Below are 72,089 nucleotides of genomic sequence, written 5' to 3'. Positions count from 1 at the left end.
TAATAAATTATATTTCTTGCTAGGAAAAAACACATTGCTTATGGTTAACTTGCATTTGCCAGACTTAGTCATAAACTGACCTGTTTTATTTGAATAGTTTGCTCCTAAAACTGAATAATAATTAAAAGAAGAGCAAAACCTATCCTCAAGTCTCAGTCCTGATGAATAGCTGCCTTTACTAACCTTGATATTCTCATCCCATTGTTGTAAAGAATTTATTAATCTTTATCTATCAATCAGTATAAAAATTCATTAAAACTAAAACCTGTATGCTTCTTTTTTGAAAGATTATCTTAGAAAATATTCTTAGAAGTTGTATAGGCTTACTGGTAAGATGAACAAATGTTAAGTTCCTTTCATAGTTTATGTGTTCACAAGTTAACATTCTGCAGTTTAATAACTTCAGCCAAGTGGAAGAAGGATAAAGCAGAGGATGTCACTGCTTTTATAATGGAATCAGGTTCTACTGATTCGTCTGTGATGGAAATTATTTCCTGAGCCTCTGCAGTTTGTATTTGAGCACCTCGAGGGGTAGGAAATGATGACTTCTTATTTTGCATTCTTCATATAGCACATAGCAACACTGAACACATAGCTGTCACTTAATAATTCTTAATCAACGAGTTTTAGTTGCTGTGCCAACTGTACTCACTAAACTTATAGAGCACCAGTGAAATCCAGAGGAACATGTGGCTGGAGACAATACGGATTAGAACAGAGATTGCCAAATGATCTCACAGCTCTGACTTACTCAGGCAATCAGTCAGATTCATATGTGCTTTATGTTTTACCTCCACTAACATCCAGACAAGGGGGTAAATATCTATCAAGCACTATATTAGTTATGGACTTTTTAATACACATTATTTAATATATCTATAAGAACGTATGGTATAGTATACATGTGATTGACAGATGTATAAGCTGAGGGTCAATTAAATAATATGCTTAATATGATTTAGTTAAAATGTAATACAGGAGTAAATGCTAGCCTGATTTTAAAGTAAATACTTAACCTACCTCACCTCACTACTTCTATTCTCCTGATGTGGTAATGGTTGAAGGTAATTTTTAAAAAACGTTTTCATTGAAATATTGTTGATATACAATATTATATTGGTTTCAGATGTACAACATAGTAATATGACAGTTATATACATTATTAGATGCTCACTATGATAAGTGTGCTTGCCATCTGTCTCCATACAAATATCTTACAATTTTATTGGTTCTATTCCCTATGCTATACTTCCATCCCTACAAATAATATACCTTATAATTTGACATTTATACCTTTTTATTCCCTTCACCTATTTCACCCATCCTCCCCTCCTCTATGATAATCAACAGTCCATTGTCTAAGTTTCTGAGTCTATTTCTGTTTTGTTTGTTTTGTAGATTTTACTTACAAGTGAAATCATATAGTGTTTTTCTTTCTCTGTCAGACGTATTTCACTTAGCATAATATCCTTTAGGCCCTTCCCTGTTGTGGCAAATGGCAAGATTTTATTCTTTCTTATTTCTGGGTAATATTCCATTGTATATATGTACCACATCTTTATCCGTTCATCTGTCAGTGGACACTTAGGTTGTTTCCATATCTTGGCTATTGTAAATAATGCTGCAATAAATATAGGGGTGCATATATCTTTTCAAATTGCTGATTTCATTTTCTTTAGGTAAAAGGAAATTTAAATACTAAAGCTGAATAGATGTGTGTCCTGTAGCCCAACAATTCCACATCTAGATTATATACAACTCAGAAATTTATACATACTCTAAATGCATATACATATATTCATAAAAGCATAATTTTTAATATTAATGTAAATTGTCCAACAATGGAATCAGTAAGTTGTCATATATTCATACAATAGAATATAATGCAATGCAAAAAAAAAGAGTTATTGGCACATGTAACCACATGGGTGGAGTGGACAAACAAAATAATGTTGAAAGAAGCCATTCAAAAATAGAAAGTACTGTATTATCCCATTCTTATAACTTCTCAGACAGGCTAACCTAAACTATAGGGTAGTGAGTGAGCTGCAGCATGACAATGGGTTCAGATGCTAGTACTGTTGTGAGTAAAGTTGTGACATTTTCACAATCTTTCACCTGGGCTTAGTGAATCTCCATATCAATAGGTGTTTCCAAGGAGTGGAGAGAAGTAGTCCATCTCAATATCAATAGGTGATTACAAGGGGAACTGAGAGCATATCTGGACCAGCGAGGTTGGGTGGGGCCCTTTTTCTTCTGCAGTGGGTCATGAGAGACACGGGCAAGCAGAAATGGATGACTGCTTCTAAGCAATAAATGGGTTTCTCCAGCTTTATTTCTCCTTTTGCCTGATTTTGGTTTGTCTTGTTAATGGGTTTCAGCCCCGGCCAGTTCACTATGGATTCAGTGTGACCAAAGAAATTGACCGCAAAACGCTCTTTGGGGTGAAAGGGTCTTACAAAACTGCCATCTAGCTCATCTCTCTCTCCTGCTCAAGCAGCAACCCCCCAGCCCTCCCCCTCACCTCTCAGGTACAGATAAGCCCTCTGTTGCCCAGGTAATTACCCATTGATATGGAGATGAAAGATGCAAATGCACTAGAGCCTACTTTTTTACACCTCTGAACGCCTGTTGATATGCAGATGTACCAAAGCCAGGTGAGATATTCTGGAAATATTACAATTTTACCCACACTCCACCCCTCCAGGATTCTCACCTTACAATATACACGCTCTCAATCTTCCGCAATGGTCCCTGTCCAAGAAATCTGGAGCACTGTAACCAGATTCTACAATAGCAACAGAGGATCACAACAATTTAGAGATAATCAAAATTAAGATACAGCAAGATTTTGATACACAAATTATAATAATCCTCAAGCCAGAGGAGGTTCCAGTCCACAAAGACTTTAGGGGCAATAAGACACATGTTTTAATGTCACCAACATACATAAATCTTGTCCATCAGGTAGGATGCATGCAAGAGAGTGGTCCTGTGATAGGACTGTAGCAGGAAGGGGGGTCCCTTCCAGGTCTAGTATACCATACTTTTACTCCTTTCCCCATGGGGGTTACTGAAGGGTCTATATATATAGTGCCACTGGAGGTGCATGCACTGGCCGCAATGATAAAACAAAACTCCCTGTCCAGGATATACTACTGTGACCTTTGGCGGCCACTCTGCTGTTATTCCAGGAATACACAGGAGGCCAGCTTCCAGGCCTTGACCCCAAGGTGCCAGGAGAGCCAGCCATCATTGGTCCATGTGTCGAAAGGTCCAAGGCCACGTCCACTCAATGGAGTCTCCAGGGTTCAGTGCAGTTGGTGCTGGCAGCAAGATGTTATTCTGGTGGCCAAACCTCAGCTTCAGTGATTCTTCCTTGGTTTGTACTTGCAGTTGTATAGAGGAGGCAGCCATATGTGTTAACATGTCTATGGGGCTCAGGGCTCCCTTTCTGGGTCTCTCATTCAAACGCCGTAGCACAGTCCATGAGGGGACTGACCTTCCCTACAGACTATTGGTATCTGAATTTAGTCCAGATTTTAACAAGCCATTGTGCCTCTCCATCATGCCTGCTGTGGTAGGATTGTATGGCACATGAAACTTCCACTTGATTCCCAGCTGTCGCACCCATTCTTGCAGTGTATGTCCAGTAAAATGGGTGCCCTGATCACTCTCAATCACCTGTGGTCGACCATAGGCAGCAAAGAGACACTCCAGGCCTCTTTTGGTCACCTGCTGATCTGCACAACAGGTAGGAAAAGCAACCAGAAGTCCAGTAGCTATGTTCAAACAAGTCATCGCGTTCCGATATCCTTCTGACACAGGTAGAGGCCCAATATAGTCTATCTGCTACCTGATGAGGGGTATAGGCCCCTTAGTTATTATCCCATGTTGCTGTGGAACTCAGTGTAAGTCCCTTTTGGAGCACATGACACACTCCTGCCGGGCTCTACTAACTTCTTTGAAGGTCAAAGGCAAGCCCCACCAACAGGCTACAGCCCACATTGTCTTTTGCCCTGCATGCAACAAATGCTGATGTAGCCATTGGGCTACATCAGAGGCAGACTTTCCTTCTAGCCAATGTATCTGGGCCAATTTATCTGCCTCATCATTTCCTGGGGATGCCAGTGGCAAATGACCTGTCACATGGCATACTGTAATTATTTTACTCTGACCACAGGCCCATAAGTCTTGCCACAATTCTTGCCCCCAAAGGGGTCGGTGACCAACCCGCCAGTTGACATGGTACCAGGTTGGTAGCCACAGGGTCAAGCCCCGATAGACAGCCCAGCTGTCAGTGCAGACAACTATAGGGGAGGGCTCCTGGCTGATCACAAGCCAAACAGCCTGCAACTCTGCCCATTGGCTGCTCTTCCCCTCACCATCTTCCATCCATATTGTCTTAGTCTTAGGATGGAAGGCTATGGCCCACCATTTTGGGGGCTGCCTGTGGCTAGAGCCATCTGTGTAGCATCTTCAGGTATAGAGACTTTTCCCTCCTGAAAGGGAATCTCTGCTGCTAATGGTTCTAAAGCAAGTTCTTCCTGCTTTTCACTAGTATATGTCACCAGCCCCAATAAGCATTGGAGTTCTTCACTCAAGGGGCTACTAGAGAGGGCACTATGCTGCTGTAGGTAAGCACCCCACTTGGCTAGTGTGGGTGTTTGTGCCACACCACTCCTTGGCTTTTGGGTCCAGTCTCGTACCCACCCCAAGATGGGATAGGTGGTTACTACCTTTATTGGGACCATTCCAGTGATGGGTTCTGTAGCCAGCAAGGCGTGATACACAGCAGCCAGTTGTTTTTCTATCAAAGTGTATCATACCTCTGCCCCTTTCCAGAGTTGTGACCAGAATCCAATAGGTTGGCAAGTTCATTCAAGCTGCTGCCAGAAACCCCAGCCATAACCATCTTCAGGGACATAAACATCCAGCTCAGGGCCTTGATGGGTCTATCACACTCAAGGCCTGTATGGCCTTGACTGCCCTCTTTGCTGTAGTAAATGCAGATGCACATGTCTCATCCCAGTCCCACCTGATGCCCTTTCATACCAACCTGTATAAGGGCTTCAGAATTTGTGCCAGGTGTGGGATAAACACTCTTCAGTAGCCTAGAAGACCCAGAAACTCCTTTAGCAATGCTACAGTTGTGTGGGTAGGAAAGACCTGGACTTTGTCTATAACTGCTTCTGGTATAACCTTGGTCTTACCCAACCAGAAAACCCCCAAGAATTTAACAGACAAGCCAGGTCCCTGAACCTTGGTGCTGTTCACAGCCCATCCTTTCTCCTGTAGATGTTGCAGCCGTCTAGGTGCTGCACCTTCTAGATCTGAAAGAGAATTGGACATGAGCATGACATCATCAATATAGTGGTATAGCCACACCATTGGCAGTTTCTCCCATGTAGCCAAGTCCTGACAAGTCCATGACAGATGGGGCTGTGGAGGTATCCCTGTGGAAGGATGGTGAAAATCCACTGCTGTCCTTCCCATGTGAAGGCAAACTGTTCCTGACTTTCCTGCTCAATGTCAATGGAAAAGAAGGCATTAGCAAGATCTACCACATAATGGTATGTTCCTAATTCATGGCTGAGGGTATCCATCAGGCCTGCAATAGAGGGACAGCAGCATGCCTAGGGGGTATGACTTTATTCAGTTCTCTGAATAAATCCACAGTCATACGCCAGGAGCCATCTGGCTTTTTTACAGGCCACACTGGGGAATTGAAAAGACTATGGGTGGACTTTATAATACCCACCTTTTCCAGCTCCTGGAGAGTTTCTCCAATCTTTTTATGCCCTCCAGGCAGTTTATATTGTTTTGTATTAGTCACCCACCAAGGCACAGGCAAAGCTATGGGCGGGTGCCTAGCATGTCCCCTCAGAAGTGCCTTCACCACACGTACTCTCAGTCTGAACTCACCTGCAGTGGTCTGCAGCCATAGACCCTGCGGGATGGCAATCCCCAAAATATACTCAGGGATAGGAGATATATACACAGTATACTCCTTTGGGTGTAGACGCCCTATTCCCAAAGGGATTTGGGCTTTTTTTACTCTGATAGCCTTCCCCCCATACCTATCTATGATAGTGGGGGCCCTGGGGAACCACTCAGGATTACCATGAGTCAATGAACATTCAGCCCCTGTGTCCACTAGAGCCAGGACAGGTTGTATGTTCACTGGGGACCAATGGATAGCTATTTCAACATGTGGTCTCCGGTCACCCCCTGGTCCCTCAGGGCAGATACCTTGACCTCTCTCAGTCAAACCGTGTTCCCCAATCACCTTCCTGTGTGGGCTCAAGTGAGGTTGGCTCCTTTTCCAGCATGAATTCTTGCAAACACACAGGCCAGACTCATGGCTCTGTCTCTGACCTCTGCTTCTTTGGTCTTAATGGCTGGAACTGCTGCTCTGGTTTCAGCTGTTGCTATAGCTCTAGTAAGATCCTATTGGACTTTCCATCTACTTTATTTCCATCTGCTCCTGCCTGTATTAAATCAACCCTCATCTGGGTCCTTGTAACCTTCATAGGGCCCTGTGAATTCTTGTGAGTAACAGGTCTTATGTCTTTCTGGATTCTCATTGCTTCTGCCTCTCCTAACTCTGCTACTGTATGTGTCACCTCGCTTATGGGGTGCCCTAAGTGAGGGGAAAGAATGGCCACCAGAGACCCAAGAAGGGATGTAGGAGCCATTTGAAGTACAGTATTTCTCATCCCAGTAAAAATCTCTTCATCTGGGCCATAATTCTCTAGACTATAGATGGCATTTCTTATGCCTGGCTCTCATAGCACCTGTTAGAGCTCAGCATATGTCTGCCATCTAACAGAGAGGTTGGCAGATCACCCGGATTGGGCCACACAGCACGAAGTGCAGCCATAAGCCAATCGAGGAGGGAGTGACTCTCTGGGGTCAGATGTGCATTTTGTAATCGCTGCCTCAAGGCAGGCTACATGGTCAGGAAAGACAGCTTTCCCATCTCTGATCCCGACAGAACAATCCCATCCACCCCTACGTCCCACAGATGCAGGAGCCAAGCTCATATTGACTCCAAGGGCTTCTGCCTAAACCGGGAGCACAAATCCACCAGCTCAGCCTGAGTATAGGGGCGGACCACAGAGTGCTCTCCGACCTGGGGAGGGGGCTGCTCCTCTCCTTGGGGAACTTTCAACTGCTGGGTCTTTATTTTCTTTACAAACACTGGGCATGTTTTCAATACAGGAGGCACCAGTGCCTCCAGCACCACCCCTTCATCCTGCTCCAGCTCCTCCATTTCTGGGGCTGATGGCACCTTTCTCTCCCCTCCCCTGAGTGCCTCCTCTGCTACAATCTTTACCTTTTATACTGTGCCTCACAGCAATGCTACCTCAGTCTTCAGAAGGTCTCTTATCTTCAGCTCAATGCCATGCAGCTGATGTTCTCATGTCACCTCCGCCTGTGCTTCCCTCAGGAGCTCATCTTTTTCCTTGATGGCCTCTTCTTCCTTCAGAACACCTGGCAGTGCTGCCGTCTCATCTCCAATGGCTCCTTGCTGCCGGCACTCTTGTGCTACCTTCTCCTGCATCCAGGCCATTTCCTTCCTCAGGGACTCCACAGAACTCTGCAACTCACGTTCTCATGCTGCCTCTTGCAACAATGCCACTTCCCTCCTCAAGGAATCTACTGAAGTTTGTAGCTCGTGGTCTTGCGCTGCCATTTCATGGGTCTCCTTTGTAGACCTTTTTAAGACTGTGAGAAGCAGCCAACCCAAAGTCCCCGCTGCCTCATGGGCACTCTGCTTCACAAAGGATCTGCTTACTATACCAAGGGCCACCCCTACTGCCTCAGGTGTCAACTCCACTTGCCTCCAGTCCTGGGGTGGGGCCCAGTCCTCTAGGACGCAAGCCACCTCAGGCCACATACCCATTGGGGGACAGTCCACTGTTTCCCCATTCACAGGGGCAGCCCACTGAAGCACCCCCCCCCATAAGGGCCACCTGTCTTTTCCTTTGGTCAACAGTGAATCCTGCCAACTACGCCAATTGTCTTGATAATGTGTTTCAGCCCAGGCAAGTTTTCTATGGATTCAGTGTGACCAAAGAAATTGACCGCAAAACGCTCTTTGGGGTGAAAGGGTCTTACAAAACTGCTGTCCAGCCCATCTCTCTCTGCTGCTCCAGCAGTAACCCCCTGGCCCTCTCCCTCACCTCTCAGGTACAGATAAGCCCTCTGTTGCCCAGGTAATTACCCATTGATATGGAGATGAAAGATGCAAATGCACTAAAGCCTACTTCTTTACGCCTCTGAACGCCTGTTGATATGCAGATGTACCAAAGCCAGGCAAGGTATTCTGGAAATATTATAATTTTACCCACAGGTTTCAAAGGTATTTTGCCCTGGGATTTTCCCCTGGAGTAACAACTGTGCAGTTTACTGATCAGGGCTATGGCTACATGGTTGTGTTCACTTTTTGAAAATTTATCAACTTATGATTTGTGCACTTTTCTTTATGTCGAATACCTAAATAAAATTTACACCTCCCCTCAAAAAGAGTAAATACAATAAACACAGAGAGGGAGCAGGATATTATATGAAGAACATATTTCCTATGATTTTATTATTTAATATGTGTTTAGAAATATACATAAGGAATTTATGTAACATCTGGTTAAGAGTTTGTAAGATAATTATGTTTAAATAATATATCATAGATAATAGCTCATGACTGCTGTTTCTGAATTCTAAATATAACAACAGTTTGTGGGAGCTCACTATTCTTTCAGATATCCCCAAAACAGTGGTCAGAGATGACGTGTCTTTCCTGTACCTCCATGCAGATGTCCTTCCCTAATTAATTAAAATGGTAGATGTTTCACTGTTTCATCCTGAGACAAAGATAAAATGAGAAACAGCTGTATATCTTTGATTTTTCCCCCAGATAAAAAGGGATAAAGAATGTAAGTGTTTGTATATTTTTCACACTTTACTGACAATTAGCAATATAGAAAGACGGGGTAAAGCTTAAATTCAGACTTTTGTTTCTAAGAAATACTTTTGTCATCTGAGTTCTCAGCTTTTAGAGGGAAAGGGGGATTGGGGAAGAGAGAGAGAACCATTGGATTTTCTGTGCAGCTCTTCTCTCTCTCTGCCATCATCTGATAGACTCCACAAGAATTCTATCCCACAGAATTCTTAGCCTCTCTGAAAAACAGCCAAAACTTATACTTCTGCACATTTTCCACTAAAGGATGGTCATCTATTCAGAATCTCACCAATTTTTTTCTATTCCACGAATGTCTGTAAGTGGAAGGAAGCAATAAAAAATATTTTTCTATGAATATGAATTATGCACAAAGATTATAAGACAGAAGAAGCTATTACCATTTTAATTTTAAAAAGAAAATATTTCCCCTTTGTGTTTTTATTAACATGATACAGTAAATCTAACATTAATTTGTAATGCTATAGGCCATTGTGATCAAATTCATTATTTTAGCATTATGATAAAATGAATAGAGATGAGTAAGTACTGTATGTTCAAAAGCTATTATTAAAATATTACATGGAGAAAAATACATTCAATTCTGAAAAGTTTATATGCATTAATATACTTCTAAGATTTTGTTTATAATTGCATTTAGTAGATATAACTGCATTAGTTGGAGGATTTAATAGTGACTAACTATTAAATCACTGTGATGTATACTTGAAGCCAGTGTAATATTGTATACTAACTATACTTCAATTTAAAAAAATTGTTACATTTAGGCTTACTCATAATTTGTCACTAATAGTAGAAGACTAAAAACTATAACTAGAGATCACATTTTTAAATATCTAAGCATTATTTAAATGTAGTTCTTATTCTATGCTTAAAATTTAATCTTGAAGAAATGTCTGACATACATACAAGGAAACATTTCTTCTACATGTTTACTATTTAGAAATAAGCAAATATTCCTATAAGAATTTAGTCACTAGGATTTAGCCATATGTTTTGGGCTCTCCAGCAGTTATTTGCAAAACTGTGTGTATAGGGTAGGGGGTGGGGCAGGGCGGGCAGGAGGGCATTTACCATAATTTTAAAAATAGAAAATGCATTGTCATATTACAAAAACTAACTGTATGAAGGTGACTACATGTAGACTTAATTTTTATCAGTGCCTAATGAATAGTACTACTCTGAGCAAGTTATTCCTCAGTAACCAAAGGTTTGTAGAAAGCTTTAACACCATTTATATACTCTGAACTGATTTTGAAACAGTGTAATTTATTTTAATTCTTTTTTTTAAAACTGCACACATTAAAACAGTTGGTATCTGCTAAGATTTATTCTCAGTTACTAATTCATTTTTGCCCCATTTCTTCTTGTATCATAGGCATTTTTTCTGAGGGTCCTGAATGATATCCTCAACTTTCCTTTAATAATGGTAAGCTCTGGTATAGGTGTGAAAACCAAGTTTGGGGGTATAGATTTCTAGGTGAAATTTGTTTTTCCCTCAGCACCTTGGCTGGCACTATCACTGTTTAAAGGTGAGCTATCAATCTTACTATCATTGCTTTGAAGGATTTTTTTTTCACCCTTAGACTGCTTTTAAGATTTTCTATTTTTTTCTATAGAAATGTTTCACTTGTCATGCTGAAATGTATATTTCTTCTGTTTAGCTGGCTTGAGATTCACTGGGCTTCTTGAATCTGAGTCTTTTGTTCTTCAGTTCTGGAAAATTCTCACCCATTATCTCTTCAGTACTGCCTGTGACCCATTCATGCTACTCTCCTTTTACTTCAATGAGCCTTTTTCACTGTGTTCACCATGGTTAAGGAGAGTGAGGTAAAAAGAATGGAGAAGTTAGAATACTAAAATCATTTAAGCCCTTATTGTTATAGGTCAGAAAAATAGTTTCCATTGATCAAAGCTTCAGGGAAAATCCAAGTCAGTATTACAATGAAGTCTTCATAATTAAGGAGGGAGCATAAAATAATAGAAAGATTTCTGCTACTTGTCTGTGGTGAGCCTGGACATGTTAACTTGTTCAGTTCACCATGTCGGACTTTTAAATATTTATTATCTTTGCCACTATTTGCTTTATTCTGAGTAATCTTTCTGCCCTGTATTTCAGTTTCTTGGTTGTATTATTAGCTACATTTAATTAGCTTGTAAACCGATTCACTCAGCTTTTATTTTAGATTACTCGGTATTTAATTCATTCAATTTCTAGTCACCTTTTCCCCAAAATTGGCTCGGTCACTGTGAATACTGTCTACTTTCTATGAAGGTTTTGAAGACTTTAAAAAATGTTGAACAAAGTAATCAGACCTACCTGTTTATTTTGTGTATCTGATAATTCTGATGTTTAAGGCTTGGTAGGTCCATGTTTACTGTCTTTCTTTAAAAGCTGCTTTTCACTCATGGTCCTTTTTCCTCAGGTACTTTGTTATTTTTTATTCTAAGCTTCAGGTTTTCCTTGAAAAAAATTTACTGGTCTACTATGTCCTATGATGAGGTTTTATTTCTCCAGAGAGAAGCAACTTGTATTTGCTGTGAGCATTTTAATTTCATTTTAGCAGGATGGTTTGTCTGCAGTAATATGGAAAATGAAAGTCTTCATCCCATCAACTACTAAATCAGTTAAACATAAATACAATTCTCTCAAAAAATTTATGTTGCATTTAATGAGAATATATCCTTTAGCTAATGTTCAAGTTTTAAAACTAATTTGTTTCTCTAGGGGACATAATAGACCTGTTCTTAGCTTTGCTTTGTTTTCTGTATTACTCATTTTAATTTGTTTTTTTTCTATCTCTGTTATTTAAGATTGAATTGTCATGTTCCCCTTACCTGAACACATATTCTATATTTTGAAAATTATTACTCTTTTTTAAACTGATTTATTGAGGTATAAATGATATATATTTTTTAAAAACTAAGTTTCATAAAAGCTTTAGGGAAAATCCAAATCAGTATTTCAATAAAGTCTCAATAATTAAGGAAGGATTGTAAAATAATAGGAAGATTTCTGCTACTTGTCTGTTCAGTGACCTTGAACATGTAACTGGCTCAATCTCAGTTTCTTCATTGCTAATTTGGGAGAGAGAATACTGATTTTTTTCAGACTACCATATCTAAATATCTAGAGTAGTATATGTAAAATACTACATACATACTAGGGATTCAAGAATTTGTACCTCCTATTTTAATGTTATTTTTGTTTGTTAATTTGATTCTCCTTCTGGGTCATGCATGTATATCTCACAGTTAACATATTAATTCAGTTCTTTCACTCATTTAAACAACTGCTTACCTAGTAGGTAACACAATGTGGTATGCATTGTGCTAGGCAGGCAGGAGGCTACAGAGTCACACAAGGATCTGTAATTCATTTAAGAAACACCTTTTCTGGAGACCGAGTAAATAACATCTTCCACATATAACTATTATATTCCAATGTGTGCAGTTCTGATTTAATAAAAATGATGAAAGTTAACACTTTAAAGGAGAGGGATTTTTTTACCCTTTGTTAATAAGATGGTCCTTAGAGGAGAACTCCTTCTAGCTAAGGAAAAATTACATGCGTAAGTGTGTATGAGTATGTGTATGTCCAAGTGAGCAAGGATGAGAACAAACACAGGGAAGGAAGTTGATTAGTTTTCACTCAACAATTATGAGTTGAGCACTGCTACTGAACAAGGCACAGAACTAAGTGTGCTTCACTGAGTTAGAATTACTGATTTTTGACAGGAAAACATGATATGTGCATGGCTCTCTGACAGGAAGAAGAGTAGAGGTGTGGTATGACCCCTATTTTGGCTCCCCCCAGTGCTCCCTCAGGTAGTTCAGCCAGCCCAGAACAATTTGTCTATCCATCTAAGCCAAGGTCCAGAATGTGTGCTAGCAGGTGTTTGTAGCTCAGAAATGGCCTGCTCTGCTGAAGTGGAATCATCACAGTATCCACCTGGCTTTATACCTACTTACCTCATGGATGCAAAACTCAAAAGAAGGACTTGTTTTTTTATACACCAAACAGTGAATTTATTGAATTGTCTTTGAAAACTTTTGCTGATGAAGCTGCTGTCTGTAGGCACTAAAACAGGAATTTCTACAGGATTTGTGAGTCAGCATCCTATCTTTCAAGGAACTCTATAATTAGCTAGAATGTATTTTGTACACTATTCAAAAATCTTACCTTTTGATATTAAAGAAAAATGATGAAAGTTAAAACTTTAAAGGAGAGGGATTATTTTTCACCCTTTGTTAATAAGATGGTCCTTATAGGAGAACTCCTGCTAGCTAAAGAAAAGTATTTAAGCAAAGATATTTGTGCATATGTCAGACCTTATCTTTTATCTCAACTACATTCAGTTTCCAATGTTTTCGAGCAATTGTTGAAGTCTCTACTGAAAGATCTAAAGTGTGATAATGAGCCTCAATGTTGTTTGATTCATTGCCATTAAACTTACTACATTTTAAATTCTATAGATTAAAATGTGAAAATCCAGGACAAATTTATTTGAAAGAAATAATATGGCTTCTCCAAAATTTCATGTTTTTATACACTATTCAAAAGAGCATATTACCCAAATCAAGACATGTAATACATCTAGTAGTTTTATCTAGACTTTAAGAGAAAAATGGTAAGATATTCAAAGAAGAAATATAACAGCATGAATATTTTTTAGCTTTTTTAAAAACTACATTTCCATCTCTGTCTGAAAAGAATAAAATCTATCTTCTTCATTCTCAACCCCTTCCGACTATCTAAATCATCTCTAAAATCTCTGTGCTTGTTATTTATAATTCCAAAGAAGGAAAAAACTTAAGTGGTGATATTCATAATTCAGATGGATTTATGTAGAAAGTATATCTTTAATATAAAAATATATAAAATGTCACTTGATTTTCAAAATGTTACTGCAAAAAAACATATTTTCACTGATAATTTGTATTTGTCACAAGTAATACAAAAAGTCAGCTCGTGATCTTTGATATCAGGTAATTCTACTATAAAAGTAAAAAATATGACTTAACCCAACTTTGTAGAAGTAATAATCTACAAATCAGCTACATACACATTTGTACTATGAATATTATGTTGTCCTGTTATTTATATCCTGATGAGAAAACATGATAAATTTTACAATGTTGACTGTTCTTTTTTAACTCTGGTGAGTTTTTAAGCACATTATATTTTTTACATCCTCCTCTACTCTTCACCAGTGGAACTGAATAAATATTTTTAATAATTCCTTTGAAGTGCTTATTGTAGTTTCTTTTATGAATCATTTCCCTAAGCATTTATAAATAGTGCACGAAGCATTTAAGTTACAGGAAAATGCCTCAAAACTTAACAAAAAAGAAAAAGATAAGCCCTGCTACCAAAAGTAGGAAAACAGGGACAGGCAATCTACCTGGTCAAAGAGGAAAGCAGATTCTTAATGTCTAGTCAAAAAGCAATTAGATGTGAAAGAGGTTATAATGTAATCAACAGTATAACTATATAAAAAATATAATATGCTACCATAACAAACATGGGCAATTGGGATCCCTAGTAAAGACTGATAGAGAGCAACAATTTATTCATTTTATTCTCCAGTTTTAAGGGCTGCTGGGATTGTGAGCACTATTCTCCTAGGAGGTGTTAGGAGACCCAAATGGATCATTGTACTCATGATAATCTCACCTCCTTTTACTCCGATATGTTCACCACAACAACCTTCTGGTTTTTTATCCCACTTTTACATTTTGTAATTTCAGAAATGGACAGAGGGCAGAGAATTTCAGTAACTATAAAAGAAATGATCCAGTGAAAAATTAGTATATTTAACATATAGTTTGTATATCATTCTTTTATAATTTTAAGAATTTAGTTAAATACAACCAGTATTCCCCTGGTGGGAGTAAGTAAATTGAGTTAAGAAGCTTGACTGAGTTTTTGTACATGCACGGTGAAAATAAAATTCAAACACATGACTGATTACTTTTCCCTAATAGGCCTTAAGCTAAAGGCCAGTCAGTTCTGCTCTCTATTACAGCATATACATATTATGGGCTACGGAGTATATTTTTATTTGCCTCAACCCTATAAGCCAAAAAGGAAATATTTGGGAATTCTGGAGGGTACAAATGAAGATTAGAACAGTGTTAGGAAGCTCATGTCAGTCAATAAACCTATTGAAACTCACTCTGTGTAACTGAGAAGGGTGGGAAATAATAGTCTATTTATGTTTGGGGAGGGAATTTCAGAAACTCTTCTATTTGAAGTAAATAAAATGAATCAAATAACAATTCAAGAGAATAATACAAGAGATGTCCCAGAGCAACTGATGGTCAAATACCAGTTAATGCCATGGGAAGTATATGGTGAGAATTCAGAGTAGAGTGGACCACATTTTATAGTGGTGATCAAAAGCAACAGCGATAGATAGGATAAATTGGGTTTTAGAGAGGCGAAGAAGGGAATTTGTTGGACTGGGACAGGGTACGAGTTGTTATTCCATCAGGAGGTAGAAGATAGAGTCTGATCTGTTTCTAAATGGCAAATTATGATCTGTGCTAAGGGATTCACTCCCAAATGGGAGGACACTGTGCCAGAAAAATAGTGTACCTTCCTTTCTGTGTCACTGCTATGATCCTGAGAGGTCCTGTGGAAATGATCCTCTTCTGTGAAGTTCAGTCCTCCAAAATATTTCAAATTCCTCTCTACTTGAAAAGGATAAATCTTGTAACAACTATGAGATACAATCTCTTTTATATCTCATGTCACTGCAGCTGCCAACCAAAGTATGCTCTATTTTATAAGTATACTAACCTGCCCTAATGTTTTAAGTATTTTCAACTGATTCTGGGTTTTGTTTTAAGATGGAAACTTTATATATTCTTATTTATCTTTTAAACATTGAAGATAGATGACAGTTTGTTTCTTTTAATTGTGGTAAGAACACTTAACATGAGGTGTATGTACCCTTTTAACAAATTTCCAAGTGCACCGTATTGTTAATTGTAGGCACACTGTCATACAGAGATCTCCAGGACATACTCATCTGGCATAGCTGAAACTGTATTTGTTGAACAGCAATGCTCCATCTTCCCCTCACCCAAGCCTCTGGTAACCATCACTGTACTCCATGAGTTTGACTGTTTTAGGTATCAGGTAAGTGGAATCATGCAATGTTTACCCTTCTGTGACTGGCTTTAGAAATAGGCAGGAAAAGTACTACAATATTTACCGAAGTAGACCTGTAACGGGATAAACCACAGCTTGTTGGTGGTCGTTTTTCTCCACAGTACAAGAGGATACCTCGTGAACCAATAAATAAGCTTGAGATTTTAACCAGAATTTTTAATCCTTTCTATCCTCACCAATATCTTTTATTATTCCATAATCCTTTCTGAAATAGCTGGGGTTCTTTTGTGCACAGCTACAAATGTTTTGTCTGTATTTTTACTACAACAGCAAGTAGCTAAGCATGACCATGGGTTATTTTTTTCCTGTCTCTGTATTTTGAGTAGAAATTGGTAAGAGGAGGAAACTGTTCTTGTCCCCCAAAATAGCAGTCGTATGTTTTCATGTCTCTATTGTGCTGTGTTGAGATCTGCCAGTGCTCTTTGACTCCCTCAGTCCTTTGCTGATACTAATTATTTGTGGCAGGAGGTGTCGGCCAAAGTAATTCTTAAAATAGCTTATTTCACCAACATCAAAAAACACCTATAAACATATGAAAACAAACTTTGAAGTCCTGAGATGCTATATATTTCTATAAAAATATTATTTCTTAGTATCTAAACTTAATTTCTAAAGTTGATTTATATATTCCCATATTGCTTATGGTAAATTATCCTCTTAAATTAACAAATAGCCAACCTTAAAGTTAACAAAAAGCAGCATTCCCCTAAGACCTAACTGGAATAGGACATTTAGATTTGTTGCTTATATACAACATTACCCCTTTGCCAAGACAATATCCATGGAGTAGAATATTTCAACACCCTGAGTGACACTGTGATGTCTGTCCGCATGGGCAATATGTTAAGAGACTAAAAAAAAAAGAGAGAGAGAGAGAGAGAAAGTTTGAAAGTTGGCAACCCCTGGCAATATTCATTAAGGATTATGGCACTGAAGTTACGAAGCTCATTGCCGAGCTACAGTCAGCATTAACACTGCAGGGCTTCAGCACTTTCCCAGAAAATGCGACACTTCCAGGCACCCTTTGAATTCTGGTTGCCAGCCGAAGCAGAGCATCAGAGGCCAAGGAGATTAAGAAAAACTGTTCTTCTTTTAGCAACCAAAACAATCCCATAATCTTCCCCCACTTGAAAATTGTTAGTAACCTATGAAAAGGTTTGGGGAAAGGAAATTTGGTAAAAACATCTTTCCTGAGATCTTTCCAAGATACACACTGTTTATCATAAACATATTAGAGAATATGTAGTCGTAGATGCTTAGGGAAAGATAATAAGAAAAAGAATGTTTTATGTTTGCAGTTTAAAGGGTACTATGCTGAGCACCTTAAATGGATAATTTTATTTAATTCTTACGTCAACACTACAAGGCAGGTACTGTTATTTCCCTCCTTTATACAAGTGATGAAACTGAGATGAAATGAAATCCATTAACTTGCTTATGATTACATAGCTAGTATATAAGGAAGTGGGACTCAAACCAAGTGGTCTAATGACAGATTTTACTTAACCTATTATAATGCATGCCTCAAAATAACGTCAAAATTCAGTTCAAACTTTTACTTTTCTTCTGCCAATGAGAGGCTACTCCTTGCCTTCAAATATTCCTTGAATAATTATTTATGAAAAACCTAAGAAATGTTGAAAAAGATAAATTGTTTGCCAACAACACTATATACAGTCTCATTTAAGAATATAATTTCATCTTTGATACTCTAACCACATAATTTCTTTCCCACAAATGTATTTCTAATTAGCCCTTTTCATTTTCCTTCACAAATATTAAGAGCATTTTCTTATTATGACTCTATTTCCCTTCAGAGAATCCTTGAAAACAGGTATGCTCCTTTTATAATTTAGAATGAACGTGGAGTCAGTAAGCAAATCTTGTACCTAGTCTATGTCTCTGAGATCACAGTACAAATGAGGTAAGTAAGGAATCCATTTGGTCTGCCAGAAACTTCATTAGGTCTCGTAAGGAGTGGCATAGTTCCATAATATAGGGAAACAGTCTAAAATTCCACTAAAATATAAATATAAATACTTGATTGAATAGCTGTGCTCAACCAAATGGATTAGAACTAAAAAAAAATTATGACATTGCACCTTGGGCTAGAATTTTTAAAGAAACATACAGGCATGAAATAATCCATACCATAATTATTTTCTCATTCATTTCATGTTTCATTTACAGTTTTTAATAATAGTCCATTAAATTAACTCATTGGTGAATTGGATTTTACATGTGTATTTTACCAGTCATTTTCATTATATAAATTATTTTCTTAAAAAAAAAAAAGAATACCAATGATTTAGCCTGACTCCCTTTAGAAACCTATTTTAAATTTATCAAGGATTTAGAATTCAAAAGAGCAAGTATTTAGGTCACTGCTAGGCACATTAACAGCAGCATTATCTTGCCACCAAGTGGTAGTTTCTGAATTACATTTTAGGAGACTTGTATTTTCACAAGTGTATCTTTTTTATCTTTAATATTGGCTAAGAAATCATCAAGCCTGTCATTAAAGTGAAAGTAGAAGTAGTTAATAATATATGCTTTCCTAAAAATGCTCATATTTGAGATACATTTATGATAAAAGGACTTGGTATTTGTGCTTCCTGATTTGTTGGATTGATTCAAATCCATCAAATATTAATGTATCTAAGATAAACAGAAAGTGATTAGATATAAGTACTTCAAGAGCTTCATTAAGAACTTTAAAGGCATGGTATCATCATTTAATCTCTGTTAAGGGTTAAATTCTGTCCCCAAAACGATATGTTAAGGTTTAACCACCAATACCTTAGAAAGTAATCTTATTTCAAAACAGAGTCATTGCAGATCAAATTAGTTAAGATGAAGTCATATTGGAATGCAGTGATTCCCTCACCCAGTGTCCTTAACCTTGGTGGTTAGGCCTGGGTGAGAGGGAAATCAGGTGCCTAGAGGCAGAAGGAAGCCTTTGTGAAATTTAGTTAAAGGGAGGGAAGTATTAAGGCTGTCTTGGTCACTCCTTATGGTTAGTTCTTTTCAAACCTGATAGAAGCTTGTTAACTTTAAAAAGAGCAAAGAATAACTTTAAGTAAAAAAATGAAAGGTTAATTCAGTAATAGCAGAGGAATTGCAGTTCAGGACAAGCAAGCTATGGTGAACCATAGACAAATCAAGAGAGATAAAGGAGAAGTCAGCTTCTATTAAGTTTTAGGAGGAAATTAGGGGAGGGCTGTTTCAAACTAAAGTTACTGGAGAAAAACAAGAGTTTGAAGTTGTGGTGGTTTCTCATTAACTGCAAGTGTTGGTGAGCGTGTTGTTGCTGGGGCTGGGAAGGATTTCCTTCCTTTTCTTAAAAGCTTGAGATAAAATTCCTGTGTGGAAAGTGTCCTCCCTTGTGGAAATAATTCTTCTTCCTCCTTCCTATTGGCTATGCAGGTCGTGATGATTGGTACTTACCGGGGAGCTCCCTCTTCAGGGCTTCCCAACTCTATTTCATGAGGCTTCCTTTGCTTATTTTCACAAACTATAGGCATCGTTCTTAAGATCTTCCTCTCCCTCAAGTACAGCCCCAAAGCCTATGGTTTTTATCTCCCAAATGTTTACCTATTTTTTTCCTTTTCAGATTCTCCCTAGACTCTCTGTCATTGGTGAAGCTCTTTTTCATGCTATGGCCTGGACCATGATAATAGCCTCTTTATTGATCTCTCTTTCTCTAACATCCTTCTCTTCACCGTAACAGTTCTAGAATTTAAGCCTGATTCTTTCATTCGCTTAAAGTCTGTCACTAATTTGTCATTATCAAAGTGTAACACCCAAGCTTTGAAAAACTTCATTATCTTGGCAAATTGGAATATATGTCCTCACTTCTTGCAAGACAAATACCATCATCTATGTAATGGGAAAGCAACTTGTAGAGACTGACTTGATAGAATATCACATTCTTATAATCAAATCCATGCTGATAATTAGCTTTATGACATTGATTTGAGAAAGTTATGTAATCTCTGGTAACATGACCTACCATGTTATCAAGCTAAATAGGTAAACTGAGGCAAACTCAAATTACCAGAAATTGAGTTTATTCAGGAATAGCAAAGGGATTACAGTTCAGGAAATGCATGCCATAGCACGTTACAGGCAAGTCCATTGAGGGTTTGGAGCAGGCTGTATTTATGGGTGAAGAGCACAAAGATGGGGAAGTCCAGCCAGAGCTGGAACTGTAAATTCATTGTCTTGAGGTAGAGGGGAGGTTCTTGATGGATGTTCATTGGTCAGGAGGTAAGTTTCTATCTTTTGTAAATCAGGCATTTAATGGAAACCAGTTTCTTGGTTCTTCTGAAAGTGAATTCATGAGATTCTCCATTTCATACCCTTAATTTCATTTTAGATTAAAATTCCTCACAATGTAATCAGTCAATCAAAGTTAAATTAAAGAAGGGACCTCCTGCTCTCCTTCTCATGGCTTATCTTAGTAAAAGGGACAGCACAAATATTTTCTTCAGTCTTTTGCCTTTTGGCTAAATATGTCTCCTGAAGATACTGGAAGGCACAGCACCATGGAGGTTAGTTACACAGTAATTTCAGGGTCTTTTCTTACTTTTTATCTTAAAAGGTTTTGAGGAAAAAAATTAAGGTTCCCAAGGATATTCCCTTATGCAGTTTTTCTTGGATTCTAATGACCTGGGCCATTAAAGGTGTTGTTTTTACTATCCTCTCTGGGTATTTGTGTGAGAATTTTTGATAAGAGAATGGAGAAAATGTTCATAATGTACACTTGCTAAAAGAGCTGTTATGAAAGGATTCTAAGATCTGGATAAATTGAAGAGCAAAGCATTTCTCTGTACATTACTTTAAAATATGATGGCACAAGTATCTGACCTTAAGATTGTGTAAAGAAGGAAAATAATACTGAAAGCTAACTCTGGAGTCATATTACTAAATAGAGAAAATCAGAATTATACATATCTTAGAAGCTCAATTTTCTATCCCAATTAAAATGAAATGAAATACGAAATACGGAATATATAAGCACCACTTATATTTCCCATGTCATGATTTTATGAGGATGCTGTCAACATATTTTTAAATCATTGCCAATTAGAAATTGTTTAACGAAGTCCAAGCAATTGTTTAACAAACAGGAATATAGCAATTATTCTAGTGTTCACATAATGATAGTTTTAATAGCATCTCTAGTGGCCATTAATGCCTCTGATATTAGAGCAATTTTGACTAAAATATTAAAGTTTCACTGTGACTTTAGAATATCCAGGAGTTTTTGTTTGTTTGCTTGTTTTGTTTTTTATTTTCTTAGGAAGATTTTTAACTTCCTTAATATAGTCCACTTCAGGTTAGCAATGTTTATAAAATATCACCTTCCACAAAATATATGGTTCTTTATATGTTTATAAAAACATTCTGTAACTTACCCCAAGAATGCAACACTCCAGTTTGAAAAAGACAGATGCACCCCTATGTTTATCGCTGCACTATTTACAATAGCCAAGATATGGAAGCAACCTAAATGTCCATCAGTATATGAATGGATAAAGAAGATGTGGTACATATACACAATGGAATATTACTCAGCTATAAGAAAAAAACAGATCCTACCATTTGCAACAACATGGATGGAGCTAGAAGGTATTATGCTCAGTGAAATAAGCCAGGCGGAGAAAGACAATTACCAAATGCTTTCACTCATATGTGGAGCATAAGAACAAAAGAAAACTGAAGGAACAAAACAGCAGCAGAAGCAAAGAACCCAAGAATGGACTAACAGTTACCAAAGGAAAAGGGACTGGGGAGGATGGGTGGGAAGGGAGGAATAAGGGCGGGAAAAAAGAAAGGGGGCATTACAATTAGCATGTATAGTGTGGGGGGGTCATGGGGAGGGCTGTGCAACACAGAGAGGACAAGTAGTTATTTTACAGCATCTTACTATGTTGATGGACAGTGACTGTGAACGGGTATGTGGGGGGGACTTGGTGAAGGGGGGAGCCTAGTAAACATAATGTCCTTCATGTAATTGTAGATTAATGATACCAAAATAAAACTAATTAAAAAAAGACATTATATAACTGTATAAACACTTTATGGCAGCATATAAATAAAACAATAACCAAATCCTGTTTACCATATAATATCCTCCAAGAATAAATAATACAAATAAAAAGATATTACATGCAGATAGCATATTATATAGAATATTATCATATTTTCCCATTTGAAAGGTTTTATCTTAATTGGATAGAAGTGAAAACTACACTGGACAATCTAGAGACTTGGTGAAAATTACATAGAATATTAGGGTCAATATCTTTTGTCTTTTTTTACTAATTGATTATTTGATATAAAACATCAATTCCTAACTCAATTTGAGATAACAAACATACAATCTAAAGGTAAAATATATAAGGAAGACATATGTATGTAGTATATGAATTACATGGAAAATTATATTACTTTGCTACAAGTGGACTGCAGATTTGGCTTTGAATACTCAAGCATTAATTAGAATATGGGAACATGATCAATTGTAAATAACCCATTTCTTAGCAGAAACAACACTATTCCTAGAAACTAGAGGGAAATTTCTCCTTTATGAAAATTGAGCAATCTAATGAAATGTGCACTAAACAATACTCTTCAAGTAATTAAATGATGAATTTTATAGGGTTGTTTCTGACAGTAAAAAGAATAACAAGAACTTAAATAGCACTTTTATGCACCAAGTAGTGTCTCAAGCACTTAATATATTTTCACTTTTTTAACTCCCATGTAATCCTATGGAATAACTAGAACTAATACTTGTATTTAGCAGAGAAGGATCTAAAAATCATAGAGGGTAAGTAACTTTCCCAGGGTCATACAGTTGATAAATGGTGGAACTGGATTAAAAAACTCAGGAGTTCCAAATTTGTTGTTCTTACTACATCAACTACTTCTTGACCTAAGGTTAAATAAAGTATTGTTACTGAGTGGAAGGAAGAAACACTATTTATCAGGAGCTAACATATTTAGCCATTTAATTAATTAAACTTTTTTTTTTAGTACTTTGCCAGGCACTGAGTTGATCCTATAGATATGATGAGGAGCAGCTAGTCCAGGGGCCCTTTAGTATGTACAGGATCTCTGCAAGAATTTTAAAAATACCCTAATAATAAATCATAAATTGCAAACCTGCACCCCATCTGGGTGGTGACTGATAGAAAGAGCAAGTGGTTTAGAAGAGTGGAACATAGACCCTGCCAAAACACCCTCGTTTGGTTGGACAACTTTGTTCCCTACACAAACTGTAAATCCTGCTGAATGTCTCTGAGACAGACTTAGGCAGTGCCCTCACCAAGCTCTAGATTAATAAAGAACACAAATAATTCAAAGAGTAAAAACAAAGTGTAGTAATAATTAGGGAAGTTCTATATACTATATGAGTTACATTGTAAAAATACATTCCTAATAGACTGAAACTTGGGCTGAGATTTGAAAAAAGTCAAAGAAGATAGGCATAGCAGCATTTGTGAAGGCTAACCAAAAAAAGGAAGACATCAATAGTGGGGATATCAGAAACAGAAAAAGATACCAGTATGGCAAGTCAAATGTAGTGAGGAAGAGGACAGAAATGATAATTGATTGACTTTACTTTAAAGAGAATAGAAATTCATTGATGATATTTAAGTCTAAAATTGATATATCTTTACAATGCCACTCTAAATATTGGCTTCTTATAAATATTACAATACCCTAAACAGGTTAGTGAGGCAATATGCAAAAAAAAAAAACAAAGAAAAACCAAAAATAAAACCATATAAGGGATGTATATTACATTCTCATCATACTAATAAAACACTTTCAAAAGTAGTAGTTTTATTAAAAAGTGAAAACAGTGCTTAATAATGTTCATTGTAGATTGTAATATCACAAGATTCTTTTGAGTAGAAATATTGACGCACATTGAAGAAAGAAACTAAAGAATAATTTTCACATCCTCATCTCTCATGAAGGCCATGTCCCCACGGTGGATAGATTTCACTAAGTGTTGTCATGAGGTTTGATTTTTAAGTGCAAACAGTCTGAATCTCAGAGGACAGAAATTGTAGCTAATAATTTCCTTAAAAGCAAACAAATGTTTTTCTAGTGAATGTAAACAGTGAAGCAATTTTGGAGAAAAAAAAAAGAAAACCCAATGTTTTATTTACTGAATATCTTACATATTGAGAACAGGCAGTAACTGTCTCAAATGTTTGCTGGACTGCAGTTTTAGAAAGGAGTATATTTCTTATCTAATTGATATCCACTTCCACTTGAAAGTCTACCTGTATATAAATGTACATAAATCACAATATGAGAGAGACACTAAACTGATTAACTGATCATTTGTATGCTCAAAATGTTTTTACTAGAAATGGAGAATTCAGTTACACTAAGTATTCAAGGGAAAGAACACTTGATCTGGCAACACAGACCTATTTTTGATTCCTGGCTTCTCAACTGAATTAGCTATTGGTCTTTGGAACATTACTGAAATGTATTCAATCTCATTTTTAACATTTGTGAACAGGGAATGAGAACTCAGTTCAAAAATTGTATTGAAGATTATATAACATAACATCTAATGTGCCTAGCACTGAGTCTAACATAGAGAAGGCACTTAAAGAAATGGTGGCTATTACTAAGTATTTCACTTTTCCCTACTTTTCCACTATTGCATGTCATATTACTTTAATAGCTTACAAGTCAGAACTGTTTGGCAGCTATGACAAAATCTTCTGACATAGCTCTTTGCAAAACCTCTGTGCAAATTTACCTTTGTCCTGTTGAGTTTTGAGCTATTAAGTATCTTCTAGCTATTACCTTGAGTTAGACAGTTTACTCCTTAGCTAAAGTGCCAGTGACCAAAACCCTCTCAGCAGGAGCAAACATATTCCTGCCTACTGCAGTATATGCAACGAAACCAAGAAATTCATTCCTACATATATATCTGGGTGCATTCCTTTCACCTTGAGGTTCCCTCAAATGTGCTAAGCAGGAACCTGGCAAGTCAAAGAACAGGTAACAGGGCTAGATTCCTAGAAGGGCTTTGTAGGCATTGTTCGAATACATGAAGTGCAAACTTTAATGGCAGACCTGTTGATCCATATTAAGTGAAATATATTCTCAAGTAAAACTCCAAACTCAGGTATGGCCTTGGTTGTACAATCAATGTGACCAATTATATCCTAGTACAAAGGGGGACAATTTCTTATCGAACATATGTAAATAACTACATAGCCATTAAAAAGTAAAAAGGCTAGATAAAAGTATTTCTTTCTCAATCCTAAAGGTTTGGCAAGAGCAAGGTAATTTTTTTAATGTTTTATTATGGTTTGCAAAACCCTAGGCTACTAAAGTGAGAGTTAAGTAGAGTTCAAGAAGAAAAGAAGAGCCTTCTTTATTGACCTATCCTATAAGAAAATGTTAGAAAAATCTAACCATGATACGTTTTTTAAGAACACATTTTTTTATCAGTTTACTTAATCCTATATAATTCCTATTCTGTGAGATCAGGCAAACTATTACTCAGAATGACAGTAGTCTGTTTAAAAATATAGCAGAGATAATATGATTGTATGGATTTTTCATTGAACTAAGAAGTGAGGAAACTGTTATTTGTAATTTTTTAAATGATTAAGTACAGAAAAATTTCAGCAAAAGCACATGTTATTTTAGTATGAAACAGTTTTCATATCTGTACAGATTATGCCACCCCGCTTAAGAGGAAACTGAATACTCTAAAACCAATTTGTCATTTTAACAAAGAGAAAACAAAATTCTGGTCTTGCAGTAATTTAACAATTGGCAGTAAAAAGTTCATGAGATTTATTTTTCTTTTGAATAAAGCCATCCAAACAGAGCCAACTTTGTCAAAATTTTAGCATAGAATATTTTATTGCTTTTTTCAGACTCATTATTTACAGGTATTTAAACCAAAAGACTTTTCAAGTTCATTTTCCCTCAAACCTTTTACCAGTTTCTGTATTCTTACAATTCAGTATTTTAATGTATTCGTTCACCTTCTGGTACAACCACATATTTTTAAGCTATTAGTCTGTCTTTGATAATCAGGAACTATAGTCTGGATTAAAACACATACACGTACACATCTTAAATATGCATTTGTATTTCTTTAATAGCAAAAGTTCTATTGTCATCTAGATCATCCATATTACAACTGCAATTGAAATTGAAATAATTCTACTTCCTCCAGATGGAGAAAATTGGGCAAAGTGTTATTATATCTATTATATATATGATCAGCATGGCTCACAAGTATATACTGTATGTTCCCCTACAATCATACATACCTGTTTACATTTCTTAAAGTGGGAAAAGATGTAGCATGTATACTGAGTTTTCAATGGCTGCATAATGAATTACCACCATCTTTCCAGCTTAAAATAACACAAATCTATTATCTCAGTTTTCATAACTCAGGCATCTGGGCCTGGCTTAACTGATTTCTCTACTCAGTCTCACAGGTCTGAAATCAAGGTGTTTGGTTGGCCAGCACTATAATCTTAAAATGGGATTTGAGGCCTTTCCTAAGATCATACCAGTGTTAGTATAATTAAGTTCCTTGTGACTGTAGGACTGAAGTCCCATTTTCCTTCTGGATGTTGCTAGGGATCACAGCTCCCAGAAACTGCCCTCAGCTGTTAGCCATATAACGTGGCATTTTACTTCTTCAAAGCCAGCAGGAAAATTTCCACTCTGCTGCTCTCTTTGGGATCTCTGTGAAACTTCCTATTCTGTCACCTTGTGACATGAGAAATTTAGGAAATTTTTATTAACTAGGTTTTCCATGAAGAAACAAACCCAATATCCTTACAAATTTTAAAGATACATTTTTATGATATTCCACACAAACTTCAAAATTGGTGATTGCTAGCAGCTTCTGTGAGACGGTGTTTTTTCTGAAAATCTAGTATATTTAAGGTATTAGACGGTTAACTTCTTTCTTCTTTCTGTATACCCAAATTAGATTCTATTAGATTTATGTGAGCATTTCTGTTAGATTTATATAAGCATTTATTTATTAGCCAGTCAAGTTAGACGTTTCTTTAAAGTAAAAAACTTTATAATCCAATGTGTTATATCTTAGGAAAAGATTTCACACTAATATTAACACAAAGAAATAAAGGCTTTTTTCTTTTACAGATAAAATGTCCAAGTTCACAAAGGGCTTGCAACTTCCATTTTACAACTTTATTCATAGATGAAATAAAATACAGGCACAAAAAGATATGAAAATAACTTCTGTGGGGTTAAATGAACCCCCCAAAAAAATCCCTTTCAAATAAGCAATCCTTGAGAAAAGGTAATTTCTTATTCTAATAAAAAGATACATATTTCACTTTTTCTTTAGTTATAAGACACACAGACTCCTGTAGAATGCTACATTTTTTTCTCACTCATGCTATAAATTGCCTACAAACTATGAAATTCCTTAAACCAAAGAAACACTGACAAAAAGCTCACTATTTGATTTCACCGTTTGAAGCTTTCACAGGTTTTCACATTGAAACAGCAGCATCCCAAGACAGTGGACCAGTTTCAGAACTGAAATGGCAGGTGTCCAGCCAGAACCAGAGGTCCAAGGCTCTGACTCCAGAGGACAGATGGAGGAAAGACCACCCCATGAACTTGAGGCCAGGCCATACTAGATATGTCAGACTGCTATCTGAAAGATTATGAAGAGGATAATGAGGCATTAACCATCTTTCAACCAGCTTTCAGCGACTATTTTATAGGTTTTTGATTTTGTAATTTTTTTTTAAATAAAGACTTCTTTGGTCATTAGATGTTACCACATGAGAGCTCCAAACATAAGGCCATTCCACAACAAATCAGCAAGAACCCACTGATAGGGAAAGTTACATATGTCAAAGTTGCACTTGAGATTTCCTTGATCCGTGAGCTGTTTTCCAATCCAGTGAATGCAACATCTCAGTGAGACTTTCAGAAGAACCAGTTATAATTCTCAAAATGTTAAAAACATAATGTCCAAACATAAAGTGCATGTATAAAAATTTCATTTACTTAATGAGGGAACCAACAGGATGCAAAGCTAGTCCAAAAGAGAATTTGAGAACTGACATCTTATATAGTCAGTGAAGAAAAGGAACAATGAAATGAGATCAGTGTGTTACAAACAACTAATCTTTGATAAACTTTTTGGGATGTACTCCGTAGTGGACAGAAAAATATCATGAGTTATCGGTTTTATAGAACTATAAACTATATAAGCCCCAAGCAACTGCTCGAAGTTGCATTCCCCCAAAGGGCGAGGCAGCCTAACTCATTCAGGCAAACTTGTTAGAAAGTATCTTAACACCGTCTTTAAAGATTACTAATTTTCTGCCTTATTTTTAAATGTAAATAATTTTTAAAAATCTTTGAAATCCACTACATGTGTTTATTAGCAAGCAGGTACAAGCCAGTCATACAACTCGCCTTTGAAATTCAGTGAGGTACCAGCACTCGGAGTTAAAGCACTCTATCTTACGCTTTGCCTGAGAGGTTCACTTGAGTCAGAGGTGACAATATCCCACTGCAGGACGAAGCATTCCTTTTAGTTGTGTCAGGATCAGACTCTGCCTGACAGAACTCAAAAGTCTTAGACTGAAGGATGCACTGCCAAGCATTAGGCCTGTAAGGTTACCAGACTGTCACACCATGGACAGATGTCTGTACAGCATTTCTAGCCCTTTCCACTGTTAGGAACACTACTCACTTCACCAGAGAAAAAATAGTGTTTGTCATCTCATATGCCAAGTAAAGACTAGAGTAGATTTAGAGAAAGATATTTAGAGCTCTAGTTATCTAGGATTCCAGAATGTGAATCCCTGTGTCTTTCAAGTTCTAACCCATATCAATTTCTTGATTGTGATTAAATATATATAACATGAAATCGACCATCTTTACTTTTTTAAGTATGCAGTTCAGTGACATTAAATACATTCACATTGTAGTGAAATAATCACCACTATCCATCTCCAGAACTTTCATCATCCCATCCTATACTGATAAAGCATTAACACCTATTTCTCACTCCTAACTCCAGGCTCTGTCCCATAACCATTCCATAACCACTGTTTAACTTTCTGTCTTTCTGATTTTTACTACTCTGGGTACCTCAAGTAAGTGGAGTCATACAATATTTGTCCTTTTATGTCTGGCTTATTTCACTTAACATAATGTCTTCAAGGTTCATCCACATATTAACATGTGTCAGAATTTTAATTCCTTTTTTAAAAAACTTGTTTTATTTTACTTTTAAAAAGTTGAGTTATAATTGACATATATCAGTTTCAGGCATACAACATGATTTGATATTTGTATACATTGTGAAATAATCAGCACAGAAAGTCTAGTTACATCCATCACCTTACATAGTTACACACAAAAAAAAATTGTGATGAGAACTTTTAAGATCTATATTCTTAGCAACTTTCAAATATGCAATGCAGTATGGTTAACTAGAGTCACTATACTATACATTACATCTCCATGACTTATTTATTTTATAACTGGAAGTTTATACCTTTTTATGACCTTCATCCATTTCTCCCTTTTCTCCCAAACCCCCAGCTTCTGATAACCACCAGTCTGTTCTCTATTTCTATCAGCTTGGTTTTCTGCATATTTTTTTGCTTTTGCTTTTGTTTTTTTAGATCATATAAGAGAGATCATACGGTATTTGTCTCTCTCTGTTTGCGTTACTTCACTTAGCATAATAATGCCCTTGAGACCTATCCATGTTGTTGCAAATGGCAAGGTTTCATTCTTTTTTATAGCCAAGTAATAATTCCACTGTATATACTCCACCATTTTCTTTATCCATTCACCCATCAGTGGACACTTAAGTGGTTTTCATATCTTGGCTATTGTAAGTAATGCGACAGTGAACATGGGGATGCATGTATCTTTCCAAGTTAGTGTTTTCATTTTCTTCAGATAAATACCCAGAAGAAGACTGCTGAATCATATGGTATTTCTATTTTTAACTTTTTGTGAATTGTCCATACTGTTTTACACAGAGGCTGCTCCAATATACATCCCCAATTTACATACTGTTTTCCACAGTGGCTGCTTCAATTTACATTCTCTCCAATTCACCTTCAGAAAGCACAGGGTTCCTTTTTCTCTGCATCCTTGCCAACATGTCCTTTCCTGCCTTTTTCATGATAGCCATTCAAAGTGGTATGAGGTCATACTTCTTTTTGATTTTGATTTGCATTTTCCTAGTGATTAGTGATAGTGAGAATTTTTCCATGTGTCTCTTGGCCATTGCATGTCTTCTCTGGAAAAATGTTTATTGAGTTCTTCTGCCAATTTTTTAATCAGATTGTTAGTTTCTTTGCTATGGAGTTGGATGAGTTCTTTATTTATTTATTTATTTTGGGTGTTAATCCTTTATCAGATCTATGATTTACAAATGTTTTCTCCTGCTTTGTAAGGTAATTCTCATTTTATTGAGAATTTCCTTTGCTGTGCAGAAGCTTTCTAGTTTAATGCAGCCCCACTTCACCCAACAGTCCCACTTGTTTATTTTTGCTTTTGTTGCTTGGATAATTTTTATTAACATATACAAGTAGATCCTTTTAGTATAACAAAATATTCATATATATATATATATGTACATATTCACAGATATATGAATATATATGTGTGTGTATATTTATACATATATATACACAAACATATATAATTTGTGCATGATACAACATAATAAGAACCTATTAATTCACAAACCAAGTTAGGTATCAGGAAATGGCAAAATAACCATATTTTAAAATCCTGCTTATGTAATCACTGATTGCAGCTCTTTCTCTTTTCACCCAGAGGAAACCCCTTGCTAAAATCTTGTGTCTATAATTTTGTATTTAGATCTTTTATACAAATCAATACATGCCAACCACATACTGTTTAGTTTTGCATGATTTGTTCTTTATATTTAGTGGTAATAAATATTGGTTAGTTTCTTCTCTGAATAGAAAGTTTGTCCATTTTGACAAACTTCATTTGACAAACATCGTATAATGTTCATTATGCGAACATATGATTTATCCATTTCCCTGTTGATGTAAACAAATTGTTTACAGCTTTTTCCTATTATAAACAGAATTATTTGGGCATATTGAAAACATTACTATATATCTATTGAGTATATATCAAGGAGCTCAGGTTATAGGTTGTTTACCCTCAATTTTATAAGATAATACCAAAATGATGATCAAAGTATACTTCCTTTTTTCGTTCTCAATAGCATGTAAGCATTGTTTTAATTTATTCTACTTCCTCACATAATAATGTTCTATAGCATATGTAGAAGAAAATATATGAATATGTCACTGCTCTTCAACCAACAACCACCAGGGAAGCATCTGCAATTAAATAACTTCAGTTTATTACTTCTTGCAATGGAGGAGAACACATAGTATTGGGAATTGCAGAGTGTCTCAGTTAGAGAATGTTAGGAAAAAAATCTATTTAAGTATTTAGGCTTTGGTTTGGTAATTTAGGGAAGGTAATAAAGAAATAGGCTTATGCTGGATTGGTTGCTGTCAGAAAGTATCAATTTTACAATTGTAAATGTGCATCTCAATTCATTTTTTCTGTAGGTAGACAGTGTCCAGAAAGAGGATAAAGCTGTAATTGGTAAAGCCACTTAGTGAGCAAGAAGGATGATTGGTATTTTGTGCATTGCCTAGTGACTTTGTTTTTGTCTCATCTTATTATGGTTTCAAGTAATCTCAGCTGGTATAGATATTCTGTCATATCTTATGTTCAATAGTAAAATAAAGTGAAGTAGCTATCAGTGTTAAATCAGATTGTAATAACATCAAAGTTTAGTTATGAGTATCAGATTAGTTCTTGAATATCAGGGGCATCTTTCTTTTTCAACAAAAATATCAGAAAGTCTGGGAAGAGAGAAAGGGAAGCATACAGTGAGGAGGCTCTTGTACTAAACATAAGGCAATATTATACCACTTGCAGGTAAAGTGTGACAAGTTAAAGATTTATATAAATTCTAAAGCAGCCATTAAAAGAACACAACAAAACAACAATAAGCCAAGAATCATGAGGAACACAGGATGGATTATTAAAACTATGCAATTTATCTAAAATAAGGTAAAAAAAAAAGAAATATAGAATAAGAACAGTTGATACACACATTATAAAGGAACAAAATGATAGAATTAAACCCAGCAATATCAATAATGACATTGAAGTGAATGAGATAATAGCTTAAAAGACAGAACTTACCATATTGTATATAATAAAAAAGCAAGGCATGACTACATTCTACCTACAAGAAAATCACATTAAATATACAACTAGGAGAAGTTAAAAATAAAATAACAGAAAAGATGTACCATACTATATCTTTCAAAAGAAAATAGGGATGGTTCTCTTAATACCAAAAAAGATTTCAGAGCAAAGAATGAAGAAATTGCAAATGACAAGAGCAGCTACTCATCAAAAATTTACACAAAACCCATAGTCCTAGATATTGCACCTAATTACAAAGATTCAAAATCCTTAAGCACAAAATGACAAAATAAGAGAACAAACAGGCAAATCCACAATAGTACTTGCAGATTTCAACACCCCTCTCTCAATAATAGAACAAATAGAAAAACAGTAAGGAACAAAAAATTGAACAACACTATTAACTAATCAAATTGACGTTTTTAGAGCACTTCACCCAACATCAGCAGAATGCATACTCTCTCCAGTGTGTATAGAACATTTGTCAAGAACACAGAAAACAAAGTTCAATAAATTCAAAAGGATTCAAGTAATACAAAGTAATTCTGTGACCATGAAAGAATTAAAACTCAGTAACTGAAAGTTATCTGGAAAATCCCCAAATATTTATAAATAGCATACTTCCAAATAACATATGGGTCAAAGAAATAAATAACAAAAAAAGTAACACGTGGGTCAAGTCAAAAGGGAACTTAAAAATTTTTTGAACTTAGTAAAAATGAGAACATGTAACATATCTAATTTGTTGGATGCAACTAAATTTAAAGGGAAATTCATAGCAGCACAGATCTAAATTAGAATAGAACAGGTTTCCAATCAATGTATGCAGATATTACCTTGGGAAATTAGGGAAACAAGAAGAAATGAGCCACAAAGTTAATAAATGAGAGGAGATAATAAACATCAGAGTAGAAATCAGTAAACAGAAAGCAACAGCAAAAATTCTATGAAAAGAAAGTTGGTTCTTCCAGAAAATTAATAAAACTGAATTACCTCTGCCCAGACTTATGTGGAAAAGGAAGAGAAAGAGAGGGAGAGAGAGAGAAGACACTAAGACAAATACCCGGATTGAGTGGTGCCACTTACATTAGCATCAGGAATACAAACAGTTTAGAGATAATTCAGATTTAAAAAAATCCCAAGAATTATGCATTGAAAATACAAAACCCTGGTTAAAGAAATTATAGGAGACAAATAAATGGAGCAATATACAACGTTTATGGAACAAGAGACCCAATATATTTATTATCTCAGTTCTTTCTAAACTGATCTAAAGATTAAATACAATGCCAATCAAATTCTCAGAAAGCTTTATTGTAGAAATCAAACAACTGAAATTCATATTGAAATGCAAAGGACATAGGATAGACGTGATGGTTAAGTTTCTGTGTCACCTTGACTGAGCCACACAGTGCTTAGATATTTTGTCAAAAATTATTCAGGATGTTTGAGGATGTTTTTAGATGAAACTGACATGTAAATTGTTAGACTGGGCCAAACCGATAGCTCTCTCGTGTGGGTGGGCCTCATCCAATCAGCTGAACCCCTGAATAGAAAACAATGACTGGCCTTCCCTCAGGTAAGGGAGAATTATTTTGCTTGACTGCCTTTAAACTAGGGCATTTCCATTTTTCCTACTTTAGGACTCAAACTGAAGTATCAGCTCTTCTTGGATATCAGACAGAGCCTGCCAGCCTTTGGATCCCCAGCTGTCGGCTCAACATGCAAATCTCAGAACTTGTCACAATACATATATCCTGAAACATAGACACACACGTCCTATTTGTTTTGTTTCCCTGGAGAACCCTTACTAATACAGTAGCCAAAAGAACTTTCATAAACTCCAAAGATGAAGATGTTTTATAAAGTTAGACTACTCAATAGAATGTGAAACTAGCATAAAGACAGAAAAATCGATCAATATGGAGTTCATAACTAGACCCACAATTCAGAGTATGGAGTTCAGAATGAGACCCATGCATATATGGTCAATTGATACTTGTCAATCAGTAAAAGAGGAAAAAAGATATATTGTTCTTCACAAATATTAAGAACTTTTCAAAAGATACTGTTAAGAAGATGAAAGCAAACTAGAGTGGGAGAGAATATTTGCAAATAATCTGATAAAAATAGTTATATTCAAAATACATTAAGAAGTCTCAAAATTCAGCCATAAACATATTTTTTTTAAATAGGCAGAAGCTTTTATTCAAATACTTTACTAAAGAAGACATATGGATGTCAAATGAGCACAGAAATATCTGTTCAAAATCATTAGTTTTTAGGGAATGCCAATTAAACTACTGTGAGTTACCTTTATATACCTATTGAAATGGTTTGAATTCTAATTAGCAACAACAATAAAAAACCAAATGTAGATAAGAATATAGAACATGTACACCTAAAATGCATACACTTAAAATAGTATAGCCACTTTGTGGTAAAAGATAGGGTAAGAGTTTAAAGAGTTGTAAAAGATAAAATTATGATTACCGTATGATTCTGGCATCATATCATGAAGTATTTCCTCAAGAGAAATGAAAGACTGTATCTAAACAAAGAGATATGCAAAATTTCCGACAATTGATTTGTAATAGTTTAAAATCATACACAGCACGTGTATTTTTCAAGTGGTGAATCATTAAATTGTAGTATATCCATATGATGGAATACTACCTCTTTTTCTCTTTCAATTCTCTCTCCAGTTTATGATCCTGAATTTCTCTTTTCTTCTGTAGCAACTTCTGGGGAATGCCATCTTTCACAGAATAAGAAACATAAAACTATTCCTCAGACAAGCATAATGTCCTCTATTATTTTAAAGAAAAGCACATTAAACCAGACACCGAAACTTCAAATTTATTAAGTCTGTATGGATTATGTTTAATTTCATTCTAAAACATTGATTTTACTAATTCTTTCTAAGTATTCAGTAATTTATTACAGTATAAACCACTTTCACATTGATAACTTCTATAAAATGCCCAGCCACTCGGGGTTATTCTATCCTGTGTACATGCATGTGTTTTAGGACCTGGGGAGACAAATATAAATAAGACACATTCGAATGGTATGAAGTTGCAAAAAATAACCAGTAATTAAGGTTTCATTCCACAGATACCAAATACAGTAAAAAATCTACTTAATAATTCAATGTACAGAGTTAAAATGAAATGCAAAAAAATATGGTTTACTTCCCTTAGTAATAAGTACTTTTATATATTAAAATGTATGTGATGTTGTAACATGTTATCTTCATTTAAAATTTATTTAGGTACTTAATAGAAATTTTATAATATGAAACACTTTGTATATTTAATACTCAAAATAGACAATTTTAAAATTAATGTACCAAAAAGGATAGTAAGATTTGTTAGAATTTCACAAAGCTCATTCTTTAAAGTAATAAAAGTAAGCAAACAACAAAAAACAAAAACAATTCATATGAGCAAAGGACAGAGACAACTAAAAAAGTTAAAAATGAAAAGTGTACTTTGAAAGACAAGCAAATTTTTAAAGCAAAGAAATGTGAGTTAAAAAATAGAAAAGCTAGCCTATGAAACTGTGAGAGAGAGCACTAAATGTTCACAAATATGTTGTAAAAAAGTCCCTTCATGTCAAATATTTGGGATAATTTATACAACTGTTTTGGGGGACAATTTATAAAGATGAATAAAAATACTTAACATTGGATAAGCTCTAAGACCAGTAATTCCATTTTTATGAGCTTTTCCTATGTATAAATATGTCCCAAGATACAGGGACAATAATATCAATGTGTTATTGTATTCATATTATTATTTTTCTATTGTTAAAGAAACTAAGAAAAAATCAAGCAGTGAAATTAAAAATCACTTGCATTTCTACATAGAGAATAATCATTGATTTTTTTATATTTAAACTATACATTCAGTTTAATTTATATACTTACACAAACATACTTATGTACATGAATGTTGGCTTGGAATCCACATAGCCAAAATAGAAAAGTTTCAAATAATACCGAGGCTCTGAGTTTACATTATCTCTTTCTATTGGAAAAGAATCAGTCCCCCCCACAACCAACATTGCAAAGCTTAACTTCTGGTTTTTAGTAAGTTTAGACTGCAGGCAGCTGACAGAGTCCCTTTAGCAGAGCTAAGCAAAGGTTTGTTTGTGAAACATGAAATTGCTTGAAGTTTTCATGACTTTGCTGCTTTTGAAAATTATAGGCTACTTAATTGTAGATTATCATTCAGTTTAATTTTGTCTGATACATCTCTTGATTAATGTTATGTTTGGCATAGCTATTTTAGTAGTTTGCTAGGGATGCCATAACAATACCACAGACTGGTGGCTTAAACAATAGAAATTTATGTCTCATAATTCTGGAGGCTTGAAATCTGAGATTAAGGTGCCAGCAGGGTTGGTTATCTTCTGAGCCCTCACTCCTTGACTTGTAGATGGCTGTATTTTCTACCTTTATGTGGTCTTCCCTCTGTAATTAATAATTAATTAATTATTATTAATAATTACATATTATGTATATATTTGTAACTCTCCTCACCCATCATGAAAAACCTAGTCTCTATCGAGCTTTGTATATTAAATGTTTTGTTCTATCTCCCTACGTGTAACCAATCTTCATCTCCATGGGTTCCAGGCCCAAGGTAGTAGAGGAAGAAATCCCAGTCCCATGGAGGCATGGCCAAGACAGAGGACCTCAAGGATGGCAAAAAAATATGCCCATGAAAGGCAACAGTCTAATGAGGGGAGTTTTAGTCTGAGCAGGGCTAAGGGTGTCTTCATGCCCAGTGGCACCCAGGTTCCATTGTTAAAACTAAAATGGGGTAAGAAGAGCATCAACATATGATGGTGACTCAGAACAGATCTACCACCCTGGCGGGAAGAAGAGGTCATCTCCATGGTATAGGGTGAGAGAACTGGGAGCAGGGAGCATCTGCATCAGGGAAGACCCTGCAGGGGGTGCTGCAGTCCTACCAGGATGAGGAAGGCAGTCGCTGGTGCATGTGGTTGGGGGTGAGTGTAGCCCAGCCTGGATATCAGAACCCAGGACTGTGAGGAGAGTAGGTGCGACAGAGACTATATGACCTGCAAAGCTTAAGATATTTATTATTTACCCTTTATAGAAACAATGTAGTGACTCATGACCTAAAGAACAGTCTAAACTCCAGGGTATTGACTCCGTTCTATAATCTTCTTCAATAAAATAGACTCTGGAACATTTTAACAGTCTTTAAAAATAGAGTCCTTTTAGTTGTCTAAAAGGTATTTCTTACAATGGTCATATACTTTCCTACATAGTCCATGTGATGAATTCATTTTTTTGAGACCCAAGTGATCACTTACTCTGAAGAATTTTTGATTACCTCTGGCCCCTAGTAGAAAAATGTCCTACTTTTCTTGTGATAATAATTTTTCTTATTCCTTTACAAGTTCCCTTCATATATTTCACTGTTTGGAGTAAGGTACATATGTATGAATGTGTGTAGGTAGGGTACACACATAATGTATATACATATGCACATATATACACATTCATATTTTTGCATGTGTTTCTTATTTCAAATTGTGAGATATGTGAGAGAGTTAACCGTCTAAAAGGAGATTTTTCTCTACTTGTATGCAATGGATGATTGCTCAATACATGAAATAATATAACACCATCTAATTTTACTGATGTCATTGAGGGGAAAAATGTGATCCACATGACTTTATGTTTCATCTGAGTCCTGCCTACATAAGCACCAATGTCTTTTTAAATTTACACATTTTTCTGGTCATTTTTTTTCCCTAAACATCATTATAACCTCTCTTGCTTCATAAACTGACCTGACTATAATTCAGTCTTTACTTGATGACTCAGCAGTCTCGTTAACAATCTGTACCCTTTTACTGTATAGTGATATTGTTTCAGAACAGCTTATCTTTTTCTTCTTTCAGTCTCAGGACTGTCAGTTAACTCACCTTTTTACCTTTCCTTAATAGTCTCACTCTAATATTCTATTTCAGTGTTCTGTAGGCTGATATCAAGTAACTAACTTTAAGAGTTATATATTAAATGAGAATTAATGAAGATCTGAATAAGAAATACTAAGTACATTGGATATATTCCTTGAATCAATTTCGTGACAATTTTTATATTTTCTAAAGCATTCTGCTAATTGCTATTAGGTTTATGACTGTTACTAAACTTTGAAATTTTATTGCTGAACATCTAACCTTGAGACACTGCTTAGGTGTATATTTGAGTTGAATTCAAAACCTAAGGGCTTTTTAAGACTATACTTCTCTGTGCTTTAAAATTCATTTAGAAGAGATACTTCAAATAGTCTCATTTTTGCAGATGTTGAATTTGAATTCAGAGGTTAATCCTGAATTGTATAGTTATTTTCCCACTATCAACCCTAATATTGTGTTTATACTGTACATTAGTGACTCAGAAGGCAATACTGCTGTTGTAAACTGTTCAGCTTGTGCCAAATATTCTTGCTCTTCCATCCCCGCTTCAAAATGTCATATCTTTCAGCTGTTCAACTTCCAGCTGCCAAAAATCAATGGGGTTGCATCTGCTGGTTTCATTTTGTTCTAAATCAAAATCCATTGCCAAATGGAAGCTCAAATAACAATAAATTATCTATATGATATAATGACAAATATTTACCAAGTTCATGAAGTATCTAAAATTGCATTTTGCTGTTTATATTTTTAAAATAGTTGAAAGAGGAAGCAAAAGGACTTTGTTTCTTTAATCTAATAAATCCATCATAGGTATATTTATATATAATACATATAAAACATTGTCTGTCTATAATTGCTGTTGTGTATATTGTGGATTCCAGTCACAACTTGATTTAGTTTTGTGGAAGTAAAACAAAATCCTAAACTGAAATAACTGAAGGAATGGTATTTTGCCACTAAAAACTCACATTCATAGAACATCAATACATCAATATAAATTCAAAAGCTTGTTATTTTTTTGAAATTTCCTCGCAGCTTAGCTAGAGTTTCATTATGCAAAGAAGTGGAAATTATGGCAAATTCTGTGATTGAAAGTTTTCACGCTAGTAACAGTACTTCAGATTTCTACTGTAGCTTTTTACTGAAGTGCTTTTACAAGCTTCTATCTTCACCAAAACTAAGTGTTATTTTCATCCATAATCCTTGCTAAAAATTGTCAATTTTTAAGATGTCTAAATTTTCCACATTAAAATTGAAATTGACCATAGATAAATTGATTGGAATAAAGGTAATAGATATGAGGGAAAACATATGCTCGCGTATGTATTATATACCATTTTTGTGAACCAAGGAAAAAGGTTGAATTCTGAACCAAATTTGAGGTACATACAACAGTGCATCTAGCCAAAGTCTATAAATTAATGTTCTTATGATGTTATTCATCTACTTTAATTATTATTTCTCCCAGTGGGTAAGGCTTATATTAGATCTCTCCTGGCCTGACATATGAAAGAGTTAAAATAAAAAGTCAGAACTATTTGGAACCAGGAATAGCAGTTATTTACACAGAAAACATGAGTTCTGATTAAGATGTCCTCTTCTTAAACTCTTTGCACTATTTCTGTAGTTGGAATTAACTACTAACAGTTGGAAATCTCCCCGAGGCAAGACATAACAGTTTATTTTAAGGAAACAATTTAGCCATGAAAATGTTTTTAGCTGGATTAATAGGAAGAGACCAAGACACATAGAAATTTGCATTTCCATCTAAAAGGCTTCACATATACTGATTTTTCACTACAGTTAATCTGAAGATGACTTGTGTAAGAGGTTGGAATATTCTGGCATATAGGTAAAGTGGCACTGAACTCACCTCACTATGCTGAGCAATACCTAATCTTGTTGAATTATTCAGTATTTATTCTTATTAGTGATTGCAAACTATTCATTTGGCCAGGCGTTAAGGTGTATACAAGAAAATTAATGTATCAGAAAAAGCTATAGCTAATATTAATGAATAGCACTTTAAAATTTAGGGAAATTTTTAAATGTCAAGTTTTTAAAAACACTTATTGCCCACTTTCTGTTTTACAACTAATCGTATGGCACTGTATAATGATTGTATTCATTGTACGCGTTTTCTCCCAAGGTCATAACGTCTGGATAAATTTCATTTTTATTTATAATGTAGTAAGTAAATAGATCTAGACAAGTAAACCTGACATAATAAGTGTTTATAAAACATGTTTTAATTTTCCTTTTCCAAATGAAGCTTTTCCCCCACATAAAGTTCAGTTTGTCATCTGAATAGTCTTTTCCTCTATTATTGCTGCCTGCAGTGATACCAGTGGCAGTGCCCAGAACATAGCATCTGTACAGTCTTGTATTTCCAGAAACTGGCCACATTATACGCCATCACAGGTTCACTACAACATGTCAAAACTGTGATTATCTGCGTAGCTTTATCTCTAAAACCCTAGTCTCGTTTTATTTTGAGCACATAACTGTGTGGCTGTTCACTGTTGTCAAAGCATCCTTTTTGAGGCATGTCATCAATTCTAGTGCTGCTGGCAGCAAATACTTGGCCAGATTCCCTTATGGAATTTTATAATTTGTTTTCTTTATATTTTAGAGCAGTCCAGTAGCTTCGCAGAGAGATTGATTCTGGATCAGATGGCTAATTCTCTAGTTTTTATGTCTGTTTTTGAAATGTTGGTATGTTTTTTAATCATCAAAACACCTAGGAGACATGCTCAGTTGATCGGACATTTGGGGACAAAAAGCAAGAGGGAAGGTAGTCAGTTAAAGACAAGAAATTCATGAAAAATTGATGTTTTCCTAGAGGAAGGATGAAATACTTTGTTATAATAGAGATATCATTGAGTAAATTGGCACTCAATGAAGTGAAGTGAAATTTAGAAAAGCTGAATAGGTTATCACTGAAAGTTCCTAACTCAGAAGTTGCAGAGTCCTTGGTTCAAGTCCTTAAAGCCATTTAATTCCAGTGTTGGTATGTGAAATTTCCTCAAGTGAAATGGAGGAAACATTAGCTAACTCAAAGAGGTGTTTTATAAACAAAAGGGAAAATTTTTAGTTAGTTAATAATTGTAGTTATTTCCTTCTTTTACTCTCGGTTATCAAGTTCTCATCTAACTGTTTAAAGTTCTTTAAGAATACATATTTTACATATCTTAAAACATATTCTATTTTTATAATTTAATCTCTTTGCCTATTTCTCAAATTATAGACTTCCTTAGGGCAAAACAGTGTCTGATATTTCCTGATTATCTCTCATAGTTTCTCTTCTTATGCAAAACAGTACATAAGCATTGGATTCTTAATTGTTTGAAGTCTAGAGAGAAGGAAAACTCTTCCCTCTGGTGGAAAATCATTGCAATGTTCTTCAAAAAAGTCCTATATAATCAGAAGGAATAGCAATGCATTCCCCACCAGCAACATTTCCCTAATGACTGTTTTTTCAGTTATTGATTAAATCAGGTACCATAGAAGAAAGATAAATAAAGCAAAGTTATTTTGTGTTATTAATGTTATTTTATTATAAATAAAATAATATATGCATAAAGTTCTAAGTTTAGTTCACAGAGTTTAAAGAAAGATTATAATGCAATAAGTTATGCAATGAATACATGCACCAGTCTAGGAGAACAGGCAAACTGTGCCTGTAGAAGTCTTCCCAGATAAGGTAAAAATGGACTTAATCCTTATCAGATATTTATCAGTTTAGAGGCACATGAAAATGAGATGTAATTCCAGATCAAAAGAAGATCATGTATGAATCAATTGAGTGAAAGAGCATGAAATACACAGAAACCAACATATTGTCCAAAATTGCTGAAATAGAGTGAGAAAAATTGTTTGAAAGATGAGATTCTACCTAATATGTTTTCTTAAGGAGTTGGATGTTTTCTAGAAATAAAACAATGCTGAAGTGTCTTAGACAGGTGGAGGCCTGATAAGATTTGAAATATTCAAAGATTTATAGCAGTTTGAAGGATGGGTTTAATAAGGAAATAAATGGAAGCAGATAGGTAGAAGTCAGGTAAAGGTCTGGTATAACTTTGTAGAAGTGAGGCTGGGAAAGGGGTGGCAGATTTTTTACCTATATATAAGATAAATGGGCAGATTTTAATAATTAATTGAATGTGAATAGAGAGAATGTCATGAATTAAGTTTCCCTGGAAACATAGTACAGCTATGTCTGAACAAAACTCATTTGGGAGTGCTCTAGGAATCAACCCTATAAAGGACTAAAGGAAGCAAGAGTGGGCAGAAAAGGCTGGGTTATGTAGTCTCAACGAAGGCCGTTTAATACCACAGGGATTTGGGAAGGTAGGATGGCATTTTGGAACTGTCCAGAATTGGGCATGGACCAGTCATTGAGCTTGACCTTGGGAGTTTCCTTGTGTAAGGTGAGGGCAAAGGGGCTGGAGGTTCAGGTGTGAGGGGAATGAATAGTCCTAAGGGGACTGTAGGATCTGGCCAGTGCAGAACTGCCTCCAGTGCAGGGAAGGAAAGGGAGAGGATGCAAATGATTTTGAATTGTGCAAACGGTCAACTAAGTAAGTTAAGTGTGAACTGGGGACAGTTTGTTAAACACATGGTTTCTAACAATGACATTAGATGTCATATAGTAATATTCAGGTTCTTTCTGACAACAACCAAGAGGAACAAACCCCTTTTTATTATTGTCCTTAAAGAAACTGAAAGGTCAATAAGACTTCTGATGCCAAGTCATTGAAAGTGTATCCTCTTTGGAGGAGTCAGAACAAGCAACCTCAGAAAACTGCAAAATTATTAGAAGGCTTTGGTTGTTTGCCTAACAAAGTCCAGCCAAGCATTTAAACAAAGCACCTCACAGTTTAATAGTAAAATGCAAATATGATTTTACCTTAAAAGGGGTGCTACCAAATTAACTGTTAAGCAAATAGCCTTTCTTAAGAATGAATAGTTTCTGTCTAGCATTACCATCTTAGTTTACCTCTTCAGTGCCAATTATCTCCAAATACTTCACTAGCATATCTTTAATTTATTAAACATGTGTATCTCCCCATATAATTTAAGTTGCTGTCAAAATTTTAAATAGCTTCAATGGGTAAATTTTCTGGCATACGGTACATTGTATATGGGCTTAAATACACTTCTATCAAAATTTTATACAGATTTAATTCATTTTATGAAAAATATTCACCGTGTACATTACCTGATGGTACAGCTAGCCCTCACTTTAAATCTATCAACCAAATTACATTAGCTTTCACAAATGGCACTTCAAAGTACTAAATTCTAATTCTAAGAGATGGAATGAAGAAGGAAGGGAAAGAGGAAGTCATATTCAGGAATAGTAGTTATGGCAGTTGATATAAAAACATTAAGAAATTCGGACTTGAGAAACCACTGAAAAGCCCGTTTTTGCAGCAGCACATATATTCCAGTACGATCACTGTCCTGTGGAGACAAGTCTGCAGTTATTTAGCTTCATTTAGTTTGTATAATTATTTTCTTGTGTGGCCACTAACCACTTGTTTTTTTTATTTTTATATTTTTGTAGATAATTATTTTTCATTGAAGGGTAGTTGACACACAGTATTACATTAGTTTCAGGTGTACAACACAGTGATTCAACATTTATATACATGATAATTCTAGCTACCAGCTATCACCATAAAAAGTTGTTACAATATTTTGACTATATTCCTTATGCTATACATTACATCCCGGTTACTTATTTATTTTACAGTTGTAAGTGTGTACTTTTTTTGGTTTTTTTTGAGAGCGCATCTTGCATATTTATTGATCAAATGGTTGTTAACAACAATAAAATTCTGTATAGGGGAGTCAATGCTCAATGCACAATCATTAATCCACCCCAAGCCTAATTTTCGTCAGTCTCCAATCTTCTGAAGCATGACGAACAAGTAATTACATGGAGAACAAATTCTTACATAGTGAATAAGTTACATGGTGAACAGTACAAGGGCAGTCATCACAGAAACTGTCGGTTTTGCTCATGCATTATGAACTATAAACAATCAGTTCAAATATGAATATTTGTTTGATTTTTATACTTGATTTATATGTGGATACCACATTTCTCTCTTCATTATTATTATATTTAATAAAATGCTGAACTGGTAGATAGATACAACATAAAGGTAGAAAACATAGTTTAGTGTTGTAAGAGAGGAAATGTAGATGATGAGGTGTGTGCCTGTAGACTATGTGTTAATCCAAGCTAGACAGGGGCAATAAAACATCCACGGATGCAGAAGATTTCTCTCAGAACAGGGGCGATGAGGTTCTAAGCCTCACCTCTGTTGATCCCCAATTTCTCACCTAATGGCCCCCCTGCAACTGTGCCTGTCTTAGGTTGTTCCTCCCTTGAGGAATCTTACCCATCTCTGGCTAACCAGTCATCTTCCGGGGCCATACAGGGAAATGTAAAGTTGGTAAGTGAGACAGAAGCCTTATTGTTTGAAAAGGTTATCTTTTTACTTCTTTGCATATTTATACCCTGTGGCTTCTATGCCCAGCATTTGTCTTGAGGTATCTTTACCACTTGGAAGAATTATGATACTCGGTAAATTTGAAATGAGGCACGAATTCTATTTAAGGGCTGTAATGAGGAAGGAAGAAGAAAAGCTATAGAAGTAGCAGGCGGAAGAAAACATGGGAAGATTGATTATTTCTTTGACATATCTTCTTGTAGAGTAACTTCAGCATGTATAGGTATTAAACTACTAATTAAATTGTGCACACACATTAACATAATAGGAGTACAGTTACATAACCAAAGCAGACCTATAATTACCAGCCATCTCCAGTGAAACCAAGAAAACCAGTTAGGCACCTTAGGCATTTGTGAAAACTTATCTATGATATGGTGGATATTGTCCAACTGAACTTGAACAGTCTGAGAGAAATCAGACAAATTAAAACAACCCATTCCTGGGGACTGTTCACATCCCATATGTTCTTTTAACAGTAGATAGTCTGTAGTTGTAAGATTTTGGAGTGCTACAATTTGCACTTCTCCTAATTCTTGATTGAGTTCCAACAGTATAGATCCAATCAAATTTGTTGTTTTACTGTATGCACAGGCCAGCTTAGATATCTCCTTCCTCATTCCCATGGCAAGTCCAAGAACCAGTGGGATGAGTGCATCTACAGCTATAGCAGCACCTGGATCTTTGTTGGGGTTTTTTGATGATCATCTTCTGGTACGAGTCTTCCAGAGAGTGCTGATGTTGGAAGTTCTTTTTCATATCGTATCTTAGTTCATTTTCGGAGTAGCCAAATTAGGCTTTGATCCTCTGTATAAACACAAACAGACCCTTTGCCTACACTTTTATATGCACTTTATACCATTGTGTAGGACACATTGGAGGTCACCGCACAGGAACTGCTTTTTTGTTGTTGTTGTCGTTATCATTAATCTACACTTACATGATGAATATTATGTTTACTAGGCTCTCCCCTATACCAGGGCCCCCCTATAAACCCCTTTACAGTCACTGTCCATCAGCATAGCAAATGTTGTAGAATCACTACTTGTCTTCTCTGTGTTGTACAGTCCTCCCCTTTCTCCCAGCCCCCCATGCATGCTAATCGTAATACCCCCCTTCTTTTTCACTCCTCCTTATCACTCCCTACCCACCCATCCTCCCCAGTCCCTTTCACTTTGGTACCTGTTAGTCCATTCTTGAGTTCTGTGATTCTGCTGCTGTTTTGTTCCTTCAGGTTTTCCTTTGTTCTTATATTCCACAGATGAGTGAAATCATTTGGTATTTCTCTTTCTCTGCTTGGCTTATTTCACTGAGCATAATACCCTCCAGCTCCATTCATGTTGCTGCAAATGGTAGGATTTTCCCTTTTCTTATGGATGAGTAGTATTCCATTGTGTATATGTACCACATCTTCTTTATCCATTCATCTATCGATGAACATTTAGGTTGCTTCCAAATCTTGGCTATTGTAAATAGTGCTGCAATAAACAAAGGGGTGCATCTGCCTTTCTCAGACTTGATTGCTGCATTCTTAGGGTAAATTCCTAGGAGTGGAATTCCTGGGTCAAATGGTAAGTCTGTTTTGAGCAATTTGATGTACCTCCATACTGTTTTCCACAATGGTTGAACTAATTTACATTCCCACCAGCAGTGTAGGAGGGTTTCCCTTTCTCCACAGCCTCGCCAACATTTGTTGCTGTTTGTCTTTTGGATGGTAGCCATCCTTACTGGTGTGAGGTGATATCTCATTGTGGTTTTAATTTGTATTCCTCTGATAATTAGCGATGTTTAGCGTCTTTTCATGTGTCCGTTGGCCATCTGTATTTCTTTTTTGGAGAACTGTCTGTTCAGTTAATCTGTCCATTTTTTAATTGGGTTATTTGTTTTTTGTTTGTTGAGGCGTGTGAGCTCTTTATATATTCGGGACGTCAAACCTTTATCGGATCTGCTATTTTGAAATATATTCTCCAATACTGTAGGGATCTTTTTTGTTCTATTGATGGTGTCTTTTGCTGTACAGAAGCTTTTCAGCTTAATATAGTCCCACTTGTTCATTTTTGCTGTTGTTTTCCTTGCCTGGGGAGATATGTTCAAGAAGAGGTCACTCATGTTTATGTCTAAGAGCTTTTGCCTATGTTTTTTTCCAGGAGTTTAGTGGTTTCATGACTTACATTTAGGTCTTTGATCCATTTTGAGTTTACTTTTGTATATGGGGTTAGACAATGGTCCAGTTTCATTTTCCTACATGTAGCTGTCCAGTTGTGCAAGCACCATCTGTTGAACAGACTGTCATTTCACCATTGTATGTCCATGGCTCCTTTATCAAATATTAATTGACCATATATGTCTGGGTTAATGTCTGGATTGTCTAGTCTGTTCCATTGGTCTGTGGCTCTGCTCTTGTGCCAGTACCAAATTGTCTTGATTACTATGGCTTTATAGTTGAGCTTGAAGTTGGGGAGTGAGGTCCCCACTACTTTATTCTTCTTTCCCAGGATTGCTTTGGCTATTTGGGGTCTTTGTTGTTTCCATATGAATTTTTGAATTATTTGTTCCAGTTCATTGAAGAATGTTGCTGGTAGTTTGATAGGGATTGCATCAAATCTGTATAGTGTTTTGGGCAGGATGGCCATTTTGACAATATTAATTCTTCCTAGCCATGAGCATGGGATGAGTTTCCATCTGTTAGTGTCCCCTTTAATTTCTCTTAAAAGTGACTTGTAGTTTTCAGAGTATAAGTCTTTCACTTCTTTGGTTAGGTTTGTTCCTCGGTATTTTATTTTTTTTGATGCTATTGTGAATGGAGTTGTTTTCCTGATTTCTCTTTCTGTTGGTTCATTGTTAGTATAAAGGAAAGCCACAGATTTCTGTGTGTTAATTTTGTATCCTGCAACTTTGCTGTATTCCGATATCAGTTCTAGTAGTTTTGGGGTGGAGTCTTTAGGGTTTTTTATGTACAATATCATGTCATCTGCAAATAGTGACAGTTGAACTTCTTCTTTACCAATCTGGATTCCTTGTAGTTCTTTGTTTCGTCTGATTGCCGTGGCTAGTACCTCCAGTACTATGTTAAATAACAGTGGGGAGAGTGGGCATCCCTGTCTAGATCCCTATCTCAGAGGAAAAGCTTTCAGCTTCTCTCTCTTCAGTATAATGTTGGCTGTGGGTTTATGATATATGGCCTTTATTATGTTGAGGTACTAGCCCTCTATTCCCATTTTGCTGAGAGTTTTTATCATGAATGGATGTTGAACTTTGTCAAATGCTTTTTCCACATCTATGGAGATGATCATGTGGTTTTTGTCTTTCTTTTTGTTGATGTGGTGGATGATGTTAATGGACTTTCGAATGTTGTACCATCCTTGCATCCCTGGGATGAATCCCACTTGGTCATGTTGCACGATCCTTTTGATGTATTTTTGAATTCGGCTTGCTAATATTTTGTTGAGTATTTTTGCATCTATGTTCATCAGGGATATTGGTCTGTAGTTTTCTTTTTTGGTGGGGTCTTTGCCTGGTTTTGGTATTAGGGTGATGTTAGCTTCATAGAAAGAGTTTGTGAGTATCCCCTCCTCTTCTATTTTTTGGAAAGCTTTAAGGAAAATGGGTATTATGTCTTCCCTGTATGTCTGATAAAATTCCAAGGTGAATCCATCTGGTCCGGGGGTTTTGTTCTTTGGTAGTTTTTTGATTACTGCTTCAATTTTGTTGCTGATAATTGTTCTGTTTAGATTTTCTGTTTCTTTCTGCGTCAGTCTTGGAAGGTTGTGTTTTTCTAGGAAGTTGTCCATTTCTCCTAGGTTTCCCAGCTTGTTAGCATATAGGTTTTCATAGTACTCTCTAATAATTCTTTGTATTTCTGCGGTGTCCGTCATGATTTTTCCTTTCTCGTTTCTGATACTGTTGATTTGTGTTGTCTCTCTTTTCCTCTTAATAAGTCTGGCTAGAGGCTAACCTATTTTGTTTATTTTCTCGAAGAACTAGCTCTTGGTTTCATTGATTTTTGCTATTGTTTTATTCTTCTCAATTTTATTTATTTCTTCTCTGATCTTTATTATGTCCCTCCTTCTGCTGACCTTAGGCCTCATTTGTTCTTCTTTTTCCAATTTTGATAATTGTGACATTAGACCATTCATTTGGGATTGTTCTTCCTTCTTTAAATATGCCTGAATTGCTATATACTTTCCTTTTAAGACTGCTTTTGCTGTGTCCCGCAGTAGTTGGTGCTTTGTGTTGTTGTTATCATTTGTTTCCATATACTGCTGGATCTCCATTTTGATTTGGTCATTGATCCATTGATTATTTAGGAGTGTGTTGTTAAGCCTCATGTGTTTGTGAGCCTTTTTGCTTTCTTTGTACAGTTTATTTCTTGTTTTATGTCTTTGTGGTCTGTAAAGTTTGTTGGTAGGATTTCAATCTTTTGGAATTTACTGAGGCTCTTATTTGTGGCCTAGTATGTGGTCAATTCTGGAGAATGTTCCATGTGCACTTGAGAAGAATGTTTATCCTGTTGCTTTTGAATGTAGAGTTCTGTAGATGTCTATTAGGTCCATCTGTTCTAGTGTGTTGTTCAGTGCCTCTGTGTCCTTGCTTATTTTCTGTCTGGTGGATCTGTCCTTTGGAGTGAGTGGTGTGTTGAAGTCTCCTAGAATGAATGCATTGCTTTCTATTTCCTCCTTTAGGTCTGTTAGTACTTATTTCTGTTATGTTGGTGCTCCTGTATTGGGAGCATATATATTTAGAATGGTTATATCCTCTTGTTGGACTGAGCCCTTTATCTTTATGTAATGTCCTTCTTTGTCTTTTGTTACTTTCTTTATTTTGAAGTCTGTTTTGTCTGATACCAGAATTGCAAAACCTGCTTTCTCTTCTCTGTTGTTTGCATGAAATATCTTTTTCCATCCCTTGACTTTAAGTCTGTGCATGTCTTTGGGTTTGAGGTGAGTCTCTTGTAAGCAGCATATGGATGGATCTTGCTTTTTTATCCATTCTATTACTCTGTGTCTTTTGATTGGTGCATTCAGTCCATTTACATTTAGGGTGATTATTGAAAGGTATGTACTTATTGCCATTGCATTCTTTAAGTTTGTGGTTACCAAAGGTTCAGGATTAGCTTCTTTACTATCTTACTGTCTAACTTAACTCGCTTGTTAAGCTATTATAAACGTGGTCTGATGATTCTTTATTTCTCTCCCTTCTTATTCCTCCTCCTCCCTTCTTCATATGTTGGGTGTTTTGTTCTGTGCTCTTTTTAGAAGTGCTCCCATCTAGAGCAGTCCCTGTAGGATGCCCTGTAGAGGTGGTTTGTATGAGTCAAATTCCCTCAACTTTTGTTTGTCTGGGAATTGTTTAATCTCTCCTTCATATTTAAATGATAATCGTGCTGGATACAGTAGTCATGGTTCTAGGCCCTTCTGTTTCATTGCATTAAGTATATCATGCCATTCTCTTCTGGCCTGTAGGGTTTCTGTTGAGAAGTCTGATGATAGCCTGATGGGTTTTACTTTGTAGATGACCGTTTTTTTTCTCTCTGGCTGCCTTTAATACTTTGTCCTTGTCTTTGATCTTTGCCATTTTAATTATTATGTGTCTTGGTGTTGCCTTCCTTGGATCCCTTGTCATGGGAGTTCTGTGTACCTCTGTGGTCTGAGAGGCCATTTCTTCCCCTAGTTTGGGGAAGTTTTCGGCAATTATTTCTTCAAAGGCACTTTCTATCCCTTTTTCTGTGTCTTCTCCTTCTGGTATTCCGATGATGCGTATATTATTCTTTTTGATTGGTCACTCAGCTCTCTTAAAATTCTTTCATTCCTGGAGATCCTTTTATCTCTCTCTGCATCAGCTTCTCTGCGTTCCTGTTCTCTCTTTTCTAGTCTATTAATGGTCTCTTGCATCTCTTCCATTCTGTTTTGAAGTCCTTCCAGAACTTGTTTTATTTCTGAATTCTCCTTCCTTAGTTCTTGCATATTTCTCTGCAAGTCCATCAGCATGGTTATGTCTTTTGTTTTGAATTCTTTTTCAGGAAGACTGGTTAAATCTGTCTCCCCAGGTTCCTTCTCAGGGGAAGATGTAGCAGATGCCAAAGCTGTCTGTGTTAGTCTTGTGTGGATCATAATTTTGCCTTTTCATGTTAACAGGTGCTATTGACTGTCAGCTGAGAGGGCCAAACTTTTCACTTGCTACTGGCCTTTCTTTACTGGGACAACTGCGACCCCTAGTGGCTTGTGTTGGGTAATTGCGTGTAGACTGGGTCTTTGTGTCTTGCCTGGCCGGAAAGGAGGAATTTCCCTTTCTGTGGGCGTGGTCTGCCTTAGGCTGCTTCTCTGCTTTCGCAGCGCCCGGAAGGGTAAAGGACAGGGGGGCTGTTTGGTTGTTTACCTCCGTGAGGGGTCTCAGAGCTGTTGCCCAGGGGGTTAGTGGGCCCGGTTTTCCCTATAATATACAGCTGTTATACTGTGACCTGTGTTGTTTCCATCCAGCTGTTGTGTCCCTGTCCCTTTAAGACTATCAAAAAGCACTCACTTTTCTTTTTCACAGGGGCATCAGCTTCGGAACCCACTCAGAGGTCTTGCTGCCCTGTTTCCCTAGTTTCCAGCCCTCCATGCATGCACTGTGTCTGTGCTCTGGTGCGGGTGGCTGGGGCTGGGTGTTTAGCAGTCCTGGGCTCCCTCTCCCTCCCGCTGGGAGCTGGGGGGAGGTGTGCTTGGGTTCTACCTGGCTGGGGGTTGTATCTTACCCCTTTCACCAGGTGCTGGGCTCTTGCACATGTGGATGTAGTCTGGCTATTATCCTGTGTCTCTGGTCTCTCTTTTAGGATTAGTTATATTTGTTGTATTTTCAGAAATATATATGTTTTTGGGAGGAGATTCCCACTGTCCTACTCACGCCGCCATGTTGGCTCCACCTCCCCACTTATTTTTTAATAATATACTTAGATTAGTGGAAAACAGTTACTCAGTTTTTTCATGTTTGTCACTGTGTTTTATTTATTTGTACATTTTATTTACTGCTTGTTTTTCTTCACTAAAATGTAACCTACCTGGGCATAGCTTGTTCACACTGTATTTCCTTTACATAGAACAAGAAAACCATTTCTTAGATATGTTGATAAATTTCAGCAGTGTGTGTTTGTTTTAGAAACAGCTATGTATAATTTGGCAGAATCCATAAAGAAGAAGCTAGAATTGTTAAAGTAGAATAAACAAAGTTGGAATAAATGTCTATTTCTCCTTATATACACTGCCTCCATAGTAAATCATAACTAAATTAGCCCAAGACACGTGGAGATCCCATACTTTACAATAGTCTCTCTAGTTACATTTTCTAATTGCAGATATTTTTCTATATAATTGATTTCTTAAATGTATTTTGCATTTCAAGAGGAGAGTTTCTTTTTGCTGCAGTAAGGATTGTGTTATTACTATGTGTACAGCATAATGATTTGATATATGTATATATTGCAAAATGATCACCACAAGTTTAGTTAACATCCGTCACTACACAGGTACAATTTTTTTTCTTGTGCTAAGTACTTTTAAAATCTCTCATCAACTTTCAATCATACAGTGCTATAGTATTAACTCTAGTCACCATGATATACATTACATCTCCATGACTTACTTATTTTATAACTGGAAGTTTGTACCTTTTGGCCAGTAACTTTTAGCCACCTTCATCATTTAGCGAATCCCTACCAAAACACCTATGGCAACCATCAATCTGTTATCTTTATCTACGAGTTTGATTTGTTTTATTTGATTCCGTATACTGCCAGAGTCCAGCTCCAGTGGGGGGGTGTGAAGCCCGAAAGGGTGAGACGTAGTCAGCGTATGGAGAGACAGGACACGGAGTCAGTTGGAGGTGGTCTCTCGACAAAGTGCCAATGACAGCTTTATTTATACCATTTTGCACAAGGATATGATTATTTTTATCGTTCTAATGATTAATTAGTATAGGCAGTTGATTAATAAGTATAGGCAAACTTTTTACTTTCTTTTTTCTTTCTAATCTATTCATGGTTGGTCAAGTGTTAGGTGATTGTTTTTCTGTTCCTTGACCGAACCTTTCCCATCAACATGGACTCTATTGTGTTTTACGTTTCTATGCAATGCAGTTTCTAAGTAGTGCATGTGACCGTAGGAGCATGCAGAATGTAGCAGCGACTATGGAGTCTATCAGCTCAGGGTGAAATACAGGTCACCTAGTGCCACAGTTAGCTAGGATTCTTTCCCACAAAAATATTCTTAGCAGCTTTAATAAATTTATAATCAATCTAAAATCATAAACTCATATCTTCATTATACAGCCCTTTACAGGGCACAGTAGGCAGCAAACTACATTTCCCCTTCTTATCTACATTTCTCTTTTGTCTGTGTGGATACCAAAATCTCCCTGACATATGCTGCACAGGTCTCTATGACTCCACTACTGCAGGGACTAAACAAGTTCTTACATGGTGAACAATGCAAGGGCATTCATATCATAGAAACTGTTTCTGTTTAAACTACAAACCTTAAACTATAAACAATCATGTCAAATATGATGTATGATTATACATTTGATTTTTATACTTTATATATGAATCTCACATTTTCTCCTTTACGTTTCTAATAAAATGCTGAAGTAGTAGGTAGATGCAAGATATAGATAGAAAGCATGATTTAGAACTGTAAGAGGGCAGGTGTAGATGATCAGGTTTGTGTCTACAGACCAGGTATTAATCCAAGCTGAACAAGGGCAACAAAACACCCACGGGTGTAGAAAATTTCTCTCAAAACTGGAGAATGAGGTTCTAAGCCTCACCTCTGTTGACCATTTTCTCACCTGATGGCCCCCCTGCGACTGTGCCTGTCTTAGGATGTTCCTCCCTTGAGGAATCTTACCCGTCTCTGGCTAACCAGTCATCTTCCGGGGCTATACAGGGAGATGTAAAGCTGGTAAGTGAGAGAGAAGTAGTATTCTTTGAAAAGGTTTAGTTTTTCACTTCTTTGCAGATTTATGCTCCGTGGCTTCTATGCCCAGCACTTGTTTTGAGTTATCTTTACTTCCTGGAAAAGTATGGTATTTGGTAATCTCACATATAAGGCACAAAGTTTAGTAAATGGCTGTAATTAGGAAAGAAGAAAATGAAGCTATAGAAGTAGCAGAAGGAAGAAAACATGAGATGATTAAGTGTCAGGCAGGGTTATTCCATTCAACATTCTCTCATAACTCTATTTCTAGAAAACTCTCCATCACTAGTTTCACTAGCATTGTAATATAAAAAGGGAGTAATCTCAGTGGAAATGGGGTGGTCAATGTTTGACTAACTAAGAGTAGGTTTCAGTACTTTATATCACGATCGCCATTTGGCCCCTGCGTGTTCCATTCTTCAGGAGCACTGTCCTGAAAAGCTCCTGGGAAACATGTTTTCATCCTTTCCACACTGCTCATCAAAGGTTAGTTAACCCTTAGCAAAAAATGCAGGTAAAAGCAAAACCAATAGTATAATAGAAAAAGCAAAATCAAGGTGGGTAATAGGGGGAGCCAGCTTCGAAGGCCCCTGCTTTGTGGGGGTCTTCTTCCAGCATGATCTTTGCTACACAGCTTGAGTAGCATGGTTCCCGGCAGTATACAAGTGAGATCATACAGTATTTCCCTTTATCTACCTGACTCATGTCACTTAGCATAATGCCTTCAACATCCATGCACATTGTTGTAAACAGCAGGATTTTCTTATTTTTATGACTGAATATTATTCCATTGTGTGTGTGTGCGTGTATTTTTGTGTGTATGTATGTATGTGTGTGCATGTGTATATATGTATGTATGTATATCTCACATCTTCTTTATCCATTGGTGGATATTTAGTTTGTCTCCATGTCTAGCTGTTACAAATAATGTAACAGTGAACATGGGATTGCATATATCTTTTTTGGGGTTGTGTTTGCGTTTCCTTCAGATACATACCAAGAAGTGGAAGTGCTGGATCATATGGTAGCTCTATTTTCAGTTTTTAGAGGAACATCCATACCGTTTTCCATCATGGCTGCACGAATTTATAGTCCTACCGAGAGAACACCTTTTCTCCACATTCTCACCAATACTTGTTATTTTTTGTCTTTTATTTTATGATAGCCATTCTACAGGCATGAAGAGATATTGCTTTGTGGTTTTGATTTGCATTTACCTATGGTTAGTGATGTTGAACATCTTTTCATTTGTCTGTTGGCCATCTGTATGTCTTCTTTGGAAAAAGTTCAGATCCTCTTCTGAGCTTCACCTAGATTGTTGGAGGGTATTTTGCAATTAACATGTGAATTATTTTTACACTTTGGATATTAACCCCTTATCAGATACATGATTTGCAAATATTTTCTTCTACTCAGTAGGTTGCCTTTTCATTTTTTGATGATTTCCTTTGCTAAGCAGAAGCTTTTTGGTTATAATTTCATTTATTTGAGTTCTCTCATTTTTTTGGTTAGTCTAAAGGCTTGTCAAATTTTTCATCATTTCAAAAAATCAACTCTTAGTTTTATTTATCTTTTCTATTGTCTTTCCTGTTTTCATCTATTTTTGCTCTAATCTTTATATTTCTTTCCTTCTGCTAATTTTGGGATTGGTTTGTTTTTCTAGTTGCTTGTGGTGTAAAGTAAAGTTGTTTATTTAAGATCTTTCTTCTTTTTTAGTGCAGGCATTGTTACTATAAATTACCTCTTAGTACCACTTTTGCTTCATGCTATTAGTTTTGGCATGTGTATCTCCAGAGAGAGGAAATTTGGGGCAAAATACCTCTAAAACCAAAATCAGTCAAAGGTAGAAATAAAGTTTAAAACTTGTTTATTACTTACAAACTGTGGTCTGGGTGCAGTCTCTCTCCAGCTCAGTGGAAGCAAGTAAAACCTCCCCCCAACCTATCAGATTCAGATAAACCCTCGGTGGCCCAGGTAATTACCCATTGATATGGAGATGAACTACTTCTCTCCACCTCTTAAGAACATCTGTTGATATGGAGATGCATTAAAGCCAGGCCAGAGATTCTGGAAATACTACAATTTTACCCACAGCATGTCATATTTTTGTTTTCAACTGTCTCAGGGTATTTTCTAATTTCATTCATGATTTGTTTTTTGACTCATTGGTTGTTCCAGAGTGTGAAGTTTAATTTATACATATTTGTGAATTTTCTGATATTCCATATGCTATTGATTTCTAGTTTCATTCCATTGTGGTGGGAATATATATTTGATATTATTAAGGCTTGCTTTGTGGCATAGCATGTGATCTGTCTCAGATAATGGCCCATGTGTGCTTGAGATGAATATGTATTCTATTGCTTTTCAGTGGAATGTTTTGTGTATGTCTTTTAAGTACTATTGGTCTATAGTGTTGTTTTAGTTCTCTGTTCACTTATTGATCTTCTGTTTATTGTTCTATCCATAGCTGAAATTTAAAATATCTGTTATTATTATGTTCTGTTTCTTCCTTCTGTTCTATAGGTGTTTGTTTCATATATTTGGATTATCTGATGTTAGGTCTATATATATTTGCAGTTATATTTTCCTGGTAAATTTATCCTCTGATTATTACATAATGTCCTTCTTTGCATATTGTTAAATTTTTTACTTAAAGTCTATTTTGTCTGTTGTAAATATTGCTCCTCTATTACTTTCTTTTGGTTATGAGGTGCATGGTTATAATTTTCCATTCTTTCACCTTCAGCCTATGTGTTCTTACCTCTAAAGTGAGTTTGTTGTAAACAGTGTAAGTTTAGTCCTGTTTTTTTAATTCATTCCATCATCTTAGGTCTTTTCCTTTGGGAATTAAATCAATTTATATTTAAAGTAATTACTTATAGGGAAGACCTTATTTTTTGCCATCTTAATTGTCTTTTGCATTCTTGTAGTTCTTTTGTCTATGTCCTCTTGATGTTTTCCTTTGTGTTTCATCAATTTTTTGTTGTGATACACGTTTATTACTTTCTCTTGTGTGTATTTTCTTTGTGGTTAACATGGGGCTTACATAAAAAATATTATAGTTGTAAAAATCTACTTTAAATATATAATGACAAGCTTAATCACAAACCAGTTCTGCATATTTCTTCTCCCCACCACACACACATTTTATGCTATTATTGTCATAAATTGTTCTTTGTTTTATTTGTTAACATATTTTATATGCTTTTCTGTTATCTTTTAAATTCTATACCAGAATCCAAATTTCTATACCAGAATTCACATACCACTATTCCAGTATTATAATATTCTGTATTTCTCTATATATTTACCCTATCAGCAATCTTTGTACTTTCATAAGTGTCCTTTCTTTTTAACATGAAACTCCCTTTAGCACTTTTTATAAATAAGGTCTAGTGGTGATAAACTAGGTGAATATCTTTTTTTCTTCTTCATTATTAGAGGACAGTTTTGTCACATATAGAATTCTTGGTTGTCTGTTTTTCTTCTTTCAAGAAACTGAATATATTATCTCATTGCCTTTTGACCTGCAATGTTTTATTGATAAATCCTCTGGTGGTCTTATTGGAAGCTCCCTTGAACACAAATGTATCACTTTTTCATGTTGCTTTCTAAATTCTTTCTTTGTCTTTGATTTTTTTTAAAGATTTGATTATAATGAATCTCATTTCGATTTTTGAGGGGATTCATCCTATTTTCTGTCTTCTGAGATTCTTGAATCTGGATACCCATTTCCCACCACAGATTTGAGACCTTTCCAACCATTATTTCTTCAAATAATCTTTCTGCTCCTTTCTCTGTCTTTACTTTTTGGGGTCCAATTAAGTGTATATTGTATATAATATGTGTAATGTGTATATTGGTTCATTTAATGGTGTCCTACACATTCATTAGGTTTTCTTCACTATTCTTCATTCTTTATTCTTCTTGTTCCTCTGACTGAATAATTTCAAGTGACTTGTTTTTGAGTTTTCTTATTCATTCTTCTGCTTGATCAAATCTGCTCTTAAACCCCTTTAATTAACTATTTAAGGCAGTTATTATATTCCTGAGATCCGAAATTTCTCTGAGTCCTTTTATATTTTCTCTTTGTTGAAATTCTCATTTTGTTCATGAACTGTTTCCCTGAACTCTCTGAGCATCTTTATAATGATTGTTTTGAAATTTTTTCAGGTAATTCATAGAACTCATTTCTTTAGACTGAGTTTCTAGAGATTTATTTTATTACTTTGATTGAGACATATTTTCAAAATTCCTTGTATTTCTCATAATTTTTGTTGGTGTCTGTGCACTTGAAAGAACAGTCATCTCTCCCAGACTTTGTAGTTTGGATCTATACAAGAAAACATCTCTGGCAATCAGTGTCCTAGAGATTCTGAGGGTTTCTCATATCTTTTATGTGGATGTGTCTTCTTCTCCAGACCTGTGCATATAAATTTCCAACTATGGATGTTTTAACAGTTTTGCTTTTCAGAAGCTTGTACCCTCTTGCTCTCTTTTTTTGTGGAGCAGGAAGAGACCATAGTGAAGTAACTCATCTCTCTTTTCTTCTCAGGGGCCCCCAGGCATCTAGAGTGTGCTGAATGCCATCAGCACTACTGTTAAAGATGAGACAAAACCGTCCTTCAGACAATCCCCTGAAAAGCCAGATTATTAGATATATATACTTTAGCTCTCTCTCTTTCTAAGAAGCCAGCAGCTGGGGATTTTCTCCTGACCACTTCATGCTGTGCCAGGGAAAAGGAGCTCTGACAGGTGTTTACATACTAGTCCAAAGTAACCTTTGTTCTTAGTGACTCCTAATTTGGCACCCTCCCCTTTCAGCTGTTAGATTTAGGGAAGAAAGAAAACAGTCCATTAGGTAGTCCCTCTCAAAACCAGAATACTGGGCACACATTCCAACTCCTGTCCTACCCTGAGGTAGAACCAACTGAGCTAGTTGGTCTTTGCTGTACCATGAGTCCTCTGGGGCAGGAACAAACCACAAGCAAGCCCCTCTTTTTTGTATTCTCCATAGCTCCTAAGCATCTAAAATATGCTGGTTCCATTACAGTTTAGATGGTACACAACCAGTTAAGAATGAAGTTTCTCTTGCAATCCACATGCCCCAACTTTTACTCTCCTCAGGGAGGAGCCTGGAATTTTTGTTTTTGTTTTCTGATTGCTCTGTGCTGTGCCAGGTGGGAGGCCAGATGGCAGTTGAATACTTTTCATTCCAAACCATCACTTTTATTCTCAGCTGTCCCTAGATTCAAGCAAAACACAAACCTATCCTTCTGGTAGCCCCCTGAAGTTAGATGTGTGATGCAGTCTTCTCTCTTTGTCTCCAGGGAAAGCTGAGATTTGGGATTTTGTTTTCCACTGCACTGTACTGTTCTTGGGGATACGGGGTTTGGAGAGTGGGTGCCACAAATTTACAGCTTCAGTGTAGCTGGTTTTACACTTACCTGAGATGTAGGAACCTCTTAACTAGTTTCTGGATTTCTCATGAGGGGAGTTGGTCTGTCTTTTATTAACTTTAAATCTTAGTTGGGGAGAGACTCTGGGGCTCCCTCTTCTACCATCTTGATGATATCTCTCCTCCCAAAGTCACTATTTTTGAACTAAGAATGCACTTAGTAACTTCTCTCACCTCTATAAAATGTCATTTTAATACCTTTTAAAACATTCATGTTACTTTGCATGATAATGATTTAATGTTTACTCTATAATCCTTATAGATTAGAATTTTCTGAGGGAAGCACTGATGTCTTTCTTCAACTTTGTGTTACTTTATTGGCTAAGAGCTCAGTAAATAATTCTTAAATGAACAAATAAATGAATGAATAATGTATTCCTTTCAACTTACTGCTCTACACAGATAAAACAAAAGAATCTATGTTCCCAAGCTTCAGCAGTAAGATCTCCAACCATCTTTTCCACGTGCTTATATGTATAGCTATCATTAGATCCTAATTGCTATTATATTTTTAATTTCAAATCCCAGTTGTTCATTGTAGTAGGTAGACAGTCAATTTCTGTACATTACCCTTTTATTCTGCAAACTTGCTATAATTTCTTATTAGTTCCAGGAGACTTTCTGTGGATTCTTTGGGATTTTCTAAAGACAGTCATCATATCTGAGAACAAAGATAGTTTTATTTCTTCCTTCCCAATTGGTATACCTTATATTTCATTTAAAAAAGTATTTCAATAGCTAGGACTTCTGGTACAATTTTATATAGCAGTGGTGAGACAGGCCTTGCCTTGTTCCTTATGTTAGCAGGGAAGCATGCAACTTTTCACCACTAAGTGAAATGCTGGCTGTAGGTTTCTTGTAGATGTTCTTTATTTTGAGGAAGTTTCTGTGCCTATTTCGGTAGGATTTTTAAATCATAAATGGTTTTTGGACCTTGTCAAAAGCTTCTGTTGCATCAGTTATAATCAGATGATGGCTTTTTCTTTAATCTGTTTATGTGGTGGAGTACATTGACTTTTTTAATGTTGAATCAGCCTTTCATACCTGGAATAAACCCCACTATATGCTTTTTATATAGTCTTAGATTTGCCTTGGTAATATTTCACTGAGAACTTTTATATCTCAACATTGCATTTCGATCACTCTCTCACTGCTTTGCTACATTCCAAAAATTTTGATAAATTGTATGTTAATTTTTAAGTTTAAAATGCTTTTAAGTTTCTCTCGAGACTTGTCTTTGGCCCATATGTTATTTAGAAGTGTGACATTTAACCTCCAAACATTTGGTATTTTTGTTATCTTTTTCTTAGTGATTTCTGGTTTAATATTTGTGGTCTGAGAGCATACTTTGCATGATTTCTATTCTTTTAAAAGTTTTCAGGTGGGTTTTATGACCCCAATGTGGTCTGCCTAGCTAAAAGAAGAATGTGTTTTGTGATTCTTGAATGCTGTTCTATAAATCAAGTAGACTGATGGTGCTTCTCACATCATCTGGAGCCTGGTTTGTCTGAAATTATTGTAGCTACCTGTGGGTAAAATTGAAGTATTTCCAGAATATCTCGCCTGGCTTTGGTACATCTGCATATCAACAGGTGTTCAGAGGTGGAGAGAAGTATGGCTTTAGTGCATTTGCATCTTTTCTGAGGGGTGGAGAAGTTCATCTCCACATCAGTGGGTGATTACCTGGGCAACAGAGGGCTTATCTGGACCTGAGATGGGAGGGGGAGGGCCAGTGTGGTTGCTTCTGGAGCAGAGAAGAAAGACAGACTGGAACTGCAGTTTGTCAGCAATAAAGGGGTTTTAAACTTTATTTCTCCCTTTGACTGATTTTGATTTTTAGAGGTATTTTGCCCCGGGATTTCCCTTCCCTGTACTTACAATTAGTGGTAGTCGACAGGATTCCTCTGAACCCAAAATATGTTATAATGGGTGCGACCTTTGGGAGGGCCGCCCCAATAAATGATGGGGAGAAGTGGCACTTGCAACTAGGGACATGTGTCTACACTTGTGTGGTCGTGGAGGTGCCACCACCTCTGCTGGCTACACTGACCCCGGCCCATGGCCCAAGCCTAAGGCTACTGCTTCTGCCACTGCTGCTGCTCTTGCTGCCCCGGAGCCTGGTCACAACTATGGAAAGGAGCAGAGGTCTGGGTCACCTTGAAGCAACTGGCTGCTGTGTACCGTGCCTTGCTGGCTACAGAGCCCATCGCTGGAACAGCTCCAACCAAGGTAATAACCTCCTATCCCATCGTGGGGTGGGTGCGAGACTGGACCCAAAGGCCACGGAGTGGCATGGCACAGACACCTCAAAAGACAATGTGGGCCCATCAGTGTGGCTTGTCTTTCACCTTTGAAGAAGTCAGCTGAGCCCAGAAGGAGTGCCCTGCACATTGTGCAGATCAGCAAACCACCAAGAGGGGCCTAGAGTGTCTCTCTGCAGCCTGTGGTCAGTCGCCAATTACTGAGAGCGATCGAGGTACCCACTTTATTGGACATGTGTTGCAAGTATGGGTGCAGCAATTAGGACTAAAATGGACATGGCCCTGGACATTTCAACACATGGATCGGCGATGGCTGGCTCTTCTGGCCCCTTGGGGAAAAGGCCTGGAAGCTGGCCTTCTGGGTATTCGTGTAATAACAGCAAATTGGCCCCCGACAATCATGGTTATTTGCTTCTACGGTCTTTGTGTCCTGGATGCGCCCCCTGGCCGCAGCTGCCACGTGATGGCTGGAATGGACGAGATTTGGACTTAATCTGCATGGGACTTGGAACCTAGCTGAATCCTCTGGCTTGAGAATATGATTGTGTTGCTGTTGTCAAGAAAATAATGTTTAAAGAGAGGCTTGACTTTGTCTAATGTTTGGTAAAAGTTTTGTGAGCAACCTAACATGAATGTTAGGAATGAGCAAACAAGTGTAGAAATGTATTTTGTGCTTAGTGAGAGATTGTGCTGTAAAGTACATTTACTTAATCTGCATAGGCTGAATCCTCTGGCCTGAGGATTATTAAGATTTTATTGCTGTTGCTATTGCATGTTACTAGATTGGTCGGAAGAGGGGGATCAAGTAAATTGTAAGGTGAAATTTCTGGAGGGGTGGACTGTGGGTAAAATTGAAGTATTTCCAGAATATCTCGCCTGGCTTTGGTACATCTGCATATCAACAGGCATTCAGAGGTGGAAAGAAGTATGGTTTTAGTGCATTTGCATCTTTCCTCAGGGGTGGAGAAGCTCATCTCCATATCAATGGGTGATTACCTGGGCAACAGAGGGCTTATCAGTACCTGAGAGGGGAGGGGGAGGGCTGGTGAGGTTGCTGCTGGAGCAGAGAAGACGGCCTGGGACTGCAGTTTGTGAGCAATAAACAGGTTTTAAACTTTATTTCTCCCTTTGACTGATTTTGGTTTTTAGAGGTATTTTGCCCTGGGATTTCCTTTCCCCAGACTTACACTACCTCAGCTTTCTTTTGGTAGTGTTAACATGATATGTCTCTCCTCATCCCTTTACTTTTGAACAATATGTGTCTTTACAGTAAAAATGGGTTTCTTATAAACCCAATATTTATATTGGGTATATATTTAAATACACAAACACATTCAAATTTAAACTGATTATTGACATTGTTTAAAATATAACTTTGTAACTTTTCTATGTACTGAAATTATTCCTGATTCTTTTCCCCTGTTTTTCAGACTTGGCTGGCTTTTATGAAGCATTTGTGTGATTCTACTTTACCTCCGCTTAGGTTACCAATTATATTTCTTTTAAAGAATTGTTAGTGTTCCATATAGATTTTGTAATGTCCATTTGCATCCAAACTAAGTCCAGACTCAGATAAAACTTTACAACTTTATACATGGAATGAGTACCTTCTACAGATAATTCCCAGTTTTTCCCTCCCATCCTTTATAAAATGGGTATCATTCCTTTCACCCATTCATATTCTGTAATCACCCACTATGTCATCATTTATCATTATTTTGAGCAGTTATCTATTCAATCAATTTAAAAAACATAAAATAATTTTATCACTTATTTCTTGTCTGGTACTTTTCTTTATAGACCTGAGTTTCTGATGTATCATTCTCCTTCTCCATGAAAAACTTTCTTTGATGTTTTTTGCAGAGAAGATCTGACAATTCCCTTGTTTTTTCTTTGTAAAAGTTTTCATTTCATCTTCACTTTTGAAGTAAAATTTTGAAAAGCTCTAGATTGATGATTTTTGTTTTTCCCTTTAACAGTTTAAATATTTCATACTCCTCTCTATTTTCTTGTATTGGAATTCCTATCCTTTTCCTCCCTTCCACAGCATCCAGGATTTTCTCTTTGTCTTTGTTTTTTTTGCAGTTTGAGTATGACATGCCTAGGTGTCTGTTTGTTTATCATGTTTATCCTGCTTAGATTCCTAGATGTGTGTTTTGGTGTCTCTCTTAAGTTTTCCAAAGAAACAGAACCAACAGGATGTGTGTGTGTGTGTGTGTGTGTGTGTGTGTGTGTGTGTGTGTGAGAGAGAGAGAGAGAGAGAGAGAGAGAGAGAAGAGGGAGAGAAGGGGAGGAATAGAGGGGGATGGAGGGAGGGAAAGAGGGAAGGGAATCGAGGAGGGGAGAAAGATTTATTTTAAGAAATTGGCTCATGTGCTCTGGCGGCAAGTACAAAATCTTTAGTGCTAGCAGGCAGCAATAAGGGATCCTGACAGCAGATACATTTGAGTATAAAGACAGTCTGCTGTGAGGATCCCTTCTTGCTCAGGGTAGGTCAGTCTTTGTGTTACTAAGGCCTTCTACTGAATATATGATCCCATCTGCATTACTGAGGGTAATCTGCTTTACTCAAAGGCTACCCATTTAAATGTTAATCACATTCACAAAAGACCTTCACAGAAACATCCAGAATAAAGTTTGACCAAATATTTGGGCACGGTTGCCCAGTAAAGTTCACACATAAAATTGTGAAGTGAAGTAGTGTCATTAATTTTGGGAAATTCATGGTCATTTTCACTTCAAATTATTCTTCTGTTCTCATATCTCTTTTTTCTTCTGCTGTTCAACAGTGTACATGTTTCACCTTTTGGAACTGTCTCACAGTTTCTGGATATTTTGTTCTGATTCCCCATTGCCCATCCTTTTTTCTCTTTGCTTTCAAGTTTGGAAAGTTCCTATCCATGTGTCTTCAAGCCCACTGATTCCTTCTAGTGTACAATCTAACTAATGAGCCCATCAAAGGCATTGTAGTATTTCTATTACATTTAAAAAATTTCTAGCACTTTTTTTTTTGATTCTTTAAGAGTTTCCACCTCTCTGCTTACATTATCCATCTGTCTTTGCAAGTTGTCTACTTGTTCAGTTAGAGCCCTTAACATATTAATCATAGCTATTTTATATTCCTGGTCTGATAACTCTAAAATCAACATTATATCCGAGTCTGATTCTGTTGCTTGCTTTGTCTCTTCAGACTGAATTTTACCTTGCCTGTGACATGTCTTTATTTTTTTCAAAATTGGATATGATATATTGACTAGTAGGAACTGAGTTAAATAGATCTTTAGTGTGAAGTTTAATGCTAAGTTGGCCAGAAGTGGGGCTGATTTTTTGTGTGTGATGTACAGATAGTTGCCAGATATTTCAGATTCCTCTAGAATCTGTTTTTTTTTTTCTCTGAAAGAACTTTGATTTTTTTTTTCTATAATCTTAAATAGAATCTGATTCTTCATTTCCTTCAGCTATAGTCCCCTGTTACACTGAAGTCCCACTGATGTGGTCAGGTGTGGGACAGAGGGACACTTCTTTAATATTATGATTTAATCTCAATCTTTTCATGTTCCTGTGTCCCTCAGCTATGATCTTCACAAGTTGTCTCAGTTTCCTTGCTACCTTCTTAGGTTAAGCCAAAAGGCTAGAGGATGCAGGAGATAGGTAATTTGCCTTTCCCCACTGCAATTAAGGGCTTAGTGTTTTCCCTGGTTGGGTAGGCTGTTTTTATAGAGAATTTTCTTTTTGTGTTTCAAAATGGGAACTTTTCCTTTGCCCTGTCAGATATATGAAAGTTTTACTCAATTCTTCACCATAGGAGCCTGGGAGAGTGCCTGGAGGTAAAACTCACAAAAATGTGGAGGACCACCCTAAGGCTGTTGCCCCTGAGAGTTTTGCCCTCTCACAGTAATCTACACTCCATCTCCAGCGTTTTGTCAATTACCATTTGTAGTAAAAAATTTGCTAGTTACAAATCTAGTAATGTAGAAACATTCCTAGGACTGCCATAAAAATTACCATGAATGGTAGCTTAAATAGGAGAAATATATTCTCTCACAATCCAGGAGACCAGAAGTCTACAGTCAAGGTGTCAGCTGGTTGGTTCCTTTTAGAGGCTCTGAGCGAGAATCCAGTCCATGTGTCTCTCCCAGATTTTGATGGCTGACTCCAGGCCTCGGCATTCCTGGGCTTTAGCTGCATCACCAGAATCTCTGCCTCTGCATCCACATGGCTTTTCCTATGTCTCTCCTTATAAAGATACTAGTCCTTAGATTTAGGGCCCAAATTAGCCCACTATGACCTCATCATAAGTAGATTATATCTGCAGAGACCATATTTCTAAATGAAATCACAGGTAATAGGGATTAGGACTTAAACACATCTTTTATGGAGACTCAGTTCAACCCTCACCATTTAAGTTGTCCTACTGTTTATGGCACCAGCGATTGCTACTCCCAATAAGTTTGATCTTAGCTGTGCTTCTCTGTATTTGCCTGTCTCCCCAGAATTCAGAGTACCAGTTTGCCCTATGACCATGGTTATCTTACATGTACAAGAAAAGTCATTGATTTCAGTTACTTCTCAGCTTTTTTTAATTCAATGTTTGCATATATTGCAAATGATCACCACAGTAAGTCTAGTTAACATCCATCACCATACCTAGTTACAGAATTTTTTTCTTGTGATAAAGACTTTTAATATTTTCTCTCTTAGCAATTTTCAAATATGCAAGACAGTATTATCAAATATAGTCACAATGTTGTACATGACCACACACTCCACATCCCCTGCCTCTGGCATCTGCCAGTGTGTTCTCTGTATCTGAGTTTGTTTTCTTTGTTCTTTTCAATTCTACATATAAGTGAGATTATACAGTATTTATGTTTCTCTGTCTGACATTTCATTTAGTATAATGCCCTCAAGATCCATCCATGTTGTTGCAAAAGGCAAGAATTTAATTCTTTTGTTTGGCTGAATAATATTCCATTGTGTGTGTGTGTGTGTGTGTGTAAAACTTTCTTTATCCATTCACCTGTCAGTGGATACTTAGGTTATTTCTATATCTTGGATATTGTTAATAATGCCACAATGTACATGGTGGTGCAGATATCTTTTCCAGTTAGTATTTTCATTTTCTATGGATAAATGCCCAGAAGTAGAATTGCTGGATCATACAGTAGGTCTCTTTTTAACTTTCTGAGAAACTTCCATACTGTTTTCTATAGTTGCTGCACTTCTTTACATTCCCACCAACAGTGCAGGAAGATTCCCTTTTCCTCACATCCTCACCGACACTTGTTATTTCTTGTTTTTTGGTAATAGCCATTCTGAGTGGTGTAAGATGGTATTCATTGTGGTTTTGATTTGCACTTTCTGATGATTAGTGATGTCAAGCATCTTTTCATATACTCTTAGCCATCTGTATATCTCCTTTGGAAAACATCTACTTAGATCTTCTGCCCATTTTTTAACGGGATTGTTTGTTTGCTATTGAGTTGTATGAGTTCTTTATTTTTATTTTGGATATTAACCCCTTATTATATATGTGCTCTGAAAATATTTTAACCCATTCAGTAGGTTGCTTTTCATTTTATTGATGACTTCTTTTGCTGTTCAGAAGCTTTTTAGTTTGATGTAGTCCCACTTGTTTATTTTTTATTTTATTGCCTTTGCTCTTGGTGTCAGTCCAAAAACTCAGTGCTAAGACTGACTTCAAGGAGCTTATCACCTATGCTTTCTTCTAGGAATTTTACAGTTTCATGTCTTACATTCAAGTCTTTAATCCATTTTGATTTAATTGTAATATGGAAATGACTATTTTTAAGCTCCTTACATATTAGAACTGAAATCAGAGTTTGTATCACCTCATTAGCTAATCCATATTAAAGACTCACCAGTGATTGTTGAATGGATAGAAAATGAATGAATGTATGTATAAATGATCTACTTTTTGATTTATGATACTATATAGCTTTTTAAAAACCAACAGTAAGATCTCAAACCCTCTTCTCCCCCTTCTTAAATTCTTAGTTATTATTAGAACCTAATTGAACTACTCAAATTATTCCCCACAAAATACTTAAATGTTCACATTTATCAACTTTTACTCTGAAAAATTATGATTGATTAATGACACAAATATTTTCTAGTGTTTTTTATTTCTCTTTTGTACCTCTTCTTCTTCATCTTCTCTTGTTTTTTTCTTAGTTGTTTTGTTTTTGTTAGAGGACAGAAAGAACAGGTCAAGAAAAAGATCAATGTGATCAGAAAAACTTTAAGATTTGAAATTTCTACCTCAGGTCTTCATTTTCTTAGTCTTTAGAGTTTCATTTAAAAGAGTTTGCTTTCTTTTTTTCCTCTTTATTTTTTCTTATTCTTAAACCTGGAAGTTCTTGCTACAATGCAAGAATCAAATTAACAAACAATTTGATAAATTACCAAAAATTAATTGAACTATAATTTAGTAGACTTTGAAACCCACATAGAAAGGAGCATATTTTGATTAATATCCATTTCTTTAATGTTTGATACTATTGTAGCTCAAAAGCTCTCCCTCTGCTCTTACACCTGTACAAGTCTCTTAAAAGTTGTTTGTGGTGTTCTTTATTGGATATGTGTGATTGGCATATGCCTTTATGTGCAGTGGCAGGATGGGATGGGTTGGTTCTCACATTTTAGCAGTTTCAGCTCTACTGACTTTAGGACCTGGAATTTATCTCACTGAAGCTATTCCTACAATAGGTAAATTAAGCTCTGCTTCAGACAGAAATGACTGCAGTGTCAAATAATTAAAAAATAAACCAGTTTGCATTCTCATTGCCATAGAAAAGTACTAGGTCATCACTTAGGTATTAAATGAGACATAAAAAATGCATCAATTTCAAAATGGTAATTTTTGTAGGCTTGGGCATCGTTATGCAACTTTTAAATATCTAACCATTTAGAAATATTCCTTAAGAGATGCTCTACTTATTTGATAATCTTGCCTGTCATGAAACCATCGGTACTTGAATACTTACTTCATGAACATTTGCTTTACACTTGCAATGTCCTGTGCTCTGTTTTCACAATTTATATATATTCATGCTTACAAATGACATGTGCATGTGTATATATACTTTGTATATGTGTATATATATATTAAACATATATAATATGTAAATTTAATGCCAATGATATTCAAATAGTTTATGCATTCTCTAAATGTTCTTTTTAGGAATAATGACAATTGAATATAGATATTATATATATTGTTATTCTGTCTCCATTTTGTCTCCTCCATCATATTTTGGTGGGAGCCATGCTACTCAAGCTGTGTAGCAAAGCTCAGGCTGGAGGAAGAGCCCCACAAAGCAGGGGCCATTGCAGCTGGCTCCCCCTATTACCCACCTTGATTTTGTTATTCTCCATTATACTATTGGCTTTGCTTTTGCTTGCATTTTTGCCAAAGACTAAGCTAACCTTTGATAAGCAGCACAGAAAGGAGAAGAACATAAACTTCCCAGAAGCTTTTCAGGACAGTGCTCCTGAAGAATAGAACACGCAGGGGCCATATGGCGATCTTGGCATAGAATACCAAAACCTGCAGGTAGCTAGTCAAACATTGACTACCCCATCTCCACCTAAGTGGGAATGCCCACCTTGTTTGCAATGCTAGTGAAATTAGTGATGAAGAGTTTTATAGGAAAATTAGAGAAATAGAATTATAGAAGAATACTGAATGGAATAACCCTGACTGACACTTAATCAATCTTCTCGTGTTTTCTTCCCTCTGCTACTTCTATAGTTTTTCTTCTTTCTTCCTAATTACAGCCTTTACTAGAATCTGTGCCTCATACATGAAATTACCAAGTACCATAATTCTTCCAAGTGGTAAAGATACCTCAAGACAAGTGCTGGGCATAGAAGCCACAGAGCATAAATCTGCAAAGAAGTGAAAAACTAAACTTTTCAGAGAATACTACTTCTCTCTCACTTACCAGCTTTACATCTCCCTGTATAGCCCTGGAAGATGACTGGTTAGCCAGAGACGGGTAAGATTCCTCAAGGGAGGAACAACCTAAGACAGGCACAGTCGCAGGGGGGCCATCAGGTGAGAAATTGGGGATCAACAGAGGTGAGGCTTAGAACGTCACCCCCCCTGTTTTGAGAGAAATCTTCTGCATCCGTGGATGTTTTGTTGCCCTTGTCTAGCTTGGATTAATACTTAGTCTATAGGCACAGACCTGATCATCTACACTTGCCCTCTTACAGCACTAAATTATGTTTCCTATCTTTATCTTGTATCTACCTACAATAGAATAAATATTATGAGGAGATAAAATGTACCCATTGAATAGAAATATAGATGATGATACCTGCCTAGCTAACTGTGGTAGTGAGTGACCTGTATTTTACCCTGAGCTGATAGACTCCATAGTCACTGCTACATGCTGCACATTTCTGTGGTCATGTTCATTACTTAAAAACAGCTTTGCATAGAATCAAGAAACACAATAGAGTACATGTTGCTAGGAAAAGTTTCGGTCAAGGAACAGAAAAAGATCACCTGTCTAACACTTGACCAACCATGAATAGATTAGAAAGAAAAAGAAAGAAAAAAGCTTGCCTATACCTATTAATCAACTGTCTATACCGATTAATCAACAGAACAATAAAAAATACTCATATCCTTGTGCAAAATGGTATAAATAAAGCTGTGATTGGCACTTTGTTGAGAAACCACCTCCATATAACTCTGTGTCCTGTCTCTCTGTGCACCAACTCCGTCTCATCCTTTTGGGATTCACGCCCCCCCGCTGGAGCTGGGCTCCGGCAATATTTGATCCATTTCTTACTCAAAAATATAAAAAATAAATGGGACATTAGTTTAAGGTGACCATATTAATTGCTTCGGCACCTTCTGATTGAAATGCTACAATTACATTCGGTTCAATGAATCTTTTGTTATTTTCACTATCTTCATTTCCATCCTTATTACTCTCATCTTATCCTTTTTTCTTCCAAATATTATCCTTTCTATTCCATGGCATTCTTACTGTTTTCCATGCACTATCATCTTTAATGAATTAAATATATATGTTTGTGCATGTGTGTGACTTCAAAAAACCTTTATGCCTTTATAATTGTGATTTTCAAAGACATTTTCCTAAGTTATAAAGCTGTTCTAAAGAAACACTGGATAGTTGTAATAAAAAATTTTCTTAAAAAGAAAGATTTCCAAATAAGATGTTTTATGAAACATATATTTGAACCATGGTTTTCTCTTGTTACAAGAAGAGTTTTTAGTTAACATTGTTCCTTTGGGTTTTTTTTAATGTTGTGGAAAACACAAATACTAACATTAGTAATACTTATTTTTAAGAAACCTTGTGAATTTAGTAGCTAAATTCTAATTTAAACTCTTGTTTGCATTTATTCATTAACTATTGTTTGGCTTTTATGTAGAAGTACTCTCTCAAGTAGGAATGACAGAAGGAAAAGTGGTGTAAAGACAGCATGAATTAAATGTGAAGACAGGTAAGGAATCTCAAAAAATAATAATGGTTGATTTTTTTTTAATGGCTACTTTTCGAGGCACTGTGCTGAGTGCATTATCTCTGTTACATTTTTTAATTCATACCAGTCTTATGATATGAAAACTATGGTTAGGAAATGAAGACAAAATTAGTAATTAAAATATTTACCAAAAGTCACACAACTTATCAGTGACAGAACCTTCATTACAGTATATTCTCTACCTTTAGTTTACTCATCTATAGAGATAATTTGGGACTAAGTCATTTCCAAGCTCCCAAATATGGATTAAAATAAGTTCAGCAGAAAGTCTATGAGTGAATAGTCTAAAACTCACAGTACCTATGTTTTGGGTACTATGCACAAACTTGTAATTGACAATATGTGCTCTCATTACCACACATTTCTGAAACGATTCTTTTCTTTTTATTCACTTTATTATCATTAATCTACAGTTACATAAAGAACATTATGGTTTCTAGACTCCCGCCTTCACCAAGTACCCCCCCACAAACCCCATTACAGTCACTGTCCATCAGCGTAGTAAGATGCTGTAGACTCACTACTTGTCTTCTCTGTGTTGCACATCCCTCCCTATGCCCACCTCACATTATACATGCTAATCGTAAAGCCCCCTTTCTTGTTCTCTGCCCTTATCCCTCCCTTCCCACCCCTCCTGCCCAGTCCCTTTCCCTTTGGTAACCGTTAGTCCATTCTTGGGTTCTGTGATTCTGCTGCTGTTTTGTTCCTTCAGTTTTTCTTTGTGCTTATACTCCACATATGATAGAAATCACTGGGTACTTGTCTTTCTCCGCCGGGCTTATTTCACTGAGCATAATACCCTCTAGCTCCATCCATGTTGTTGCAAATGGTAGGATCTGTTTTTTTTCTTATGGCTGAGTAATATTCCATTGTGTACATGTTCCACATCTTCTTTATCCATTCATCTACTGATAGACATT

The sequence above is a fragment of the Manis pentadactyla genome, chromosome 11 (genome assembly GCF_030020395.1).
Source record: "Manis pentadactyla isolate mManPen7 chromosome 11, mManPen7.hap1, whole genome shotgun sequence".
Taxonomy (NCBI): Eukaryota; Metazoa; Chordata; class Mammalia; order Pholidota; family Manidae; genus Manis; species Manis pentadactyla.
Note: the sequence above shows the minus strand (reverse complement) of the source record.